A 72,089-nucleotide genomic window follows, 5' to 3' on the forward strand; every position below is an offset into this window, starting at 1 on the left:
CTCCCTAATTTCCCAAGAGGGGAAGATGGTGCAAGCCTTGAGCAATTGAGGCTCCAAATTTTAGAACAAGATGACTGACAAAGACCTTCACCTGAAAGTTAATGCAGACTACCTTTGCCCTGCGCGCAAAGAGGTCATCAATGACAACCTACCTCTTGGAGACATCCTGGAACGCTGGCCTGCCCTAAAAATAGAGTCACAGGTGACAATATTTTCCTTAGAATATTTGTAATTCTTTTGTATGGCTGTGATCAAATCAAAATGTATTTGTACAGCCATTTTTACACGCAAGCATAAATTGGACAGGTTTACTCAGATTTACATCAATCTTGGCATGTCTTTTTATATTTGTGCAGATTTGTGCAGAGTTTCACAGAATAACAAACATCAACCTGAAGAACCACTTCTATGCCGAGTTGGATCAACATGTCCCCCGTCTTCAGAGCTTGTTCAGGAAGAAAGCTGCACGCATAGGGAGAGTAGCCGAAGTTCGGGATCAGCTCTTCAGCACTTATGACCGCCAGGTGAGTTGGTTATGCTTCTTGGATGATTGATATTACAGTGGATTATCTTAGAACTCTCATCTGGACTGCTCATTCTTGTGATATATATTGTGTGGCTATACTGTTTTAGCATCCCAAATCAAGCAAGAATATGTTCTCACACTCAAGGAACAAGTTGATGTCCTTGTCAGACGTGCTGCTGTCCTCTGGGGTCTCCCTGCATATCTGCATGACGATGACTCCAGGTTTCTTAAGATGTGGGATGTAAATCAGCATATTATTGGAGCATGTAGAGCAGCTCAGCCGTGGTTATTCAGGGACCTCCTGTCCTGCATGTTTTGGATGTTTCCCATTTCTAAGACACATGATTCAAATGAATGGGTCATTATCAGCCATCTTCTGAGCTAGATAATGACCCATTCATTTGAATTGGGTTTATGGAAGCAAGGAAACATCTAAAACATGCAGGGCAGCAGGACCCTGAGGATCTGGGTTGAGAATCACTGATGGTGTAGAGTATGAACTGTCCTGTAGTCATCAAAGCTTGATTGTGTCATTGCGGAATAAGTCATTCAACATTGTATCACTTCTGTTCTTGAAATCTAAGGTTTTAGTTGCAGGTTTTGAATGTATAACAGTTTTCTGTTCTTGTCTTCAGGTGACGCAGTCTGATGAACCAAACTCAATGACATACCGGTTGGGCTCCTTCTGATCACAGGCAATTCAACAGATGCCACGTTCTTCTGCCCAGAGAGGATTGCTGTTGTGCTTAAGGGTAACATAGTTGTCGAATTCTCCACATTGGTTGAAGCCTTTGTCATGCTTTTTGCACTCATGTACGCTCTGCATCTGAGTTACCCAAAAGACTTGACAAATACCTTTGACTTTACCCAGAAAGTCTTTATCGGCTTGGAGGATGGGAAACTGAAGCCCAGGGTGTTGAGCCTTAAAAATGAACTTTTGGCAGTGGAGTAATCTCACTGAACAGAAGTTGCTCCTTGACTTTTCACATGAACAGGGACTACTGTCACTCCAGAAATGTTTAAAGCAAAACTATGGAAAGTTTTGAGTGTTATTGTTCAAGTTTTGAAAGCATTATTGTTCATCTTAAAATTTGAGAAAATGGTTTGTATGGATGTCTAAAACAGTAATGTTAAACTTTTTCTGTATCCTTTAAAACTTGGCCCAGGCCTTTTTCTTAGGCCCTTGCACAATTTTTTATAGAAAAATGTTAAGAAGTGCAATCTTTTTGTACGGTGTAAGAGAGTTATCAACCATATTTGGCCTTATTGCCTAAACTGATGTAGATGCTTGTTTACGACTTACGATCTTCGATGCCGTGCATGGATATGCCATTTTCCAACAGGCCTGGTTGTGATTGAGATATCAACATATTTAAAATGGACACCTTCATGTCCTGTCTAGTAAAACGGTTGTTTAGATGGAGAACACCGGACCTATGACTACTACACTGCATCTTGTTTCTAGAATGTACTTCTAGACAGGAGAAGTTTAAAGAAGGACCAAACAGAAAATATCTCTTTCTCTCCATTTGTTTCTCTTTCTCTGCATCTCTCTCTCTCAATTATTAGGCCATTATAAATCAGTGAGCAGATTCATGTATTTACACATTTATATACTTTTTATGCTATTTTGTATTATTTGAGCAACAATGCAATTCACTGAACTGTTAATTAAACATTTACCTGCATTGAAACTGGGATTTTGATTTAAAGCTACTTTCAACAAATCATTTAATTAAACCAACATCCAGTTTTGAGTTGAAATTAAGCAACATTGTTAATTATATTGGAGTTCATATAGCTTCATTGATCTTAAAAAACTTATGTGAAGATTAAGTAAACAATGATGTAAAGAGAAATTAAACATTTTATTTCATAGGTTGTGAAAATATTTAAGTGAACTATAATTGATTTTTTTTTTGTACCTGAAAACAAATTTCCTAGTATAAAGTACTTAATCAGTAATGTTTCTTTAACTTACAAAATCAAGTTTGTGTTACTTAAAATGACTAGTAAAAGGTACTTAATAATGAATACGTTTTTAACTTACAAATCTGAGAACGTTTTACTTAAAATGTTCGATGTAATCAGTTACAACAATTATTTCGAGTTGAATTAACTTATCGGGTTTTACAGTGTGGTCTTAACTTCGAATGCGCCAAACACCCTCCATGCCCTTCGCCATCCACCAGGATGCCCGGCATCCAAACATTCCGGGCATTCCCGTGATTGGCAGACAGCAGGTTGATTGGCATGTCGGATCCCGCGAACACTACTGGTAAACAACCAACTAACAGCCTAACATATAACACACATCTTTCTGTGTGGGTCGCTACACTATTTTTGTACTTTAACTGCTAAGATTACTTGATGAGATGCCTTATCAATCTATTAACGTCACAAAAGATTAACACTGCAGTCAGATAGCTACCCTGTTTGCTATTGTATAATGCTGTTTGAAATATGTATTTCAGAGTAAGGCTAGCCATGATCTAGTAACTTAAAGGCTGGTAGTTGATTGAAGATAATAATGGGGATATGTTTACGATTGAGATTGGACTCAAATGTTGGTAATTGAATGTGTAGGCCTACATGTTATTTTTGCTTAGGGTTCACTTCAAACATTAAAAGAAAGGTTAAGATAAGATAGCAGATTTCTTCAAAAAGCTGAGAAAACAGGATCAGGTGGAAATAGACCCCAGTCCTTGCACCACCCCAAGACCTCAGAGCAGCTCCCTCCCCGAGGCTACAGGCACAAGGTCAGAGCATACCAGGCAGTCAGTCACATGCCAAGTTTAGCTTGTGTTTGTAGGCCACACATGTAAGCCTACACAAGTTGTACAGATGTACAGACAGCGTATTCATAGTAAATGTAGAATTTCATTAAAGTAACCCTGGTGGACCATACTAAGCCACACTGAAGAACTTAGGCTTAAGTGAATTTGAATTTCATCAGCAATCATATGAATAATTTACACTGCTTTGATGCCAGGCTAAGGTTACACACATTTTCAGTCTTGGTCTGTGGACCCCCTGAAGTAGCCCTGACCACCCTGTGGCCACCCCATATATAAAAGTCTGGTTCCGCCACTGATTGGCTGGACCTGATGTTAGTTTCCTCCCGGATCACAATGTCTCTTATTGAGAGACTTGTTGCTTTTGTTGGTTTGTTGTAACCGTCCTAAAATTATTGTACTCGCCGTGAAATATATTACTGTTGATTGCTTTTTTCCACAGGTACACTCTTGCACTTTTGAGGTTCTTGCTGTTTAATTGTAACTTGTCTAACTGCATGCTCTTATTGTTCTTCCCTTTGGGACTTATTTGGTTTTCACAATGTATGCATCATGTTTGGCTACCCGCAATGTTTGGGGCTATCTCGTTGTTATGATCAGTGACCTATGCTCTTTTGTAAAAGTCTCTCTTGGAAGTCACTTTGGATAAAAGCGTCTGCTAAATGCATAAATGTAAATCTTCTGACTCCTCAGCCTCTTCCCTCTCCCTTTTTACTGACACTCTTTTCTCCTCCCTCCCAAACTAATTCTACTCACTCCTTTCTCCTCTCTCCCACCCTAATTTTAATCCTTTCTCCTATCTTGTAGGCCAGTGGTTCTCAACCCTAGTCCTTAGGGACGTCCCTGCCCTGCATGTTTCCCCTGCTCCAAAACACCTGATTCAAATGAATGGTCGTTATCAGGCTTCTGCTGAGCTAGATAACAACTCAATCATTTGAATCAGGTGTGAGAAACATCTAAAACGGGGGTCTCCAACCCTGCTCCTGGGGAGCTACCTGCCTGTAGGTTTTAGCCCCAACAATCTAGCACACCTGAATCTAATAATTAGCTGGTTGATCAGGTAACTAGTGTAGAATGAAGTTAAATGAGTGTTGTTGGAGCAAAAACCAGCAGGCAGGTAAAGAAACATAAATCAAATTATAACAGCCCAAAAAGTTGTTGCAGATGAAGTGTTTTCAAGAACATCAAAGTTGCAGTACTAGAATAAATTGTGGTTGACTTAAAGCCAGTGACGCATGATGTCCAATTTAGTGGACAGATGATCAATTGTAATTTCCTCCCAAAATAAAAGCAATACTTCGAAGATTTTACAATAGTATTGCTCCTTAGTAGTTACTTTATGTTACAACATTTTATTTACCTACGATGGTCTACTTCTACAGAAGGATTAGCAAGATATTTATCCGCTAGCTAGTTTTTGAAAATCCATCGGCCATCTTGGAATTTCGAAAATTTTGTTTCTCTTAGAACAACTGGCCAAAGCGTCCACTAGAGTGGCTGATGTGCAACTAAACCACCAAAACCCATGCATATACAAGAAACAGAGTTTTGAATAGCTGTCCACTGTAGTGACAACTATGCGTGAAAGGGTTCGCTCTTGACTGTTATTGGTTTAAAACAAAGGCATGCAAATGTCCCATAGCTCTTCCTTCATTGGCTCCCTTGCATAGACCTGGCGCGTGTGTGTGCGTGCGTGTTTGAGTGTGTGCGCTCTCTGACCCCTCTAAGTTTGACCATATGATTAACTCTTTTATGGCCTCTCCAGTAAGATAGTGGTCAAGCCCAGGTCCCCTTGTTTACTTAAGCCTAGTGTTACCCAGAGTTCAGATTTGGGGTTAGGCCTTTGCACACAATGAATACTGAACACAGAATCATTCTTATACAAGACAACAGTTACATCTTTAACTTTTCTAACAAGAGTACATTTAATTCATGCTTGGCAAACAACATCAGGCTAAATGGAGATTCGAACTCAAGAGCATGTGATTGCAAATCAGCCTTGTTGTGTCCAGTATATTCTTTCTTGTTACATGTTCATCTTATACCACTAGAGGGCGTTCAAGTGTCTGTAGGTGATTGAGTTAAATTGTAAGAGAAAGGAAGAGTAGACGAGAGAAGACAAGTAAAAGACATGTTTCCAAGTTCCTCTGCTTTGGTGTCAAATTACTTATAGTCTACGCACGACACAACAAGCCTCTCTATCCCCTCTGCTACACATCAACTGTTGAGTTATTTTGAATTGAAAGGGGTGAGTATTAGCTTTGGTCAGCTTTGGGACAAAGTTCAAGCAGCTGTAATTCAGTCATCTTTTGACATATCAAGGTGAAATTGTGCATTGTACTTCAGAATGATGTCATCCTGTTTAACTAAATAGATAATTTAGAACTATGACATGCCCAATGGCTGTGGCTGTATTTGAACCTATGACCTTGCACTTCTCAGCTCATTGAGCTATTCTCAGTGTTGGGAAACACTGCGGTCAGTTACTATATGAAAAAAAGTAATCAGTTTCTCCTGTGGCAAGCACTGTTAGATTTGGCCAAAGTTTAAACAGCTGTAATTCAATCATATTTTGACATACCAAGGTGAAATCATTTATGGTACTTCAAAGTGATGTCATCTTGACCCTTACTAGGTTTTAAAAACCATCAGTCAAAATTATATTTTATTTATTGACACAAAGATATTGAGGCAATGTGGACATTTACATAAATACACTTCTTTCAGCCATTTTGCATTGCATTCCTTTTGACCCTATAGGAAGACATGTATTCTACACATGTATACCAAGTCAGATGATTGGACTTACGGATCAAGAGGAGAACAGTTTTGTAGGTTTACCCAAAGGTTCACTGAACAGCTAAATCTATCATGGGGGACCTTATGGGTCCTTGAGGCTTTTTTGTTCCCCATAAGAAATAAGGCATGTATTCAAATTTACAGTAATTTTGGAGAAATGGGGTGCAGGGGAAATCACGTAGACTTTGGGCGTGGCTTATGGGCATATGTAGGCCATTAGCGTTTCCGCTGTTTTCACGTGTTTGTTGTGCATTACTGTCAATGTGATAACGTCATTGGCCGGGTTTCAGTGCAATTAGCCTACCACACCTGACAGTGTGGTAGGCTATTTATATTAATTTGGTGCATGTCAATAACCATTTATAGGCCAATTATGGGAGTTACTTGGGTGGGACAAGACGCTCGCACACGTGCACTTAATTTTCTAGTAAGTTGTGATTTATAAAGGAAAACCGGAGCAGAATGTGCATGCTCTGTTTTATAAATCTGAATATTTTGTGCGCACGCACTTTCTGTGTTTCATTCGAACGCAACGTTTTCACATGAATTCTACGCGCAGTTGTATAAATGAGCCCACAGGACTTTCCTGGACAGCTACAAATGTTTGCTTCAACCACCCAAGTTGTAACTAACCTGGTTCAAACGCTACAACCAGCAAATTAAGATAATGGGGAATGCTGGAGGAGGAGGGTTGGAGCAAAAACGTATAGGAAGATAGCTCTTGAGGAACCGGGCAGGTAAGCCAATTATAGGCTGTTTATCAATCAGCATTTCTTTTCCGTTCTTGTGTTCTGATGAACTTGTTTGATGTCATGTTTCAAGGTCAAGTATAGTTCCAATACCGAAGAACACAATTAAGTTCTTAGCGTTCTTCAGATTGATAAACGGCCATAGACAGTAAAAAAAGTTTGTTCTGTAACCGCAGAGTTAGCGTCAATGGTGTCCTCAAGCGAATGTCTCCTTTCTAAAGTATTTTGCACATACACAGCTTGATTTGCAGGAAAGCCTTCCTCGATTCCACATGGTCGACGGCAGCGTGTTTTCACGGCATGGGGAAGTGTCACTGGGGGGGGGAGGAGGCAGGTGTGTTTTCATTAGGGGTGCAACAATTCAACAAGCCCACGGTTCGGTTCGGTTTTATGGGTCACGGTTTCGGTTCGGTTTTGTTTAGCACATTAGGGGGAAGAAAAAAACATTACCATTTTAGTGCTCTCTCTGTATTTTCTGTATATCAGGCGTAGATGCCCCATCATGTTAGATGTATTACCGTTAGCACAAGGCTGCTAACTTTTCAAAAAACCTTGGAGTGAGATTTGGTGGGGCCAACCCAAATTTTGCTGCGTTCTAACCCCCGTCTAACCCCTTTCACGGGTGTTCGCGCGTCTATGTTGCTTCACACCGTGTGCCTGCGCCTCATCCATTATTACTGTTTACAACGTTAGCATGACTGCATGATTGGCGTTGCCTTCTCAGTTTGAGAAATACAAGGTGTGGCGTAAGAGTGTGTGAACTGGTTGAAATACGTGTGTCTCACAGCCAATGCGTGAGAGTTGGCAGCCCTGAGCCGAGTGCACCAGCTGGGCGTAAAAAAGTTGGTCTTAACTCCTACGTCGGTCTTAGTTACGTCCGACTTTGTGATTTGAATTTACACCGAGTGCACCAAGCTTGACAGGCCACGGGCAACACATTTAAGAGCCTATCCAAAGCGCACTTAGCTAGCCTATCTCCCTTCAAAACAAGCCATGGATTTACAATAACAATCAGCTTGGAAATCGATCACCAATAAAATTAACAGTGGATTTGTGCGATCACGGACAACTTTTTCTCGCCTTAATGTCCTTTCCATATGTTGCCTATAAACAAGACGCGCTGCATGTGCGATCAAACTGTTGTACATTATAATTACCATGGATATTAGTCCGATTTTCCAACTTACGCCTGCTCCCCACTAGGCGTAAAATGTACACCCAGGTGCAGCACATAAAGGGCTTAAGTCTAACTGGTGCACTAGTCGTAACTTTAAGTTAGTCGTAACTTTCAGTTCTACGTCGGACGTAGCGTTACACCCAGGCGTACGCCCAGCTGGTGCACTCGGCTCCTGGTTAGCATACTTTACAGGTGCCTGGCAGCTTCGCATGATTTGCCTCTCTCCAGCAGTGTTGCCATCTCCTCAGTAAGGAAAGTAGCAGTGCTGCGCGAGGCTATAGTGAGACTGTTAGGTTGTGTTTTCTCGTAGATCCGAAAAACCGCGGTTTACATGTAAAAACCGAACCGTGGTTTGTGTGTTGAACAATTCAATTTTTTCTGTTCGGTTTTGCACCCTTGGGGAATGGGGAAGTGTCGCTGGGTGGGGGGAGGAGGCAGGTGTGTTCTCACGGCATGGGGAAGTGTCGCTCGGTGGGGGGAGGAGGCGGAGCTCGGGTCTGAGACATAAACAAATAGGCATGCGACATACATCAGATTAAACGCTTACACAACTGTCTGACATCAGATAGATTCATAGCATTCCAGAATTTGAATTCGGTTTGTACAAACCGGTAGAATTCTCCGGACAGAAAGGTCTGGTGAGCTGTGGCTGCTGCCTCCTCCCCTCTCTGACAGGACCGGAGAGATGGAGAGATAGAGATGGAGGAAAATTTGAGGATGGACGTAATGGAATGTAATCTTAAGCTTCGGTCCAGATAGTCAAACCGTGGCATGTCTGTGTTAGGTTTCCGAGTAATTATTCTCACCTGGTCTACTGTCTGCCACTCTCTGGAGCTCCAAGGGCATGGCCTGAAGATGCTCCTCCACGTCTCTAGGGGGCGTGCTGTGGACGGACCAGGACCCTGACCTGGGTTTGGGGCTGAGGCTAGGGGAGGAGACTAGGAGCGAGGCTGGGGGGATAGCGATTGGGATGGGGGGAGAAAAGGGCGGAAGAGTGGGAGTGGGAAAGCTCTAGATGGGACGAAACAGAGAAAGAAAAACAGATTATAGAGTTTTATTTCTATTTGGAGGATAACCCCTTGAGATGCAGCATCTCGTTTTCGAGGGGGTCCTCAAGACACAAGACAAAGACAAATACATGCACATTCAAACTCGCTCAAGTTCCCCCACCCCCAGACCTCACCCACCCCACCGACTCCCTATTGAATACATATCGTATTATTGAGAGGCATATATATACATATATACATACATATATATGCACACATATACACAAACCTTCACCCATACACACGTACGGTATTTATTCATAAATAAAAAAAGAAAGAAAAAAGAAAGAAAAGTCCAGTCAAACATGAGCAAATTTACAGCAACAATTTGCTTGTAAGTGATTATAAAGGGATATTTTAAAGGAGTGCAAAGAGGTGATAGATCTTAGAGAGTAGTAGTAGTAGAATAGTAGGCTATTCCAGTCTGAAGGGGCTTTAAATTTAAAGGTACGCCTGCCACTCTCTTTTGAGATGTTTGGTACAGTAAAGAAGGGGTATTCGGTGTGTCTCAGTCTGTAGATAGGTCTATATGGAATTAAATATTCCTTCAGGTAAGGAGGATAGTCAGAGTAGATACATTTGAATATAATCTGGTACCAGTGAAACTGGCTTTTGGTGATAATAAATTCAGTGTGTTATACATAATACAATGGTGAAGGGGTATTCGGTGTGTCTCAGTCTGTAGATAGGTCTATATGGAATTAAATATTCCTTCAGGTAAGGAGGATAGTCAGAGTAGATACATTTGAATATAATCTGGTACCAGTGAAACTGGCTTTTGGTGATAATAAATTCAGTGTGTTATACATAATACAATGGTGAGTAGTGAACGGACATCTCAACACAAATCTGCACATACTATTGAAAACAACATTTAGTGCTTTTAGATTGGATTCTGATGTGTTTTGATAGACAACATCTACATAGTCTAATATAGGAAATATTAGCTGTGTCACAATTCTTAACCTAATCAGTTGAGTGAAACAGTTAATAGAACGATACAATATTCGTAAATTACAATTTATTTTATTGACTACTGAATGAATGTGACGCCTAAAGGAGAGTTGTGAGTCAAGTACAAGGCCCAAATATTTGAGTTCATCAACTTTAACTAGCGGAGTATCATCTAAGAATTTAAGTAAGAGATTGTTGTCTTGATTCAGTGTAGCTGATCTGGTGGGAAACAGCATACTATATGATTTTTTCTTATTGAGTAGTAGGTGGTTGGAATGGAACCAAAGTTGGATGGCATTAAAGTTAGATTGCAGTGTGGATTGAATCCTAGAAATCGACGCGTTAGATGCATAGATCACTGTGTCATCTGCATATAGATGAATAAGACAGTCTGAGCATATTTGAGGAAGATCATTGATAAATATAGAAAATAAAAGAGGCCCTAAGGAAGAGCCTTGAGGGACACCTTTTTCCATTATTAAGGATTCTGATAGATAACCCTGAAAAGAGACACGCTGACGTCTAGAATGGAGATAAGAGTTAAACCAAAGAAGAGATTGTTTAGAGAGGCCTATCGCATGTAGTTTGTCAAGAAGCATATAATGATCAACCATATCGAAGGCCTTAGTGAGATCTATAAATATTGCACCAGTTGACATGTTATTGCCTAAGGAGGATGAAACATCATTGGTAAATTTTAGAAGAGCAGTAGTTGTAGAAAACTTAGGTCTGAAACCAGATTGATTAGGTGACAGAATGGAGAAATCATTAATATATTTAAATAGTTGATTAAATATTTATTTTTCAAACACTTTTGCTATACTACTTATGATGGAAATGGGTCTGTAGTTGTTAAGGTCAAGTGCATCGCCACCCTTGTGTATTGGTGTTACTCTGGCAGACTTCCACATTGATGGAACCACACAGGTGGATAACGATAAGTTAAATAAATCCGATAAAGGAAATGCCAGTACATGAGAGGCGAGCTTGATAAACTTGATCTCCAGACCATCAGGATCAGTACCATTACCTGCCTTTAGATCAGAGATTGCCAGTTGGAAGTCAATAGGATTCATTGTAGCGAATGAGAAGGAGCTGCTTAACTCATCTATCGGATTAAAGTAAGAGAGGTTGAACGATTGTGAACTACAAATAATGGAGAAGTGTTGGTTAAAAGCATTGGCAACCGCAGAAGGATCACTAATAATGTCATTGTGAACTTTGACTTTTGTGGCAATGCTTTTAGTCGATTTGTTGAGTAAAGAATTGAGACTTTTCCAGAACTTCTTAGGACTTCTGAAGTTATTAGACAGATAATTTTTATAATAGTTCGATTTAGCGTTTCTTGTTTTAGTTTTACACATATTTCTTAATTGTTTATATACAGCCCAGTCTGTTGAGTCCTTTGACAGGCGGTACTTTTCCCATGCCTTATCTCTTTGTTTAAAAAGATGTATTAGATCAGCATCAATCCAAGGTAAGTGTCTGCCCTTAACCCTTACTGATATCCAAGGGGCATGTTTGTCAATAACTTTAGAGATAACAGAGAAAGAAAAACTGATTACCAAGAGATATTATGATTTTCAGTAGATGCATAACTTGGATATCAAAAAGTAGTCTTCCCTGCAAAGTATTTTAAATTCTCACTTCCTCCTTCTCTTCTTCTTCCTCCTCTTCCTCCCTGTCCCCAAGCATCTCCACTACCAGGGACGGGAACACCCCCACCCGTCCATCCAGCTCCCCCTCCCAAAAACCATCATCCACCTCCCCCTGGCCCCAGCCCTGGGCACGCCTCCTCAGCCTGATCACTGCCCCCTCTGGGAACGACAGCTCCTCCCCACTCTGGGCCTGGTAGTCATACAGGGCCCGCACTAGACCTGGAAACACACACCCACCCAATATGACACACACACATCTACAGTTTCTAATACCAAATATAAAGATGTTGTGGTAGTACTGACCTGCTGCCTGTGGGAGGTACTGTGGGCCTTTATGGGAGTGCTCAGAGGAGGAACCAGAACTGTCAAATGACCAATCCAATGAGTGCCCGACAGTGCCCTCACCTGGAGACCAATGGAATTGCAGGTACCTCTCAGGCACATAGCCCACTTGTCCAGACGCATTACACACCTACACAGGAACACACACACACACACACACACACACACACATAGGACAAGAAGGAGGAGAAACAAGCTGATTAGCAAATAGTGTTTATTATTGTGTCTCAATCAGTATGTGTGAGATGGAACACCATATTTAGCTGCGAAAAAACAGGAAACCGACAGTTTATGCTACACAGAGACAGGAAGTGGGGAGACCACAGCAGTTACTGCGAAGAAGACTGATGTAGTGGAGATGTGACATCTGAATGCATCAATACTAACCACTTGACCTGGTCTACAAACCCCATTCCAAAAGGGAGGGATCAGATGGCTGAGCGGTTAAGGAATCGGGCTGTTAATCAGAAGGTTGCCGGTTAGTGCCAAATGACGTTGTGTCCTTGGGAAAGGCACTTCAACCTACTTTCCTCGGGGGGAATGTCCCTGTACTTACTGTAGGTCGCTCTGGATAAGAGCGTCTGCTAAATGACTAAATGTAAAAAGTTGGGACGCTGTGTAAAATGAAAATATAAACAGAATGCAATGATTTGATTGATCTCATAAACTCATGTCATTCACAATAGATAATTGAAAACATATCAAATGTTTAAACTTAGGAACTGTACAATTTTAAGGAAAAAATAAGGTAATTTGGAATTTGATGGCTGCAACAAGTCTCTAAAAAGTTGGGATTTTAATATCTCATCATTTACAGTACAAAATATCTTTAAATAATTCTGAGAATCTTGAGAAATCTCTATGTCAGGGACAAGAGAGAAAATAAATACTGCATTCCTATGATCTTCAGGCACTGCATAAAAAACTGGCATGATTCTGAAATGGAAATCATTGCATGGGATCAGAAACACCTCCAGAACTCATTGTCTGTAAACACAGTTTGCCATGCCATCCACAAATACAGGTTAAAGCTCTATCATGCAAAGAAGAAGCCGGGGTCAGATGGCAGTTAAGAACTGGCTATTAATCAGAAGGTTGCCGGTTCCACTCTTGGCCGTGCCAAAATGACGTTGTGTCCTTGGGCAAGGCACTTCACCCTACTTGCCTTGGGGGAATGTCCCTGTACTTACTGTAAGTCGCTCTGGACAAGAGCATCTGCTAAATGACTAAATGTAAATGTAAGCCATGTTGTATTGTTATGTTCTGAAGTTTAAGCATTCCATGAACAGTTGAAATAACGGAACTAAAAGCTAAAAGCCACTTCACACCTGGGCAGATCTCAGGACGACGCCCAGGTGGGGAGTAACTGACCAATGAGAGAGGTCCCCCCTGTTCTTTGGAGTATAAAACCCCCGCTTGTTCGTAGGATTAAACTGAGGTGAACGCGTCACTCTCTAACCTATTCCTCTCAACCTGCAAATTCACTGAGCGCCCGGAACTTTGACGAGAGATTCCACTTTCTATTCGTTGGACATAACGAACCATTAACTCCTTTCTTCAAACCGACAAAAGTAACTGCGATTTGCAATATTTCTTACTTGTGACATATTGGCATGTTGTGATTTAATTGTTGATGTTTGATTGTATTTTACAACTGATTTAACCTAACCATCGTTAGGTCAGTTGCCATTGATCGTCCATTGTTACTATAAAGGCCTACCTCTCCCTGTCTCCCACTCTCTCTCTCCCTCCCCCCTTCACACGCGCTCTACACAGCCATTGTGTAGCTCGCTCTCATTAGAATCTAGCCACTGTAATACTCAAGCCAAACTAACCCATAACTTATCTGGTATTTGTTCATTATAATTACATTTTCCGAAATAAATCATTGTGTATAATATTCGCATATCTCTCATGTTATCTGATCTTCCCTACTTTCATAGAATACACTACTTAAGATTAGACTGATTATTACGAAGGCTATTATTCAATAAGGTTAAACAAGGTTTCCTCTGTCCCTTTAACAAATAAGAGGTGGTGCCCCCAAGAACTACATACTTTATTACAAATTAAGTATTGCTAATCTTAAACGCGCAAACCCCGCTACACTACACATGGCCTTGTCCTAACCTTTTTGAGACGTGTTGCTGCCATCAAATAAAAGATTACCGTATATTATCCTTAAAATTTTACATTTCATCAGTTTAAACATTTGATATGTTTTCTATGTTTTATAGTGAATAACATATGGGTTTATGAGATTTGCAAATCATTGTATTCTGTTTTTGTATTTAATTTTTCCCAACATCCCAACTTTTTTGGAATTTTTTGGAAGAGGAATGTTCCCTCTATTTTAGAAGTGGTTATAGAGTGGTGCTCTGTAGGTATGCTGTTGGTAGTGTATATCTTGTTGATTAGATAGCAGTTAGGTAGCAGTGGATACTAATACTTTTAGATTCCTCAGTAAGGAGCTATGGATCTCCTCATCTCTATCTGGAAAGCATGGTGATTTGTAAATTCACTATAATTTATATGTAGGGATTGTTTCATGACCAAGAATGAGGTCATTTGTAGATGAAAGGGGGGACAGCTAAATAAACAAAAGGGGCAGCTCCTTCCACCGCCTCTCATCATTCTCTATCTTTAGCCCTCCTCCCCTCCTCCTGGTTTGCGCTCCTTTTCCTCTCACCTTCAGCCAGTCCTCCACATCCCCATCCTCGATCACCTGAAGCTCCTCCCCTTCGGTGATCGACAGCTCATCGGATTGGCTGGCCTGCAGGATATAATGGGAGACCAGGCAATTACACTTCAATTCCTTCAACATTACATGCCTGCCTCTCTGCAGAGGTAGTCATGTGGCGGGTCAGACAGAATGGTAGGTGTATGTATGCAGGTGTGGTCTTCACCTGATAGCTGTAGAGGACAATGCAGAGGAGAGGGTATCCACATGGTCCTGAACCAGATGGTGAGTCTACAAAAGTGTCACTGTTGTCATCATAATCCTCAAAGTCTGTGAACTCAAACTCCTCCTCCTGAGGAAGTAGGAATAGAGACAACTCTGAGGCTCTGAGGCAATTTCACACAGGAGGGGCATATTGTCATAGGCTAAAATCTCCTCTTCTCCTTTCCTATGGTGAAGGACAGGAGAATAGCAGAAAGAGGCCTCTCTGCCAGAATTGAGATCCACCCTAGCAGCAAATTCGAAGACTTGCACACAGGTTACATACCAGGTTGGAAATGTCACCGTTGGACATGCGAGCTTCACTCAGCCTCCTCTCTCTCTCCAGCTGCTCCTCCGCCTGGCTCATGGCACTGGTCAGCCACGGCTCCACATCCACCCCCGCCCCCTCCAGCAATGCCAGACAGGACTCTGCCTTCACATGGCTCACCTAGGGACATTTTTTCTTTATATTTATTTGGAGATAAATACTGTCCATCATAAAAAAGCTACCTGAAATTGCCATACATTATTATTCAAATATACTGTATATATTATAAAAATCTGTAATGGATTATTAGTTGGGTGTGCTTTGCCTTCGGCAAGGGCACAACCTTTGTTCTCTCACATATCTTCTTCTTATTATTTTCCCACCCCTAAGGATCAGTCAATATTTGGACTACATAGAAAACGGCGGTGTCAAAATGTTCGTCTTGGTCTCGATTGCGGTGCTTCTACTGGGATTTACGTTCCGTTGCACGGTTTAGGCTGAACTTAAGTTTTTGTGGCGAAAAGTGAAGCTAACGGTGGCTAATTTGCTAGCCACAGTCACTGACGCTACTTACGTCACTACGTCACTAACGTCACGAAAACACGCGTGACTACCTGTAGCAGAACATTCGTTTCGCATCTGTTAACTTGGGGGATAGCTAGGCTAACTATAGCTTTACTGCAAGGCAGCTGCAGAAACGCCACAAGCAAAGAGGCCAGGGTGATAACTATTTACTCATTTTACTTTGTGATGTGAAACACAATTGTGAAAACACGCTTGACTACCTGTAGCAGAACATTCGTTTCGCATCTGTTAACTTGGGGGATAGCTAGGCTAACTATAGCTTTACTGCAAGGCAGCTGCAGAAACGCCAAGCAAAGAGGCCAGGGTGATAACTATTTACTCATTTTACTTTGTGATGTGAAACACAATTGTGAAATGTAATGTACAATATTAGCTGATATTATTAAGGAAGTAGGCCCACATCTACTTTCGTAAACGGTAGTCTACTATTTCACTGAAGCATTAGCATGACATTAGCCTCTGTTGCCCGGGCAACACATACTACAGTGGTCTATGATGCATCTGTTTTCAATCGTTAAAATAAACATTCCTCACAAATACATTTTCGTTGTAGGATTTATTATGACATTACATTACAAGTAAATGATTTGTTGGTGAAATTATCATTACCTGTGGTTTCAAACCAGTGTTGCTCACTGCAACGCTGTAGCCTACGCGAGACACACTACAAAAACATCTACACAGCTGTTTAGGAAGTCAAACGGCGACAGAACATGTTCGGCACTCCCCTTACTTAAATCAAAAGTCTTTCAATAGGTGAAACTATCTGACTACCAACCTGAACTTCATTGCCACAGCCTAAACTTTGTCAATCTGTTAATGAAAATAATTAATTTCAGCCTAAACCGTACAACGGAACGTTAAATCGAATTCAAGCAACGCAATCGGTACCAAGACGAACACAGCAGTAGTCTAGTACTGTACTGTAGTAGTACAATTTACTACGAGAAGTGAGAAGAAATGAGAAGACATCTATTTCATTCTACACTTCTCTCGTATTTTGAGTGGTATATGAGCAGCAAAAAAAATTTGCTTTTAAATCTATGTAATCTTTATAAATAATAAGTATGCATTTTTATATAAAATATACAGAAATATTAGTTGTAAAAATGTCATTAAAAAACGGACCCCCCTGTGCAACCGACGCAAGCAAGCACACCCTACAATTTCACCAGAAATTGTACCCTCTAGTTTTTTGTTGTTGTTGCAGAAAACTAATAAAGCTGCAAAGTTGTTGCAGAAAACTAATCACTGTTCTGAGCTGCAGAGGGTGAGCTATGACTCACCCTGCTAGCAACATTTGCATGAGTCTCTCTTTGCCTATCCCTTCCACCACGCTCTCTCTTTCTCTCAGGCGCAGGACTTCTCTTCACAGAAACCCCCACCCCACACACCCACACACTGACTCATGCATTCCATGAAGAAAGCCTGGTTTGTCATCAGGTCCTTGTGAAGAGGAGGAAGGTGTAGGAGGCTTCACTTTGGAATAAATGCATCTAATAAAGTGAGTAACAGGTTTGGTGAACCACAGGTTGCATATTTGATTCCAACTGACCTTGGCCTTTCGGACGGCTTCTTGGACTTCCAGAAGCTTCTGCTCCACACTGGCCCCTGTGTCTCCAGACAGCAGCTTAACACGCTGCTCGAGAGTCTGCACCGCCTGAAACACACACGCACACAACACCCTGAAAATCAAAACTATGCTTGCTGTGACCGTCCCATGACCTCTGTGCCTACCCTCTCTCCTTGGGTGATGACCTTGTAGTCTTTCGCAGCCTTGGAGGACCACTTCCTGGCCTCTTTCTCCAGACAACTCTCTCCCTCTGGGTTGGTGCTCTGCTGCAGGACACACACCTTGGACGTGGAGGGAGATATCATTAATACAGGCTGGATTTATATTTTTCGTTACAGTTTAGTTACTTATGCCAGGACAGTGTGTTATGTATATTTATATCTGTACAGCTATGAGGTGTATTTGTTTTGTCTCACCTTATCATGTGGGGAGAGCTGGAATATGAAGTCTGTGATCTTGGTAAAAGCAGGAGCCTCCTGTAGAAAGAGCTGCAGGCTCCTTTCTCTGCTTACCTGGTAGACCAAAGAAGCACTCACTGAAGTTCAAATGTGGTAAAAAACAACCAGTCTGTCTCTGACATCCATCACTTATCCAGGTTTTCACTAGCACTAAGGTGAGGAATATTTCAGGTCTGGGGATCACAGAAGGCCTGTAATGAAATATTCCAGAATGTATGGGGATCACAGAGGGCCTTTTATGGAATATTCTAGAATGTCTGGAGATCAGAGAGCAAAGATATATCCATAGATATATATATCTATGTCAGAGAGGGCCTGTTGTGGAATATTCCAGAATGTCTCAAGTTCAATAGGGGCTACTATGGAACATTCTAGAACGCCTGGAGCTCACACAAGAAAAACTGGAAAGACACAGAAAGTCAAACGTGTTTACACTGCACAATGATAAAAAACATTTGCATCTCACTAAACCATCCTTTTGGGTACAAGCTCTGCATACCGCAATAACTAATAATCACAAGGTGATTTCTGGAGTCTAATACCTGGGCGGCGTGCTCCCACACCCTGCTGAAGGCTGCCTGAGAGGAGAGACACGCCTCTACCTCCGTAGAACACAGCAGACTGAAGAGGCCTCTCAACTGCTCGTACAGCTCCCCATCCAGCCTCTGGGAGACACACAAACATCACAGATACACACGCCAATATATATACACAGAGAAATACACACAAGCATACGTGCACACCAGGCGTGTAGCCAGTAATGGGCCAGGGCGGCAATGGCCCGCCCACATTACTCACCGGCCCGCCCAGGCATGTTTGATGAAAATATATTTTTAGCTTATTTTTATTATTCAAATGTATTAAGAAAATATATTAATATAAACCTGATTTATTGTTGACTGGTGTGTGTGTTTAATTTGTTTTCAGAATAAAATTGATCTGTTGAAGCAAGTTGTAGGAAGCCTCCGGAACGTAATTGGTTGCTATGGTTGCTAGGGGTTCCGAAAGGAAGATTCTCTGGGCGGCCGAGAATAAAGAGTAAAAATAGGCCCTGGACTTTGATCCAGACCGGCCCACCAGAACCGGCCCCCGTATACGCCACCACAGCTAACTTGTTAATGCATGCACATTCTGTGTTTGATGTGATGCTAGTTCGGGAGTTCGATAGTGAATGCATGAATTTTTTGGCCTTTATTTACATTTACATGTAGTTATTTAGCACACACTCTTATCCAGAGCGACTTACAGTAAGTACAGGGACATTCTCCCCGAGGCAAGTAGGGTGAAGTGCCTTGCCCAGGGACACAACGTCATTTTACCCAGCCGGGAATTGAACCAGCAACCTTCGGATTACTAACCCAATTCCCTAACCGCTCAGCCACCTGACTCCCTATTTGAGCGCAAAATAGTTTTTGAGCTTTGTGTAAAATAAACACACACCGTTTTTCAATTGTTAAAACCTTGTCTAGTGAAGGTCTTTTTGTCTCTTAATTTTTCAGCCCCACCCTTATGTTTATTAGCCTGGTTTTCCATCGTTATTCTTCTCCCGGTGCTCCCGATGGCCAGTCCGCTACTGCGGGGCTGTGTCCGTGGTGGTGGATTTTCAAGTCATATTATTTTAAATTCTCGTGCTGTCAGGGGGTGTTGCAGCATTCTCAACACCCATAGTTCCCGTGGCCATGGGAATTCCCTCTCCACTGAAATCCAAAACTCAGCCAGTGTCTTGGCTGAGAACGCTGCCTTTAACGTTTGGTCGCTTGACAGTTCAACTAATGCGTCCTCCTGGCTTTTTTATTTGCATGCATCAATTTAACTACTATTTTTAACTTGTTATAATTTTGGCTAAAATATGCTATTTCTAATCGTTTTAAAATGTTCCTTGATTTCTGGAAATCATCTTGCGGCAACCCCCCCGAGATCATCTCGCGACACACTTTGGGAACCACTGCAATACACGACCAGCAACCCCCCCCCCCCCCCTTATAGTCTGTCAAATTAGTTCTAGGGGAGTCAGGTGGCTGAGCGGTTAGGGAATTGGGCTAGGAATCCGAAGGTTGCCAGTTCGATTCCCGGCCGTGCCAAATGAAGTTGTGTCCTTGGGCAAGGCGCTTCACTCTACTTGCCTCGGGGGGAATGTCCCTGTACTTACTGTAAGTCGTTCTGGATAAGAGCGTCTGGTAAATGTAGTTATTGGTGTTTGTTGGCATACAAAGTTAGTCTTCTCTTATTAGCCTAGTACATCTGATTAGAGCTAGCAACAATGAATTGCAGATTAAGGGGTCCCCTATCGTCCAGATAGCTCTCAACGCTCGGCAGGAATTGCAGGTCCACTCACTAAAAACAAACTTGACCCTCTCACTGGCAGTGGCGGCTGGGAAGCCGCCGCAGCCCCCACGAGGCGGGGGGGCCCCAAGGGCGCTCATTGAGAGCCCCAAGTTTCAACTACGTGGTAAAGGAATCCCGTAATGTAGGCAACGTAACAGATCTTCATCCACTTCCATGGGCTAAATGGTCTCAAAATCCCTAAATCTGGCAACAATGGCTTTTGCGTATCTTACGTGCACTACTACACCATTATGCCTCTTGAACCGAATATAAAAAAAATGCTAATCATTACGTTTTGCTAGATGACGGTAGAGACATAGCCTAAGTAAAAGAAAATATGCAAGCGGTTCTCAAAAGCACAGCAATAAACTGTTGTCTGAACAAGGTAGAGCAAAACACCCAAAGATTACACACTTAATTAGACCAGCCAGAGAGGAAGCTATCATCAGCATCTCCACAGACGAAACACACAGACGCCACCACTGAAAAGTGATTGGCCACCACTGGTGCCACCCCTACCATGCGATCGGCTATTTGCTGACAGTCTTGTCCATATGTACTGGACAATGAAAACACTCTCAAATATGAGGGGTGGGAGTTCAGGCTGAGCGGCATGTTCAACAACCACACTGGAGAAGACTGAGAGAAGACGCTGATGATACTAACGTTGCATCTATCGGTAGCATGGATGTTATGTGACTGAAATCACAAAACGTGATTGGTGTGGTGTCACAGAAACAAGCAGTTAATCAGGAAGCTCCGATGAGAAAATGAATGCAAAACAAATCCCAGATGACCCAAATTCACCCTACACTAAAGGTATTTTCCATATTATGTGTGCTGGGAGAAATTTGTAAGGATATAAACATTCAGAAACTAAACATGAGCTAGAAATTAGTAGTACGTTATTCAACACCATGCAGCCCCTTTACTTTCGGTGTATGGAATACAGTTCGTTTTCCAAAAATAGCCTGACGTAAACTAAGTCTCTACAGACTGTAGCTTGCTTTGCTACAGTAGCATGCTAGCTAGCAAGCATTTTATTTTTAAGATGTTAAATACCCATGCCATTTGTCTTTAAGTGTTTCACATGATAATTGGTTTGTATAGTAGTTAACATCAGTAACAAAATTTGTATTGTTCTTCTGCTAAGCTTAGGATAAGTGGAAATCATGATCCTGGCTGACTTCAGTCAAAGCTGAGATCTATACTGACTCCATATTGTTTAGACATTTAGGCTACGTCAATTAAATTGAATGCAAATCCATAAATACTTGTCAGTATACAATACAAAAGAAAAAATACTCTGAATTCTAGGGCTGACGTGAGGTGAACATAATATTATTATTGAGCAATGTGAACTTTCTTCTTCAGGGTCTGACTCTGAGGCTCAGTCAGGGTTATAGGGAGAGAACAGCCAGGCAAAATGAAACGTTCCAAAAATATAGTTTGTTCCTTCTGAAGAAACAAAGAAATTACATTTTAATTATACCTCCATTTACTGTTCTAAAGATATTATATCTAAATGCACACTCAGGTATAAGAGTTTACAATCAAATTTGTGTTAAGAAACATTTATTTGGTACAAATGTGCCATATGTATTTAAATAAAACAATAATACAAAATGTGGGGGTTTAAAGTTATGGGTCGACAGGGGAGTCAGGGAAGTCAGGTGGCTGAGCGGTTATAGAATCGGGCAAGTAATCAGAAGGTCACTGGTTCGATTCCCGGCCGTGCAAAATGACGTTGTGTCCTTGGGCAAGGCACTTCACCCTACTTGCCTCAGGGGGAATGTCCCTGTACTTACTGTAATTCGATCTGGATAAGAGTGTCTGCTAAATGTAAATGTCGAACTTCAACTTTAGAAAATCACACTTTCCAATGCCCTATTACAGAATATATATTGTTTATGTTTGTTATTACTCTAGGAATCTATAAATAATGGTAACATTACTGAATAAAGGGTTCTAAATGTATGAGTAAGCCTACAAATAATACATCTGTCATTTCAAGTTTGCAGTTAGAATGTTTCTGGTGTGTATGACTTGTAGACTTTACGGAATCCATTGAAAAAACTGTAGACTTATTTCTAGATTGTATTTCTAGATTGATATTATAAATACATTAGAATAAATCATCAAGTATCAATCATGGTAGGCTCAAAATCCTACCATGAAGAAAAAGAACAATGGTTCCCAGTTGCCCCTGCCCGGAAGCGTGTCACCGGGAGCCAGGCCCGGGGGTGGGGCTCGATGGCGAGCGCCTGGTGGCCGGGCCTTTTCCCATGGGGCCCGGCCGGGCACAGCCCGAAGAGACATTGTGGGACCCCCTTCCAGTGGGCTCACCATCTGCAGGAGGGGTCATGGTGGTCGGGTGCAGTGTGAGACGGGCGGCGGCCGAAGGCGGGGGCCTTGGCGGTCCGATCCTCGGCTGCAGAAGCTAGCTCTAGGGACGTGGAACGTCACCTCGCTGGCGGGAAAGGAGCCTGAGCTGGTGCGCGAGGTAGATATAGTCGACCTCGCCTCAACGCACAGCATCGGCTCCAGAACCAGTCTCCTTGAGAGGGGCTGGACTCTCTTCCACTCTGGAGTTGCCCTCGGTGAGAGGCGTCGAGCTGGGGTGGGAATACTTGTTTCCCCTCGGTTCGGCGCCTGTACATTGGGGTTCACCCCGGTGGACGAGAGGGTAGCCTCCCTCCGCCTTCGGGTGGGGGGACGGGTCCTCACTGTTGTTTGTGCTTACGCACCAAACGGCAGCGCAGAGTACCCACCCTTTTTGGAGTCTCTGGGGGGGGTTCCCCGATCTGAACCCGAGCTGTGTTTTGTTGTTGGACTTCTGTGCTAGACACGGCTTGTCCATAACGAACACCATGTACAAGCATAAGGGTGTCCATATGTGCACTTGGCACCAGGACACCCGAGGTCTCAGTTCGATGATAGACTTTGTAGTCGTGTCGTCGGATCTGAGGCCGAATGTCTTGGACACTCGGGTGAGGAGAGGGGCGGAGCTGTCAACTGATCACCACCTGGTGGTGAGTTGGCTACGATGGTGGGGGAAGACGCCGGTCAGGCCTGGCAGGCCCAAACGTAATGTGAGGGTCTGCTGGGAACGGCTGGCAGAATCCCCTGTCAGAAGGAGTTTCAACTCCCACCTCCGGGAGAGCTTCGATCATGTCTCGGGTGGGCCCGGGGACATTGAGTCCGAATGGGCCATGTTCCGGGCCTCCATTGTTGAGGCGGCTGACCGGAGCTGCGGACACAAGGCGGTCGGTGCATGTCACGGCGGCAACCCTCGCACCCGGTGGTGGACGCCGGAGGTGAGGGATGCTGTCAAGCTGAAGAAGGAGGCCTATCGGACTTTATTGGCTGGTAGGACTCCAGAGGCAGCTGATGTGTACCGGAAGGCCAAGCAGAAGGCAGCTTTGGCGGTCACGGAGGCAAAAACCCGGGCGTGGCGTGGAGTTCGGCGTGGCCATGGAGGATGACACCCGAACGGTTTCGAAAAGGTTCTGGACCACCATCCGGCGACTCAGGAGGGGGAAGCAGTGCTTCCCCCCAGGAGGGTGTGCTCCAACTTTAGGGGGATCACACTCCTCAGCCTCCCTGGGAAAGTCTATTCAGGGGTCCTGGAGAGGAGGGTCCGTCGGATTCTGTTCATAACTTATATGAACAGAATTTCTAGGTGGACCAAGAGCGTTGAGGGGGTCCGGTTTGGTGACCTCAGGATTGGGTCGCTGCTTTTGCAGATGATGTGGTCCGTTGGCTTCATCGGGCCGTGACCTTCAGCTCCCACTGGAGCGGTTCGCAAACGAATGCGAAGCGGCTGGGATGGGAATCAGCACCTCCAAATCTGAGGCCATGGTTATCGACCGGAAAAGGGTGGAGTGCAATCTCTGGGTCGGGGAGGATATCTTGTCCCAAGCGGAGGAGTTCAAGTATCTCTGGGTCTTGTTCACGAGTGAGGGAAGGATGGAGCGCGAGATCGACAGGCGGATCGGTACGGCGTCCGCAGGGATGCGGGCTCTGCATCGGTCCGTCGTGGTGAAGAAGGAGCTGAGTCGAAAGGCGAAGCTCTTTATTTACCAGTCGATCTACATTCCTACCCTCACCTATGGTCACGAACTGTGGGTAGTGACCGAAAGAACGAGATCGCGAATACAAGCGGCCAAAATGAGTTTTCTCCGCAGGGTGTCCGGGCTCTCCCTTAGAGATAGGGTGAGAAGCTCGGTCATCCGGGAGGGGCTCAGAGTAGAACCGCTGCTCCTCCGCGTCAAGAGGGGCCAGTTGAGGTGGCTCAGGCATCTGATAAGGATGCCTCCTGGACGCCTCCCTGGTGAGGTGTTCTGGGCACGTCCCACTGGGAAGAGGCCCCGGGGAAGACCCAGGACACGCTGGAGGGACTATGTCTCTCGGCTGGCCTGGGAACGCCTCGAGGTCCCCCAGGAAGAGCTGGTGGAAGTGGCCGGGGAGAGGGAAGTCTGGGCCTCCCTGCTTAGGTTGCTGCCCCCGCGACCCGACCCGACCCAACCCCCGGAAAAGCGGCAGATGATGGATGGATGGATAGAATAAATCATAATTTGCCATAGGGAAATCCCATATGCGGGATGCTCGATTTAGATTAAGGATGTGACCATTTACTAATAACTACACACAGGAGGAAAATGTTCATATAATTTATTGAGATATAACACGCAGTGTTTCATTACCTACAACAGACAGGGTAGATAAACATTTTTTAACTCGAGTCGCGATACATGATTGATGGCCACCCTGCTCTGGGGTTGTGCCCCTGCCTGGCCACCCTGTTCAAAATGTTCTAGACACGCCCCTGACAACCGCAGCAGCAGGTAGCTAGCAGCACCATGTCTTCACCAGCAACCAATATCTTACTTATTGTCAAGAATGAATGTTTTCCTTTTCCTCTATTGATTGTGTTATTTCAGTGGCGGTGCTGAACTATCAGAAGGCTATAGCGCTGTCTTTGGTTTTTAACAATGACGAATAAGCTGCTGTTGTGCTGACGCAATTGTGCTTTTGTTATTTTTAAACTTTATTTCTCTCTCACATTGCTGAAAATATGCTATAGTTAAAGGTCGACAGCAATCAGTCTATTGGCAGTGGTATAAGTAGATGTAGATATATTTTGAATGGATTTAGGGGAGGGGCCTCGAGCTCCGACTCTGCGGGGAGGCCTCTGCAAAGTCCCAGCCGCCACTGCTCACTGGACATATTGTATAATAAAAAAAAATATTGAATGCAATTGGTTGCCTTGTATATTCTGTTCTATTTACCAAACTCCTTGTCTTAAATTGAGCAGTTGCTGGTGTGATTGCTATCTAGATTAGATTCAACTTGCATCAAGTACTACAAATATAATGTTAACTTAGTCAATTGTAAGTAGGCTGATGAATAAAAACACGTGTTTAACAAGTCCCAATTCAGGGCTCGATATTAAGGCTTGTCCGCTTGTCCAGGACAGGATTTTTTTGTAGGGCAAGTGGAAGAGAAATGTACTTGTCCCGCTGGACAAGTTAAAGATCCTGTAAAGTGGAATTGAAAACGAGTTTTAAGTTCACCACACCACAGAATGTGTTATTAACTACCCATCCAAATTCGAATGGAAAAAAAACACAGACAAGTTTGTTAAATTAGGCTTTGAAATCGTGAGAAAATCATCAGTCTTCTCTGCTTGAGACTGGGGGGGGTGTCGCCTGAAGGAGCTGAAGCTCCGCCCCTCGCTGCCTACCTACGACCCAGATAATGGACGCTACGTCAAGCCGAACAAAACCTTTAGAATTTATTTGTTCAATGAGTGAAACATACAGATGCATATAAATGAAATGTTCCCCTGAGCTGTAACAGTAAAATTGACACCAGAGACAGCAGACAGTGAGCTCTCCAAGTAGGCTACTTCTAGCACATTAGCTACCATTTCACCAAAATACCATCATTCTACAACGAGTAGCCTAATATCAAGTTAGCGGTTAGCACTAACTCATAGCAGAGATACCTCTGGAAAAGTTATCTAGTATAATTATAACAAGCACACAGAACTGAGTGATGAACTGCTGGCGGCGGTGCGACCGGAGGAGGAACGTCCGGGAGAGCGATGCTCAGTACGGCTCCTGCAAGAGAAGCCGTGTGTCCACGAACCCCATCTGTCTCTGGTCCATGTTAAAAGTATCCGCCGTGAAATGGTCACTGTAGAGGCGGCTGTTTATCCGAAGCTTTCCATCAGCGTGGCTCTTCACAAAATCAATCCACCTATTTTTCCTTTCCTCATCAATAGGGAAATTAAATAGTGTTGCAGCTGAAGTTTTTGCATTCAGGGAAGATGCAGTTGCGGGTGGAGGGAGACTTCCTGAAGCTGGCTAGCTAGCTGATGTAGGCTACAATAACAGTACAGCAGGAGGAGTCATTCAGTGATCTGATGTAGATGGGTCGAAATGACGTAGATGGGTAACTTTTTTAGCCTGGCTCTGCCCTCCTACGTACTTCCGCTCAATTTGGATTTTGCTTCTGTACTAGGTCTGGGATTTCAATGCATCAGTCGGTTTTCAGAAACAATTTTTTTGTAGGTCCAATCAGCGAACAGAGGGAGTGGCTGAGAACGATGACGTTGATGTTGTGCATTATTTTGAGTTGTAGTTCAGTAATGGCGGCGGAGAAAGATGCGAGCGAAGCTATTCTGCGGTTGTGGCAACGCAGCCGAATATCCATAAGTTAAAGCCGGAGCAAGAACAATCCTTGCTGAGTTTTGTTGGTGATCATGATGTTGTTGACCTCCTCCCCACGGGGTTCGGGAAAAGTTTGATTTTCCAGCTATGGCAGCTAGCTCCGTGGTGAAGGAGTTGGCTAAGGCGAACGCTACGCGAACGTTATGGCAGATCAGAGTGGCTCTGGGCAGATCCAATAGTTTTAAACTTCAACAGAGTACCCGCCTTCAAGGAAGTTAACGCTTGTCAATGGAGCGATCCCAGACCCTCTGTACAAATGAAATGTACGAGGGTCTGATTAGGACCAGGCTATAACTTTTTGGCCCCACCCATTAAAACCTGATCTGAAAATGCTTTCAGGAACTCATTTCACACGTATATAATGTACTGACAAGCAAATCATGGAATTTACTTTACAGGATCTTTAAACCTCAAACAAAATAAAATGCCATGTTACTTAACGTTATGTGCCACTCATTAGGCTACGTCTATTTAACCGATTTTAAAGTAGCTAGCTAGCTTTTTTCCTCTGTTTCGGTGAAATTGATACTTTCATCTCGGTGAATTCTGCAGCAAAAAGGTCGAGGAGGACTACCGTTTAGAGAGAAAGCGATTCCCCATTAATCTGTCGCATCAAAAGTTTTATTTGGGTCACAAAAGTCTTGAAATTTGAGTGAGAATGTGTCGCCCGCATAGTCTTAGGCGGCAGCCATGTCTTGGCCCCCGTTACACTGTTTTGACGTTAGCCTCAGTCAGACTCGGGTCACTCACTGGCAGTGAGTGTGTTCACAATGTTGTATTTCACCCCATTCTACACCAAAAACGTCAGGGAGGACTGCTTTTTGTAGATACGAGCTTGCTGAAAACTATAGGCCCACTCACTTTTGCACTGGCCCGCCTAAAATACAATTTCTGCCTACGCCCCTGGTGCACACACAAGGTCTGGTCAAGGTAGGGTTCTGGTTGTGTGGTTTTTTTTTATGGGTGAGTTCAATGTACGTGTGTGTGTGTGTGTGTGTGTTACCTGCATGATGCTAGGCAGCTCTACGGTGTAGTAGTATTGGTGATGAGAGTTGGTGGCTGCCAGAGAGAGATGGTACTCATTCCGTACCTCCATCAGTTTCTGGTCACACTCCCCCAGTCTGACACTCAGCTGGGGGGACAGAGGGAGAGAAGGAAGGAAGGAAGGAAGGAGAGGTAGAAGAGGGAAATTGGAGGAGTGGGGTTATGGTGAAGTAGGGATACAGAGAAGGACGGAAGGGGGGATGTAAGGGAGGATGGAAGGCTGTGTTAGAAGTGCTGGCCTGTTCTCACTTGCAGCCTAGGTCAGTTTACCTTTGGCCTGTATGAAGCCAGCCTACCAGCCTTCTATAGTCTACCTTGGTGCTTAACTTCTGCAGGCCTGTTCTGAAGTGGAAGATCCCATGCTCATTCCTCCGAGACCTGGAGAATGTCACACACACAGACAATACGTAACATGAACAGCTGTCAGACATGTTTCATACATCAACATGTATCCTGGCGTACAGCTGCCCTTTCCAGCCATAGCTATAAGATACTTAACAGACTATAATAAGAGGTGGTTAACTGGTTAGCAGGCTAACAGGCAGGCAGTCTATCAGGCCAAGAGCAGCCTCCCCACCTGGCCTGGGCATCAGCAGCCTTCTCCCTGGCTGTGTTAGCGATGTGGCTCAACTGGAAATACCTCTTCTTCAGTTTGTGGAGCTCCCTTAGAGCTCCCACCACCTCCCTCTGGACCCTCTGGAGCTGTTCCAGACCCTGCACACATACAAACACACACTCAACACACATGCAAGTACACACACAACAAACACACTTGCAACACTCACACACAACACACACACAGCACATGTAAGCACACACACACACACACACACACGACATATGCAAGCACACAAAATACACACATAACATACAGTACCAGTCAAAAGTTTGGACACATTTTCCCATTCAATTGGAAAATGTGTCCAAACTTTTGACTGGTACTGTATGCAAGCACGTACAACATACACACAACACAGGCAGAACCACATAACCACCACACACAGTACATGCAGGCACACACAACACCCACATACAAGCAAACAAATAAAATCACATTAATTTGCAAAAATTACACTGGGTAGGTCCAGTGAATGGTCCATTCGTGTTTTAATTTTGACTGACAGTTTACAAGTAGTCATAGTGATACCACAGTGCAGTCTGTGCTAACCCAGCTCACAACACCCACACAGCAGCGCCTGACACAACATAATCCTTGTCTGTCTTTCTATCTTGAGAAAGTGATGGGTGGTAAACATGTGACACATAAATAAAGTGTTTCCTTGAGAATAATTTACAGCACAACTGAGAGAGAGAAAGAGAAAATAAAGAAAGTTAATCTCTGGTTAGCATCTTTGTGGTTTGATGAGGGGAATCTCTGTGGGTGTCAAAAAGATTTACCTACTAAGGTAATCGGTGAATCAATTCTGCAAATCGCTATTATTGACTGTTTCAGTTCATTTCAACAAATGTATTTTATCTCTACATTCCTACAGACTCCATTGTATATTTCCCCAATGCGTGTCAGAATAAAGTGAGAAAATAATGGTTGGTGTGTGTGCCAATGTGTGTATTTGTGTGTGTGCCAGTGTCTTTGGGAGAGAGAGTGTGTGAGTGTGTGTCTATGTGTGTGTCAGTATACACCCGTGCGTGCCAGTGTCTCTGTGTGTCTCACCCTCTTGGCGCGAGGCTCTTTGGCGTTGCGAATGCTCTTCAAGGCGTCGGTTGACAGGGAGCGATACCCCTCAGCCGCATTCAGCCGAGACACTGCGGTCTGAGCTGTAGCGTCCACCAGTGACCTCCACACTGAGAACACACTCCTGGGGCACACACACATATTGTCCTTCTGAGGTGGGAGAGCACAGTCTACATGTAATACGTAAATGATTCAGTGGACTCTGCTGCTAACCCACCCAGAACTGAGTGAGTCTCCCTTGCCTCTCTGCCAGTCTCTCTTCTGGTACTGAAGTGCCAGCCTCTGAAGAGCCTGGAAGAGACACACAACACACCTCAACATATCCCTCAATATATATAAACGCATGGCCAACTCCTTCCCAATGAACACACAGATACCCCAACAACACACTGTACATGTAACACAGCTTACACCAGCAACACACTCTTTACCAACAACAGCAACAGATCAACTTCAACATACACTTCAGTACACAGAACTTACCTGTAAAACACACAACATACCTTAACCAACATCTACTTTACACACTATTCACCACACACTCACTTTACCAACACACACTCATCTCTCGAGACCAGCAGAAGACTGGTAGCTGTTTTGAGTAAAAGCAGTAGAGACTTTCATCATCAGCATACTAGTCTGAACACCAGCACCTAAGTGTCAACACATACACACACAAGCGCAAACAAACATACGCCTACTGTTTACTTCCTATTCAAAGTACACAAGAGCTACCTGTGTAACTGACCCCAGCAGGGTCAGAAACACACACAAACGCGCACACACACACACAAAGCTCTCTAGTCCCTGAAGCTCCTGGTTCACAAGGTCTTTGCTCCCCATCACCTGCTTGCTACATTCCATAGTCTTTCCCTAGGTCTTCCCCTCTCTATTCCCCTCTCTCTTCCCCCCTCTCTCTCCTTTGTATGAATTATTCCTCTTTCAATCTCTCTTGCACTCTCTGTTTGTTTCTCTCCTTCAGTATCTCACAATCTCTCATCTCCACAGTCCATCTCTCTCTCTGTCTCTGGTCTATTTTTTCCTGGGCGAAAGTGTGTGTGTGTGTGTGTGGGGTGGGGGGGGGCATTCTCTTCAAGGACAGCCATCTCCATCGTCCCTCCACTTCCTCACCTCTGGACACCAACACACCACTCAGGAACTGAAATAGTCACCAGAGGGTCAATATTTGGGCAAGCAACATTACAGTAAAGTGAGGGCTTCCAGGAAAGGTTCTGGAGTCGGGGAAGAGAGCTGCTCCAAATAGCCCAGTAGGAGAAGACACAAACACACATTGTTCACTATGTAATTACTCGAGGGGGGGGGGGGGCAGACGTGATGTTATGGTTAACACACACACACACATTACAGATCTCCCACCTGAGCATACTCTTTCTCTATGGCAGCCCGTTGTTTACTGAAGGACCTTAAGGGGGAACAAAAAATTGATATTAGCACACATTCAGTACACAGGAGGATACTGATCTCCTCTTCCGCTTTCTTCTAAGTTTCTAGATGGTGATAGGGGAACAGGGGAGATATGGTGCAGAGCGGGGAGGGTTGGGGAGGAGCAAGCATGAGATAGGGTGGGTGAAGATGAGTGAGGTATAGGGGGTAAAATTGCGGGAGGATGGGTGTGGTAAGGGGTGAGGGACTGGTAGAACATGGGTCAGGGGAGTTTCTAGACCATTCCCACTGGGGGGGGGGCAAGCTGAGGCCAGTTGTACTGTTAGAGGGGCCAGTTACATTAAACATTATTGTTGTCATAGTTTTCTTCACTGCATTGCAGGCATGGGCAAAAGACCACGTTTACAATTATTTAGACTCTATGTTTAGGGGGGCCACAAGGGGGTCCGGGTCCAAGCCTATTGTCAAAGGGGTACTGACAGAGGGGAGACAGGGGGAGATAAGGGGTGAGGGCAGGCTAAGGAGTCAGACCTAATGTCCTCCAGGAGCTCTCCTTCCTGCTGCTGCTTGGTGTGCAGACGACCCAGCTGCTCTGCAAACACTAGCTTCGCCTGCTGGGTCTCCTTCACCTGTACACCCACACAACACAAAAATAGACAGACAAATACCGTACATATCATCAAAAATACACGTGGTAAAAAATATTTGCATTACTCTCTACATTTAAATGCACTGCAATTTAGCATAAATCTGACTTCTGTTCCGTTGCTACACACATTGAGGCATGATCGACTGCAGATGTTTGTATTTTATTCACATTATGATTCGTCTTACACAACGTAATCGTTTTTTTAATCGACATTATTACTTCTGATTATTGTTACAAAGTTCCGCATTAACATTGGACAGGAGTCAGACTTCGGAACCTCTCTGGCTACTCTTTGCTGTTCACCTCGCTTTAGATTAGATTATAGATTATGATGTCTTCTTACCTTTCTCGGAGGTGGTTGCATTCTACTTCACCAAGCTAGTATACCTTTGACAACAGTTCGCCCAAACTTATTATTGTCCTTCATGCCGCTATTAACGTTTGCAGCAGCAAGGAGACAGTACCACTTCCCGTGTGTTTCTGACAGCGGGCGGTGAGAGCATAGATATAGTCTTTATATATATCTATGGGTACGAGAGCATCACTGACTGCTTCTACATTCAACGCACTGGCGCCACCTAGCGGACATGCCATGCCACTGACAACCGCGTAATAGAGGTTATGCGCAACATTCTTCTTATAGGCTTCACTATTCCCGGTGTTCTGCCGGTTTTCATACCTTGTTAGATTTTCCTAATGCAGGGCAAAAGCGAACTTTAACTTGATGGGCTTTGTAGGACCATTCGATGGCTAGAATATAATGTTATGACACCGGGAAAGCACAAATAAATTATAGTAGACCATACACAGGGTGAAAATATGACCCCTTGGGTCCTGTTCAAAAAGTTTAAAGATCGGAATTATCTGGATTTTGAAATCCCTTGTTTTGCTATATAGGATCAAGTAATCAAACTTACGTTTGTGCTGTTTTTTCAAAGCAATATTGAATTGGATCACCCTGAGCCAGATACAAACTTTTCAAGATCACCAAATTTGGATTCCTAGTGTTATAAATAGGACTATAACAATGCAGGCAGAGCCATTATCTGACCCACAAACAAAAACAAACAAATATACATTCTTCACAAATAGCCTACAATGTGAATATTTTGAACTGTGTTTCAAAATCAGATAAAGGCTAAATATCCAATAGTTAACTAAAGATCTTTCAGATTTCGTCTTCGGTTGTGGAGAGACCAGCTTTTTGAAACTCTTCTTTTAGGAAACTGATCTCAAGTCTGACTTTGGTTTGCTGAAATTGGAAAAAAGAGATTTGTTCCTCTGCCAGACGAATCTGTACTTCTGCTCTTTCATATACATTTATGAATATGAACTACATGACCAATTTCAAGTTTTATTATATTCGGCTCCTTAAATCCACCCTGAATCCATGTCAGAAATATTAATCTTTATCAAGTGTTGCACAGTCAGTGCAACACTTGTCAGTCAGTCTGTGAAGAAGTAAAGAAAGCTTTATTGCTTGCGGCCGGCTGCAAGGAGACAAAAACATCATGGTGGTCACAAAGTTTGTCTGTTAGAATGTTGTGTTAGCTAACCATTTAAACGAAACCGCTCTCCACAGTCATTGGTTCATACACAGACATGCAACTGTCACATGGCTCTTCTTTCATTGGCTCCTTTGCATAGATCTTGCACGTGTGTGTGTGAGTGTGTGCGTGTCTGCGTGTGTGCGTCTTGACGTGGCCCTGCTTAAAAAACGGACACATGGGAACGCCCTCCTCTACGGGGAACGCCCTCTCTGAGCTCTCCGAGAGCCCTCGGAGAGCCCCGGAGAGCTCGACGTGCACCTCCTGAATTTTCTAACTATCTGTCGTAATTTTGGATAGTTACGGATACCCCCTTGGCTGTGATTGGTCAGTATTAAGAACCGCTTGCGTCAGGGGCGGGGTTGCCGTGATAAACAGGACGAACAGAATCATTTGACCGCCATTGCTGTAAGTTTTTACAATTCATATTTCAGCTAAACAGTACATGTAAATCAGCATCTGAATTCAAATGTGCCGAGAAATGGGCAGTGTAGTTGCTGAAAATGTGTGTATTTTATTGATGAAACGGCTAATTTGTCAATTTGCTCCGACTTCTCGATAACCTAGGTAAATAAACACTCGACGATGACTTACAAAAAAACGTTGCGCCACCTACTCTTCTGGCGGTGAATTGTTTTCAGCACCCACAGCCCTCGGAGTACTATAAATTCAACGAATCCGTCCGACTCCGTCCGTATGTCTGTCCGTAACGGAGTCGGAGTAGTATAATTCGGCCTTAAGAGTGAGAGGAGGAAGAGGAGGACAAGGAAGAGGACAAGGAAGAGGACAAGGAAGAGGAGGGAGAGGATGACAAGGAGGAGGATAAGGAGGAGGAAGACAAGAAGAAGGAGGATGAGGAGGAAGAGGAGAAGAAGAAGGAGGAGGAGGAGAAAAAAGAAGGAGAACGGTGATCTCTAATGAGATTTGGGGCACCGTGGTTGACCATGTGCTCAACCATGGTTTGAGCATGAGGGAGGCTGGCCAGAGGGTCCAACCAAATCTCAGCCGCTTCACAGTTGCTGCCATCATTAGAATCTTTAGAATGGAGAACAGGTATGAATTATATTTGCCTTGTGTACTGAAATACTGCATATCAATAGAATACAGTGTGCTCATTGTATTTGTATTTTGCAGGACTGAAAGAAAACCACACCGTGGAGGAAGAACATGCACTTTCACAGCCGAACAGGAGACTGACATTGTGAAAATGGTTCTTGAAAACAATACTATCACACTCCGACAGATACAAACCAGGATCCTGGCTGACCATGCCACATTCAGAAACATCCAGACCGTCAGCCTCTCTACACTGGACCGTGTTCTCCGAAGGAATGCCATGCGGATGAAACAAGTGTACAGGGTCCTATTCGACCGGAACACAGACCACATCAAGGAGTTACGCCAAGAGTTTGTGCTTTTAAGTCCCATACATTCAGCACTGACATGTATTGTACCTGTAATCCAATATTGTTCCTTTTCTACAGTGTCTCACTGTAGTTCACTGTGTTGACCCATCTGTGTCCATACTATAACTTGCATTATCATGCTGTCTGTTCCAGCGGATCCAGGAGCATGACACAGGTAATGAGCTATATGAATACATATTCATTGATGAGGTTGGATTCAACCTGGTGAAGAGGAGGCGCCGGGGCAGAAATGTCATTGGCCAGCGCGCCATTGTTGAGGTCCCCGGCCAGCGTGATGGGAACATCACTTTGTGTGCTGCAATGGGTTGAGCAGGCCCGTTGACAGTACTGTACTGTTCAGAAATAAAACTTTTTTTGCCTTAGGCCTACACTGAGACATTTTACAAAAGTTGAAATGACTCATTCTCCAGAGTCATTGTCATTCATATGGTGTGTTCCATTTCTAGAATTGTGTTTTCAATGTTGCACTACTGTGTGCTGTGAATGCTTGGTAGTTTGCAGCAAATGCTTATTGTGTGTTCTGTTATGAATGGTATGTGTGTGTCATTTGAAAATATGGCTGTGTGTACCAAATGAGAACACGAGTTGCACTTTGTGAACAGGTAAGAGATTTGATGGCAAAGAGTCATCTTGCAAAGGGAGTGTCAGGTTTAGCATTTTGTGTGTGAGGTTTTCAGTTTTGTGTGTGCAGTTTTTAGAAAGCCGTTATTGTTTTGAGAAATGTGTGTTAACAATTGTGAAAAACTGTAACAAGACGCTGTCCATTGTACTGAAATGTGATCCTTCAGACAAAACTTTAAGACTTTAAAATTAAAACGTTAACCAAAATAATTGACGAATTACGGTACACAAAAAATATTTTCTGTCGCTACAGAAAAGTTTTACATTTATTATAGGCTACTTATTTTAGTACTTTTCAATGTACATTGTTTGATGCTACATGAAGGCAAAGAAAACTAGAGAGGGTACAATTTCTGGGGAAATGTAGGGTAGGGTGTGTAGGGTGTGCTTGCTTGCGTCGGTTGCACAGGGGTCCGTTTTTTAATGACATTTTTACAACTGATATTTCTGTATATTTTATATAAAAATGCATACTTATTATTTATAAAGATTACATAGATTTAAAAGCATCTTTTTTTTGCTCCTCATTTACAACTCAAAATACGAGTGAAGTGTAGAATTAAATAGATGTCTTCTCATACTGTACTGTCCTGTCACTGTACATACTGTCCTGTCACTGTAGGCTACATACGTTTGCACTGGCACCAATTACTGTTATATGTTGTTTTATATGGCATCATGGTCCTGGGGAAATAAGTTTCGTCCTGTGGTCCTATAGGTTTAGTATACTCTATTGTTTATTTTGTATTTATTTAGGAGGTTTATTACATTATATGTTTGCTTGTCATAGGTGTAAACTTGTTCTGAGTACTTATATGTCATGTTATTTCCTTCTGAGTAGCCTACTTATATGTCATGTTATGCCAGGTTGCTTTGCGTTATCTTGTCCTAAGAATTTCAGTGCCCAGTCTGACCCTGTGTTGGTCTGTGCATCTTGAACTTGAAACTCTGTTTCATTTTTAGTATGTACAACCATATGTAATTGAAAATGACAATAAAATACACTTGACCTGAATAGTAGCCAGTATCCAACAACAGTTGTATATTGCCACCAACTGAGTTTGCGCATTGCCTCTTACATTAAGGGATGTTGGCAGTGAAACCAAATTGCGCACAATACTGAGGCAACGCAAACGCAGCGCAAGGGAAGTTCACAAAGCTCCAAGCCAGACAGCCAGCCAGCCTGATATTACTGCATTTATTTGTCTGCACCCCTTTTTATATCCTACAGTATTGCAATTGTGACCACCAACTTCATACTAATAGCTAACTAGCTAACCAACATTGTATTTGATAGTAGCTGGCACGAGCATCCTTAGACCTACTTTACGTATTAGTTGTTACAATTATTGTCATAATTTCCCATCGGAGATTCAAGCCAGCAGACTTTAATTTAGGAAAACCAGACGCTGATTGAGCCAAACCAGGCGTTAATTTTGTGTGGTTTGCTAGACACGTCTCAAAAAAGCACGCGTTTATTTAGACGCGTGCTTTGAACGTGTCACGTGACACGGTTCGATTTGAGGCGATAAAGACGCCGACTTTGTATGGAAGTCTATGGAAGGCCAAAAGGACAAGTATTATGACGTCTCCGTGTGTCAACCACGCGTAATTGACGCCGACTTTGCATGCAAAGACGGCGTCCATTACGCCGACTTCCATACAAAGTCGGCGTCTTTTTCGCCTCAAATTGAACCGTGTCACGTGACACGTTCAAAGCACGCGTTTATTTAGACGCGTGATTTTAACCCTAACCCAAACAAGTTAACCTAGACGCAAAACTGTACGTCCAATCCCAAAAATAAGGATATTTTCCGAGACCCAAGACTCTGCCGAAACCAGAGATGTCCTTTATATTTCTGTGCGGTCAGAAATACGACTCTACCGGCAGTTTCAAAATCTTGTTCTTTTTGCTTTCTCTGACGATTTTGTCACCAGATTTGCATTGGTCTCTATGGGGCGAGAGTTGGACTTTGTCTCGCTTTCGTGGGGCTCTGAACAAATGTGTACGTCTGTTGGATTCAACAGACAACTGTCTACGACCAGCACAAAATTAGCTATCTATTGATCCAAAAATGAAGCATGAAGAGCGAAAATTGTGGCAATGCTGGCAAACTAGAAATATTTTTTCAACGACATCCGAAGCTGCCCTCCACTCTAAGCGTTTCAGTCTGCACTCTAGGGTTTCACGTACACACCCATGTAAATCTCAGAAACGGCTTGAAAAAGTCATGAAACATAATCAGTGATATTGAAAAAGGTTGAATAGATATCAAAAAGATGAATTATTTAAAAATAGTTTAGGGTTTTGTCAACATTTTAAAGTTTAAATGGTGGCTCTAGCTGAAAGATTGAGGAAGAAGAAGGATTTGGAAGTTGAAGAAGTTTAAAGAAGTTTGAGAGGATTTGAAAGAAAACTCCATTGGAAACCCATGTTAAAAATATTATGAATATTGATTTATATTAATTCAAGCATAAGAGGTACAAAGCTTAAAAGTCATAGCAGGAAAGGCCTGAAACTGCTGAATGTTTTTGATAGCTGAACGGTTTTAATAGCTGAAGATTTGAAGGCGCTGAAACGTGCCACGGAAGAAATAGAATAAGAAGTTGAACTAGAAAAGCATTTCCTGCTGAAAATGCGTTGGAATGCTGAAAGATGAAATTATTTTTCTTAAATTGCAGAAAATACAGAAATGAGAAAATACCCGCAAGCTGAAATGAATGTCAAAAATGTGTGAGTCACACAAAAGAGGCAGTGTGGAAACTGAACTGCATCTTCTAACAACGCTAAGAGCTGAAATACGATGCGAGAGAAGCTGAAAGCTGAACTGTTAAACAGAAGAAGAAGTAGGCATAGGCTAGCTAGTCATAAAAAGAATATTATAGTCTTAACAGCTGAAATTATAGTTGGGATAGTAATAGCAGTAGCAGCTGTGTGCATTGAGTGCGTTTACTCGGCTTTCTTAGTAGGATTCAATGTGTTGATTGAATGAAACATACAGCAGTAGGGCCGATACAGGAAGACACGGCGACACTTTGTTGCAGAAGGATGATGGTGCAAGTTTTGGCCGTGGAGCATACAACGATTAATAAAAAAGAAGACGCGTTTATTGAGTAATCGCATAACTAATTACACATGTAAACGGAGTAATCGTATTATTGGCATAAACCGACAATTACTAGTAATCGTGTTTCTCATGGTCAAGTAAACGTACCAACATATAAAGGACATCTCTGGTTTCGGCAGAGTCTTGGGTCTCGGAAAATAACCTTATATTTTGGATTGGACGTATAGTTTTGCGTCTAGGTCAACTTGTTTGAGGTGTGGATGCTAGGTAAATGTTCGTTTTTCTCTCTGCCTAGCTCGTTAGCTATCACAGCTGCGCCATCACCGTGGCAACCAATCAAACAAGCACCAGGAAAGCAAAAGGAACACGTTTTTGAAACTGCAGGTAGAGTCGTGTTTCTGACTGCACAGACATATAAAGAATATCTCTGGTTTCGGCAGAGTCTTGGGTCTCGGAAAATATCCTTATATTTTGGATTGGACGTACAGTTTTGCGTCTAGGTTATCTTGTTTGAGGTGTGGATTCTAGCTACATTTCTCTTATTCTCTGCCCTCAGCGCGTTAGCAATCATAGCTGCACCATCACCGTAACGACAGACACGCACCACTCAGTCTCTCACACAGGTGATTGGTACGTTTACTTGACCATGAGAAACACGATTACTAGCAATTGTCGGTTTATGCCAATAATACGATTACTCCGTTTACATGTGTAATTAGTTATGCGATTACTCAATAAACGCGTCTACATGATTCTTTTTTATTAATCGTTGTATGCTCCACGGACAAAACTTGCACCATCATCCTTCTGCAACAAAGTGTCGCCGTGTCTTCCTCTATCGGCTCTACTGCTGTATGTTTCATTCCATCAACACATTGAATCCTACTAAGAAAGCCGAGTAAACGCACTCAATGGTAGGCTACATCTGCTACTGCTATTACTATCCCAACTATAATTTCAGCTGGTAAAACGATAATATTCTTGTTCCGACTAGCTAGCCTACTTCTTCTGTTTAACAGTTCAGCTTTCAGCTTCTCCCGCATTGTAGGCTATTTTAGCTCTTAGCTTTGTTAAGATGATGCAGATGATGCAGTTCAGCTTCCACACTGCCTCTTTTGTGTCACTCACACATTTTTGAAATTCATTTCAGCTTGCGGGTATTTTCTCATTTCTCACTTTTATACTTTTTAAAATATAAAGGTTTTTGTGCAAATTATTCTCCCTTTAAAAGTAATGGTAAATCCTTTCAAATCATTGTTGGAATGCTGCTCCAGCCCCTTTCAAAAATACCTTTCGGTTGCTTTGAAGCTTCAGCTTATAACTTTCTACTAAATGTTCACTATTTTCAGCTTTTTTAGCATGGTCAGCTATCCCCATTCAGGTTTTCAGCATTCTCACTGCTGTTTCGCAGGAACAGCCTTTTCTAGTTATTATTGTGAGAATGCTGTTAAGCATTCTCACTATTGTTTTTCTGTTTCTCTTTATTGTGAGAATGCTGTTAAGCATTCTCACTATTGTTTTCCTGTTTCTCTTTATTATTATTATTATTATATCAACTTCTTAGTTCTTCCGCCGTTTTTTGGCCTTTAACTCGTTCTGCATACTTTAACCGATTCCTACAACTTTTGTATCAAAACGTTCAGCTCCTTCAGGAGATGATGGCTATGACTTTTGGTATTTCTCACTTTTATACTTTTTAAGACATTAAGGTTTTTGTGCAAATTATTCTCCCATTAAAAGTAATGGTAAATCCTTTCAAATCATTAAAAAGCTTCCTCCTCTTTCAAACGTAACTACTTCAGCTTACTTTCAGCTAGAGACACCATTCAACCTTTAAAATGTTCCCAAGACATTCAGCTATTCCCAAATGATTCAGCTTTTTCAAATGTTCAGCCAATTTTGAATTATGACAGTTTGAAATACATTAAAATGTTTGCTCCTTCTTGATTTGTATGAATGAGCAGCAAGCAGAGTGTGCCACTCTGCTTGCTGCTCTTTTTCTGATATTCAACTAATTTGTCAAACAAATTCCTCTAACGTTCATATAGTTTAACTTACAGAAACAAGTTATACCTTAAAATGTAGGAAAGATTGTCCTCTTTCAGCCAATGTAACTACTAAAGAGCTCACATTTACAGATTTTCAGCTATGAGCCTTGAAGCGAGAGCAGCCTTTCAAATTCTCTCACTAACTTCAATGGAGAGGTGAGTAAAATCAGTCAGAGAAAGCAAGAAGGAACAAGATTTTGAAACTGCCGATAGAGTCGTATTTCTGACCGCACAGACATATAAAGGACATCTCTGGTTTCGGCAGAGTCTTGGGTCTCGGAAAATATCCTTATATTTTGGATTGGACGTATAGTTTTGCGTCTAGGTCAACTTGTTTGAGGTGTGGATGCTAGGTAAATGTTCGTTTTTCTCTCTGCCTAGCTCGTTAGCTATCACAGCTGCGCCATCACCGTGGCAACCAAACAAACAAGCACCAGGAAAGCAAAAGGAACACGTCTAGGTTATCTTGTTTGAGGTGTGGATTCTAGCTACATTTCTCTTATTCTCTGCCCTCAGCGCGTTAGCAATCATAGCTGCACCATCACCGTAACGACAGACACGCACCACTCAGTCTCTCACACAGGTGATTGGTACGTTTACTTGACCATGAGAAACACGATTACTAGCAATTGTCGGTTTATGCCAATAATACGATTACTCCGTTTACATGTGTAATTAGTTATGCGATTACTCAATAAACGCGTCTACATGATTCTTTTTTATTAATCGTTGTATGCTCCACGGACAAAACTTGCACCATCATCCTTCTGCAACAAAGTGTCGCCGTGTCTTCCTGTATCGGCTCTACTGCTGTATGTTTCATTCCATCAACACATTGAATCCAACTAAGAAAGCCGAGTAAACGCATAGGCTACATCTGCTACTGCTAATACTATCCCAACTATAATTTAATCTGTTAAAACGATAATATTCTTGTTACGACTAGCTAGCCTACTTCTTCTTCTGTTTAACAGTTCAGCTTTCAGCTTCTCCCACATTGTAGGCTATTTTAGCTCTTAGCTTTGTTAAGATGATGCAGTTCAGCTTCCACACTGCCTCTTTTGTGTGACTCACACATTTTTGAAATTCATTTCAGCTTGCGGGTATTTTCTCATTTCTCACTTTTATACTTTTTAAAATATTAAGGTTTTTGTGCAAATTATTCTCCCTTTAAAAGTAATGGTAAATCCTTTCAAATCATTGTTGGAATGCTGCTCCAGTCCCTTTCAAAAATACCTTTCGGTTGCTTTGAAGCTTCAGCTTATAACTTTCTACTAAATTTTCACTATTTTCAGCTTTTTTAGCATGGTCAGCTATCCCCATTCAGGTTTTCAGCATTCTCACTGCTGTTTCGCAGGAACAGCCGTTTCTAGTATCAACTTCTTAGTTCTTCCGCCGTTTTTTGGCCTTTAACTCGTTCTGCATACTTTAACCGATTCCTACAACTTTTGTATCAAAACGTTCAGCTCCTTCAGGAGATGATGGCTATGACTTTTGGTATTTCTCACTTTTATACTTTTTAAGACATTAAGGTTTTTGTGCAAATTATTCTCCCATTAAAAGTAATGGTAAATCCTTTCAAATCATTAAAAAGCTTCCTCCTCTTTCAAACGTAACTACTTCAGCTTACTTTCAGCTAGAGACACCATTCAACCTTTAAAATGTTCACAAGACATTCAGCTATTCCCAAATGATTCAGCTTTTTCAAATGTTCAGCCAATTTTGAATTATGACAGTTTGAAATACATTAAAATGTTTGCTCCTTCTTGATTTTTATGAATGAGCAGCAGAGTGGCACACTCTGCTTGCTGCTCTTTTTCTGATATTCAACTAATTTGTCAAACAAATTCCTCTAACGTTCATATAGTTTAACTTACAGAAACAAGTTATACCTTAAAATGTAGGAAAAATTGTCCTCTTTCAGCCAATGTAACTACTAAAGAGCTCACATTTACAGATTTTCAGCTATGAGCCTTGAAGCGAGAGCAGCCTTTCAAATTCTCTCACTAACTTCAATGGAGAGGTGAGTAAAATCAGTCAGAGAAAGCAAGAAGGAACAAGATTTTGAAACTGCCGATAGAGTCGTATTTCTGACCGCACAGACATATAAAGGACATCTCTGGTTTCGGCAGAGTCTTGGGTCTCGGAAAATATCCTTATATTTTGGATTGGACGTATAGTTTTGCGTCTAGGTCAACTTGTTTGAGGTGTGGATGCTAGGTAAATGTTCGTTTTTCTCTCTGCCTAGCTGTTAGCTATCACAGCTGCGCCATCACCGTGGCAACCAAACAAACAAGCACCAGGAAAGCAAAAGGAACACGTTTTTGAAACTGCAGGTAGAGTCGTATTTCTGACTGCACAGACATATAAAGAATATCTCTGGTTTCGGCAGAGTCTTGGGTCTCGGAAAATATCCTTATATTTTGGATTGGACGTACAGTTTTGCGTCTAGGTTATCTTGTTTGAGGTGTGGATTCTAGCTACATTTCTCTTATTCTCTGCCCTCAGCGCGTTAGCAATCATAGCTGCACCATCACCGTAACGACAGACACGCGCCACTCAGTCTCTCACACAGGTGATTGGTACGTTTACATGACCATGAGAAACACGATTACTAGCAATTGTCGGTTTATGCCAATAATACGATTACTCCGTTTACATGTGTAATTAGTTATGCGATTACTCAATAAACGCGTCTACATGATTCTTTTTTATTAATCGTTGTATGCTCCACGGACAAAACTTGCACCATCATCCTTCTGCAACAAAGTGTCGCCGTGTCTTCCTGTATCGGCTCTACTGCTGTATGTTTCATTCCATCAACACATTGAATCCTACTAAGAAAGCCGAGTAAACGCACTCAATGGTAGGTTACATCTGCTACTGCTATTACTATCCCAACTATAATTTCAGCTGTTAAAACGATAATATTCTTGTTCCGACTAGCTAGCCTACTTCTTCTGTTTAACAGTTCAGCTTTCAGCTTCTCCCGCATTGTAGGCTATTTTAGCTCTTAGCTTTGTTAAGATGATGCAGATGATGCAGTTCAGCTTCCACACTGCCTCTTTTGTGTCACTCACACATTTTTGAAATTCATTTCAGCTTGCGGGTATTTTCTCATTTTTCACTTTTATACTTTTTAAAATATAAAGGTTTTTGTGCAAATTATTCTCCCTTTAAAAGTAATGGTAAATCCTTTCAAATCATTGTTGGAATGCTGCTCCAGCCCCTTTCAAAAATACCTTTCGGTTGCTTTGAAGCTTCAGCTTATAACTTTCTACTAAATTTTCACTATTTTCAGCTTTTTTAGCATGGTCAGCTATCCCCATTCAGGTTTTCAGCATTCTCACTGCTGTTTCGCAGGAACAGCCTTTTCTAGTTATTATCATATCAACTTCTTAGTTCTTCCGCCGCTTTTTGGCCTTTAACTAGTTCTGCATACTTTCACCGATTCCTACAATTTATGTATCAAAACGTTCAGCTCCTTCAGGAGATGTTGGCTATGACTTCTGGTATTTCTCACTTTTATACTTTTTAAGACATTAAGGTTTTTGTGCAAATTATTCTCCCATTAAAAGTAATGGTAAATCCTTTCAAATCATTAAAAAGCTTCCTCCTCTTTCAAACGTAACTACTTCAGCATACTTTCAGCTAGAGACACCATTCAACCTTTAAAATGTTCACAAGACATTCAGCTATTCCCAAATGATTCAGCTTTTTCAAATATTCAACCAATTTTGAATTATGACAGTTTGAAATACATTAAAATGTTTGCTCCTTCTTGATTTTTATGAATGAGCAGCCAGCAGAGTGGCACACTCTCTGCTGGCTGCTCTTTTTCTGATATTCAACTAATTTGTCAAACAAATTCCTCTAACGTTCATATAGTTTAACTTACAGAAACAAGTTATACCTTAAAATGTAGGAAAGATTGTCCTCTTTCAGCCAATGTAACTACTAAAGAGCTCACATTTACAGATTTTCAGCTATGAGCCTTGAAGCGAGAGCAGCCTTTCAAATTCTCTCACTAACTTCAATGGAGAGGTGAGTAAAATCAGTCAGAGAAAGCAAGAAGGAACAAGATTTTGAAACTGCCGATAGAGTCGTATTTCTGACCGCACAGACATATAAAGGACATCTCTGGTTTCGGCAGAGTCTTGGGTCTCGGAAAATATCCTTATATTTTGGATTGGACGTATAGTTTTGCGTCTAGGTCAACTTGTTTGAGGTGTGGATGCTAGGTAAATGTTCGTTTTTCTCTCTGCCTAGCTCGTTAGCTATCACAGCTGCGCCATCACCGTGGCAACCAAACAAACAAGCGCCAGGAAAGCAAAAGGAACACGTTTTTGAAACTGCAGGTAGAGTCGTATTTCTGACTGCACAGACATATAAAGAATATCTCTGGTTTCGGCAGAGTCTTGGGTCTCGGAAAATATTCTTACATTTTGGATTGGACGTACAGTTTTGCGTCTAGGTTATCTTGTTTGAGGTGTGGATTCTAGCTACATTTCTCTTATTCTCTGCCCTCAGCGCGTTAGCAATCATAGCTGCACCATCACCGTAACGACAGACACGCACCACTCACCCAGCTAACACATGACGTTGCGGCAAAGTTGCCAGTAAGTGCTCAGTTGGTAACCCGCGACGTTACCTTCTGGCAACATCGTGGCAACGTCGTAGCTAAGTTATAAAGGGAATGTTGCCAGTTGGTCCCATGGACAACGTTGCCACGACGTTGTACCTTGGTCGGCTGGTTACGTTATTTTTAGACCCGTGGGCAACGTTGCCGCGACGTCGTACCTTGGTCGGCTGGTTACGTTATTTGTTGGTCCCCTGGACAACGTTGCCGCAACGTCGTACCTTGGTCGGCTGGTTACGTTATTTTTTGGTCCCCTGGACAACGTTGCCGCGACGTTGTACCTTGGTCGGCTGGTTACGTTATTTTTAGACCCGTGGGCAACGTTGCCGCGACGTCGTACCTTGGTCGGCTGGTTACGTTATTTGTTGGTCCCCTGGACAACGTTGCCGCGACCTCGTACCTTGGTCGGCTGGTTACGTTATTTTTTGGTCCCCTGGACAACGTTGCCGCGACGTCGTACCTTGGTCGGCTGGTTACGTTATTTTTAGACCCGTGGGCAGCGTTGCCGCGACGTCGTACCTTGGTCGGCTGGTTACGTTATTTGTTGGTCCCCTGGACAACGTTGCCGCGACGTCGTACCTTGGTCGGCTGGTTACGTTATTTTTTGGTCCCCTGGACAACGTTGCCGCGACGTTGTACCTTGGTCGGCTGGTTACGTTATTTTTTGGTCCCATGGACAACGTTGCCGCGATGTTGTACATTGGTCGGCTAATTACCTTATTTTTAGACCCGTGGACAACGTTGCCGCGACGTCGTACCTTGGTCGGCTGGTTACGTTATTTTTTGGTCCCGTGGACAACGTTGCCGAGACGTTGTACCTTGGTCGGCTGGATACATTAATTTTGGTACCATGGGTTAAGTTGCGGCTAAGTCGCTCTTTGGTCGCAGGACAAAGGATCTCGAGTGCATATAGTGGTTTATCCAGAGATGGAGAGATCACACTGGACTGCTCTCAGTTCTGACACTTTTGCAATGTACCCATAGTCTACATGAATTTCAATCACACACAATATTAAATGTTGCACCCAGCACGTATAAATGTAGACAATGCATGTAATTCATGTGCAGCTCAGCCCCAGCATGTCATTGGTCATCAATTTTCTCATATGCAGAAACATAGCTTTAATAAATAAGACTGAATCTGGAATATAATTTAGTCTTTCATTCTTTACTATAAACATGTACAAAAGCAATCAATGTGTGATGTGTAACATGATTAAGCAAACATTCTTTGTATAGCACACCAAAGCTGTATGACACACAATGCAAATTTGTGCTCCAATAATTTTTGTGATACAAAATTGTTCAATGTGACCAAAAGGTAAGCGACTCTTAAGAGTTTCATTTCCAAAGACAAGTCATCACAGAATATTACAATTCTTCCTTAGCAAACCTGCCCCTCAGTCTGCCCCTGAGCAACAACTTTGCGCATGCCCATTTCAACGCATCGCTCAAATTGGGGTTTCAGAAGAGATTTTGCAGGGGTTCAACACCGTCTTGTACGCATTGGATTTCAACTGGAAATTAGCTACTTCAAAGGTGAGTTTCTTTACAGAAATATATAAACATATTTTAAGAAATTTGATGGGGCATACTTATACGTATATGTTTGAAATGTAGGCCATTTAGCCTGTTTATGTGCTATCAGATTCACATTGTTTACGTTAGGATTTCGATAGCTACAGTACAGTAGAGGTTAAACCCTCCAGAAAGTTATGTTGAAATACTGAAAATGCATAGGCCTACATGTTTTCAAAGTTTAGCTTCTCACAAATCACCCACAAAAGAATCAGTGAAAATAAACGTTCAGAACTGTTAAAAAACCTTGTCCCAAAATAGTTTATTTAGCCCGGAATTTTCAAAGACTGTGGAGCTAGGCGTGGCTGATCACGTTTTAATCACAGCAATGGCGTCTATAAAAGTATCATGTCACTAATTTTTCCAATTTGTACATGACATCTTTTTTTGGATAAGTTTATTCGTTTTAACCTTTTAGATGCGTGAGTTTTAAATATTTCCGACGCTTCCACCAGTTATTTTTCCAAAACGGCAGCTAGGTTGCTTTAATTAGCTTCCGTTACCTAGCAACCTAGCATAATACTCGTAGCAATGCTACTACCTGCTAGTGTTACTTGTTAGCCTACTAATTGTAAATTTTGAAGCCATACTATAGCGTTTGTCATAGTTTTTGTCTATCGGAAAACAGTCGGTTGGAATGTTCAGAATCACACATGTGCGACGCTACGATGTGGGGCCCTGCTTTCGAACGATCACATATGTGCAATGCTACTCCTTTTATATCAATATGCTATAACTATGTACATAAACTACATTCCATTTTCATTTCTGTACAGATTATCCTACCACCGTCACACGGCCTAGCACTGTGTCCCTGGGAAATGATGGTAAAGTAATGAATGACCGTTTAAAACAGTGACAATAATTGTATGAGCCATGGCAACCTAAAGGCTATGTTTTGAAGCAAAAGCATGACTTAAAACTTTTGCATCACCAGATTCCATACCCCTAGATGTCAACTCTGGTTTGGTGGAGGTGAACCAATTGGGGGCCCAGGAAAACAGCTGGCAGCCAGGCAAGTGCAAATATAAGACACTCAAAAAAATATATGCTTTGTATACAACCATTCAAGGTAACATTTGTTATTTACATAAATGTTACAGCTAATCTAGAAAAACCACAGTGTATGCCAATCATGCTAACTCTTGTAAACTTGTTTTACTTGTCTTTAATGACAGACACATTACAGGTTATGCTCCGGGAGATGGAGACATTGGAAGAGAACCAGCGAGAGGCTCTCCTATTCAGGCGACTACAGGGCAGACACACTGCCAGTGCCAGTGATGGACCTACAGGTGGCCCAAACACAGGCTGAACTCCAAGACGCCTTAAGCGAGGAGCGCCTTAAGGTGCTGGAGTTGCGAAAGAGAGTGGTAAGTGTTTGGAGATGCCATGAACTATGGCTTACACGCAGCGTTCAACATTCACATTGGTGCTGACAATAAGTTCATGACTTCTAATTCCAGACGCTGTGATGAAGTGGGACTGGGAGAGAAAGCTGTGGAGCTCCTCATAGAGGAGACACTCAAACACAACCCGGCAGCCCATTCAAAACAAGCCAGGTGAATGAATCATGATTGCAGCTTCCATATCCAACCTTTCACATGGCTATGTGACACAAATCTAGAATCACATGTTTTTTTGATGATGTATATTATTTTAGATGTGATTTTTTTATGACTTGTATAGCGCCTTTTTACACGTGCAATTATGTTGATAGAACACTAACTTATTTTGTGCTTCATTGTCAGGGGCCAACAGACAGGACCTGTAGCGGGGACTGGCAGAAGATTTTAATTCACTGTTTGGCACTTTGTTTGAAATAAAATGACAATGTTACATGGAAATGCTGCCTTGTTTATGATTAGCTGGAGTTAGGCTACACATCACACAAACCTCCTAAAGTTGGCTACCATGTAGCCTATTATACAAGAACAAGTAGCATTTTGGGCAAATGAGGTCTGCATATGAACCGCCCCAATATAAGCAGTAGAATTGAGAAATATAGGTTACTTAGTTAACGTTGCAGTTACGGACTGGCAACGTCACAAAATTACGTTGCTAGGAGGTCGCGGTTACGGACTGGCAACGTCGGAAAATGACGTTGCTAGGAGGTCGCGGTTACAGACTGGCAACGTCGGAAAATTACGTTGCTAGGAGGTCGCGGTTACGGACTGGCAACGTCGGAAAATGACGTTGCTAGGAGGTCGCGGTTACGGACTGGCAACGTCGGAAAATTACGTTGCTAGGAGGTCGCGGTTACAGACTGGCAATGTCGGAAAATTACGTTGCTAGGAGGTCGCGGTTACGGACTGGCAACGTCGGAAAATGACTTTGCTAGGAGGTCGCGGTTACAGACTGGCAACGTCGGAAAAATAACGTTGCCACGACGTTGCGGTTACGGACTGGCAACGTCACAAGATTACGTTGCGGTTACGTTCTGGCGTCCCACAGATGCACGGTCCCGCAACGTCGCCAAAGACGTTGCGGCAACGTATGTTTGGTCATCGAGTGACGTTGCGGCAACGTAAGGGAAACGTAACAGTGTTAGCTGGGCAGTCTCTCACACAGGTGATTGGTACGTTTACTTGACCATGAGAAACACGATTACTAGCAATTGTCGGTTTATGCCAATAATACGATTACTCCATTTACATGTGTAATTAGTTATGCGATTACTCAATAAACACGTCTACATGATTCTTTTTTATTAATCGTTGTATGCTCCACGGACAAAACTTGCACCATCATCCTTCTGCAACAAAGTGTCGCCGTGTCTTCCTGTATCGGCCCTACTGCTGTATGTTTCATTCCATCAACACATTGAATCCAACTAAGAAAGCCGAGTAAACACATAGGCTACATCTGCTACTGCTAATACTATCCCAACTATAATTTAATCTGTTAAAACGATAATATTCTTGTTACGACTAGCTAGCCTACTTCTTCTTCTGTTTAACCTTTCAGCTTCTCCCACATTGTAGGCTATTTTAGCTCTTAGCTTTGTTAAGATGATGCAGTTCAGCTTCCACACTGCCTCTTTTGTGTGACTCACACATTTTTGAAAATCATTTCAGCTTGCGGGTATTTTCTCATTTCTCACTTTTATACTATTAAGGCTTTTGTGCAAATTATTCTCCCTTTTAAAGTAATGGTAAATCCTTTCAAATCATTGTTGGAATGCTACTCCAGCCCCTTTCAAAAATACCTTTCGGTTGCTTTGAAGCTTCAGCTTATAACTTTCTACTAAATTTTCACTATTTTCAGCTTTTTTTTTAGCATGGTCAGCTATCCCCATTCAGGTTTTCAGCATTCTCACTATTGTTTTTTAACTTCTTAGTTCTTCCGCCGTTTTTTGGCCTTTAACTCGTTCTGCATACTTTAACCGATTCCTACAACTTTTGTATCAAAACGTTCAGCTCCTTCAGGAGATGATGGCTATGACTTTTGGTATTTCTCACTTTTATACTTTTTAAGACATTAAGGTTTTTGTGCAAATTATTCTCCCATTAAAAGTAATGGTAAAGTCTTTCAAATCATTAAAAAGCTTCCTCCTCTTTCAAACGTAACTACTTCAGCATACTTTCAGCTAGACACCATTCAACCTTTAAAATGTTCACAAGACATTCAGCTATTCCCAAATGATTCAGCTTTTTCAAATGTTCAGCCAATTTTGAATTATGACAGTTTGAAATACATTAAAATGTTTGCTCCTTCTTGATTTTTATGAATGAGCAGCAGAGTGGCACACTCTGCTTGCTGCTCTTTTTCTGATATTCAACTAATTTGTCAAACAAATTCCTCTAACGTTCATATAGTTTAACTTACAGAAACAAGTTATACCTTAAAATGTAGGAAAAATTGTCCTCTTTCAGCCAATGTAACTACTAAAGAGCTCACATTTACAGATTTTCAGCTATGAGCCTTGAAGCGAGAGCAGCCTTTCAAATTCTCTCACTAACTTCAATGGAGAGGTGAGTAAAATCAGTCAGAGAAAGCAAGAAGGAACACGATTTTGAAACTGCCGATAGAGTCGTATTTCTGACCGCACAGACATATAAAGGACATCTCTGGTTTCGGCAGAGTCTTGGGTCTCGGAAAATATCCTTATATTTTGGATTGGACGTATAGTTTTGCGTCTAGGTCATCTTGTTTGAGGTGTGGATGCTAGGTAAATGTTCGTTTTTCTCTCTGCCTAGCTCGTTAGCTATCACAGCTGCGCCATCACCGTGGCAACCAAACAAACAAGCACCAGGAAAGCAAAAGGAACACGTTTTTGAAACTGCAGGTAGAGTCTATTTCTGACTGCACAGACATATAAAGAATATCTCTGGTTTCGGCAGAGTCTTGGGTCTCGGAAAATATCCTTATATTTTGGATTGGACGTACAGTTTTGCGTCTAGGTTATCTTGTTTGAGGTGTGGATTCTAGCTACATTTCTCTTATTCTCTGCCCTCAGCGCGTTAGCAATCATAGCTGCACCATCACCGTAACGACAGACACGCACCACTCAGTCTCTCACACAGGTGATTATGTCTGTGCGGTCAGAAATACGACTCTATAGGCAGTTTCAAAATCTTGTTCCTTCTTGCTTTCTCTGACTGATTTTACTCACCTCTGCTTAACAGCATTCTCACAATAATAATAATAATAAAGAGAAACAGGAAAACAATAGTGAGAATGCTTAACAGCATTCTCACAACTAGAGAGGGTACAATTTCTGGGGAAATTGTAGGGTGTGCTTGCTTGCGTCGGTTGCACAGGGGTCCGTTTTTGAATGACATTTTTACAACTGATATTTCTTTATATTTTATATAAAAATGCATACTTATTATTTATAAAGATGACATAGATTGAAAAGCATTTTTTTTTTGCTGCTCATTTACAACTGAAAATACGAGTGAAGTGTAGAATGAAATAGATGTCTTCTCATTTCCCCTGCAAGAGGCAGCCTCATCGTTGAAACAAAACGAATAAATTGGGCAGACCGGTGTAAAAATTGACCTAATCTCTATGACTTAAACGTCCTTAAAAGTTTTTCCCTTCTCATGATATTTTCAGGCATTTAGTCTACTCATTGCATTCATTCGTTAATAAAGAACCCCCTTTGAAGATTATTCTACGACGTTACCGGCAGTAGAAGATGGAATCGCGATTCAAACAGTACCATCTGCTAACGGAAAATATGCCCCCCAAAACGTAAATAAGCTTGACATTTATTTAGAGGAAAATCACTCATTCATAAAAAGCTCACTGGTAGCGATCATTGTCAGTAACAACGCAAAATGCGATATAGCCCTGTGTGGAGAAGCTGCCCCGGTAAATTATACTACTACGGCACAGTACTAGACTACTGCTGTGTTCGTCTTGGTAGCGATTGCGTTGGTTGAATTGGATTTAACGTTCCGTTGTACGGTTTAAGATGAAATTAATTATTTTCATGAACAGATTGACAATGTTTAGGCTGTGGCAATGAAGTTCAGGTTAGTAGTTAGATAGACTTTTGATTTAAGTAAGGGGAGTGCCGAACATGTTCTGTCGCCGTTTGACTTCCTAAACAGCTGTGTAGTGTAGATGTTTTTGTAGTGTGTCTCACGTAAGCTACAGCGTTGCAGTGAGCTACACTGGTTTGAAACCACAGGTAATGGTAATTTCACCAACAAATCGTTTACTAATGTCAGAATAAATCCTACAACGAAAATGTATATGTGAGGAATGTTTATTTTAACGATTGAAAACAGATAACGCTACATCATAGACCACTGTAGTATGTGTTGCCCGGGCAACACAGGCTAATGTCATGATGCTAATACTTCAGTGAAATAGTAGACTACTGTTTCCGAAAGTAGATGTACTTCCTTAATAATATCAGCTTATACTGTACATTACACATGACAATTGTGTGTCATATCACAAAGTAAAATGAGTAAATAGTTATCACCCTGGCCTCTTTGCTTGTGGCGTTTCTGCAGCTGCCTTGAAGTAAAGCTATAGTTAGCCTAGCTATCCCCCAAGTTAACAGATGCGAAAACGAATGTTCTGCCAAAGGTAGTCACGCGTGTTTTCGTGACGTTAGTGACGTTAGTAACGTCAGTGACTGTGGCTAGCAAATTAGCCACCGTTAGCTTCACTTTTTGCCACAAAAACTTAACTTCAGCCTAAACCATGCAACGGAACGTAAATTCCAATAGAAGCAACTCAATCGCTACCAAGACGAAACTTTTGACACCTACTTTGTCTATGTAGGCCAAATATTGACTGAGTTTTAGGGGGGCAAAAAGAATAATAATAATAATATATATGTGAGAGAACAAAGGTTGTGCCCTTGCCAAAGGCAAAGCACACCCAATAACATTACAACAAAACAGGTTAGGAATACACAGGGTTTAAGACAGCTGGACAGTACACAGAGTAGCCTTATTCAAGAAATAAAACATGTAATACCCATAGAGTAATATCCAACACAGGGAATGTACAAAACCTTTAATGTAAATTGTAATTGAGATTAAATGGAAATGTACAGGGTCTGTTTTTTTCCCATGGATAGGGATGGGAACCTATCAGTAGTGGTAGTGGTTCCCAACCCTGGTCCTCAGGGCACCCCTGTCCTGCGTGTTTGAGATGTTACCCTGCTCCGACACACCTGATTCAAATGAATTGTTATTAGCAGGCTTTTGCAGAGCTGGTTAACGACTCATTCATTTGAATCAGGGCCCCGTTTGTCGTAAGGGTTGAAGCTAAGTTAATCAATTGTCCCTTTAGCCCGTTAACATTAGCGAGATGAGTGAGAACAGCAAATATCGGTTCGTCTACGGCTGATCCGCATCCAAATCATGTGGTTAATTTCAATCAGGCTAAACTTATCAGGGAAATTGCACGTGCACGTCCTACTTCAAAAGGCAGGAAAGGTCGATCACCAAAACCGTGATTTTCTAACGGTATGATGGCGGAAAAGACGAAAGAGAGAGCGGTGATAGGCTATTCTCGCCATCCGAGCAAACTATTATAATGAGTCTGTCTCTGCGAAGACAATAGCATATTATCATGGCTAAGTCAAACACCGCCGCTGCCAGAGCAAGACAAGCAGCTTGGCAAAAAAATTGCCGATAAGCTATAAATGCGAAAGTTTTGGGGAAATGTATAGGCTCATCTTAAGTGCCTCATTACCCCAATCAGATCACATTTCTTTAAATGTGCCTGCTGGCAGTAGGCTTAATGGAAATTAATAATCGAATGAGATCTTGCAAGCGAAAATAATGATCTCAACTCTTTCAGAATAAGTAGGCTAGATAAAAACAAGGCCAAAGAGTATCTAATTGATACGAATTCATAGACACTTATGAGGATATATGTAGGCTACTGAGCTTATATAATGTACTATATATGTGTATATGCATGTAGGCCTATGTGTAAATCCCTCTTTGATTTCATTGACTGGGACATGGCCAGGGAATATGATGAATTGATTCATCAGCTGGTTAAGCTGATGAATCAATGCTGCGGCTTTGCCAATGTTTTCTGCATCGCCTATACTGTATAAAAATGTAGCCTATACGCAAAAAAACTCAAGGCTGTGCAGAGTCTGAAGCACAGTTGAAGTTTATTGTCAATTTCTTCACATGTCAAGACATAAAAAGGAATCGATATGACGTTTCCCACTCTCCCACAGTGAAACATATAAAAAGCACAGGCACAACAGATAAGACAAGACATTTCCTAAAACATAGCGTTACATATTCACATACAGCAGCATAAGCTCATAATAAAGCATAAAGCTTGCTGCGGCGTGTGATATTTGCAATGTACAGCCCGGGAAGGTCTTGCAAATAAATGAGTCCTTGTCCGCTGAATCGATATCGCTCAAACAAGAACTCATCCGTGTGAAATAAAGGATCTTGGCAATCGCGAAGAACTCTATTGGTATGGAAAGCTAATCGAACTAAAATATAGCTCCTTGGTCAACTGGGTCTCTCAAAAAGGGAGCTGCCATGTTATTTTCCGGGGGTGTGGCAAGCTTATCCAGCTACACTTACGTTAGCCTGCTCTGGAGCAGGTTAGTGCTAATTGATATGTTACTATGGTGATTTATCGAAAGTTGCTTCCACGAACCAAAAAGAGGGGCGTTTTTTTTTTAATCTTAGCCTGAAAATTAGCTCGCTAAACCGCTTAGCAAGCTACGACGAATACCCCCCAGGAGGACAGGACTAGCCAAACAGCTATACAAAACAAGTGACTTGGCTTAATATGAATCAAAATCAGAATAGGTTTTATTCGCCATGAAAGTTTGCACAGACAAGGAATTTGTTTTGGTAGGAAGGTGCATACATTAAACATATAGGAATCTTAAATTTAAACATGAGGACTAACTATACTAAGGGTACATAACTAGAAATACTAAGTGGAATTAGAATTAAAGTCAAATATACAATAAAATATAAGTTGCCGTAATTTACAATATAAAACGTTGCTAATTGATAACTTTCCTGGTTAGAACAGTCTGTATAGAATCCTGGTCATCTGAAGACAAAAGTCGGGTACATTCTGCAAAAGTCTGTGCAGAAAGTTTGTGGTCTCATTTTCTGCTATTTGCATCCACCAGAATTCCAAATCACACACAACGTGTTCGTCTTCTTCTTTGGTTCTTTTAATGGCGGTTAGCAAACAAGGTATAGGTGCATCATCGCTACCTACTGGACTGGAGTGTGATACAGGATAAACCGCACAAGTTGTTCTTCCCCACACAAATGGACTGTCCCAAATACTAAATGATAGCTACGTAAGAGCCCACATGATCACAGTAGAACTACGTACAGCCTAGCGCAGACACTAGGTCAAAATGGGGGGTGGCTATGTTGGTCCCAACCAATAGCATGGAAGCATATATGGTCCAAACGTGTACAGACGTTAAAAACGGCCGTGTACAGACTAGTGATGGGCATTCCGGCTCTTTTTCGTGAGCTGGCTCGTATGGCTCAGCTCACCAAAAAGAGCCGGCTCTTTTGGCTCCCGAACGGCTCTTTAAAAAATACATGTTTCAACTATGAATTTGACTATGATGGGTGTGAAAACAATTTGAATTAAATTATGAAATGAAATATACTCGACCGTAACCACATATCTTTAAAAATGCATTGATTTGTCATCTCCTCCGAGTTTTGACTACTCTCTGACTGTGTGAGTTGGCTCGGCCCTCCCTCATGCAGGATTGACAGGAACAGAATGTGAGGATGATCGTGTGCGCCTTTAAGCCTACAAGTATTTTTTTGTTGTTCTTTGAATTAGTCAATTATTTTAAATACAATTAAAATTCATTCTTTCATAATCATTTAGTTTTTATAGCCTGTATTAATCTATTAAAAATAGAGTCGGCTCTTCAGATATGCGAGCCACCTCCCGATGTTCACCTTCAAGAGCCGGCTCTTAGAGCCGGATCGTTCGCGAACGACCCATCACTAGTACAGACGTCAAAACGTGTACAGACGTTAAAAACGGCCGTGTACAGACGGCAATTTTGACGTCTGTACATGGCCGTTTATAACGTTAAAATGTAACGTCTATACACAAACGACAATTCAGACATTTGGGCACAGTTGGCGTTCCATACTTCGGCGCCGTCTCAAGTCGGACAAAAAGTCTAACCAGAATTCACTGTTTCAAGTCAGCCGCCTGCAGCCGGTTGCAGCGCTGCATGAAGTCAGTCCATGTCGAACACACTTAAAGACACGCTCCCCCAAATGGGAAACGACATTCTACTACTATAGTAGTTAGTAAAAGAGATATTAGCAGCATCTGCAGAATTAGTAGGTGCTCTTAGTCTTTTAATGAGACGAGTTGACTGAATAGCTTATCTTGTGTCTCCACTAATAAGCCAATACCAGAGAATGTCTAATATAGAGAGAACTGCCACTCTCTGGAAACTTCCGGGTTCTGAACTGGTTGCAGTTCCACTCTAGTTCCATATGAGGGCGCTAACGGTCGAGTGCAGAATGAATGGAGGTCTATGGAGCTATACCCCTCAAAATCCATATAATTTTTTTTCTAGTAATTTGAATTTTGAATTCGAAAAGGGAGGCAAAACAAATACGAACTGCTGGGTGTTAGATTTTTTTGAAGTCGCCTTTCTGTTCTAAAAAGCCTTTTAAAATGTCATTGACGTCATACAAATCGTACGACCAGAGATATTGTTTTACGGCAAGCTCTGATCACTTCCTTTTTTCTCTCAAGCTATCGACAACACAGCTGACAGGTTAGGCTCTCCTTGTCAATACACATGCTAGAAAGAGTTTTGGGTTGCTAATGTTGTTGCTAATGTTGCTAATGCTCTGACATTCTGATTCTGCTTCGGATGCCATCAAGCGGGATCTCTGGTCGTAGTCAGTCCTTCACTAACCAATCAGCATTCATTAGCAGAATGCTAGCGTGTTATGGGCAACAACGACTCACCCTGTAAGAAATAGAAAGGACATAAGTGCTCGTTCATTCAATTTTCGACCTATAATCCATGTTAAACAATCAGGTGAAAGAGACAAATTTAGCCGTTTAGCTCCATAGACTCCCATTCATTCTGCACTCAACCGCGATCACTCCCAGTGGAACTCTGGTGGAACTGCAACAAAATTCGGTACAATAGAGCTTAATAGGGAGTGGCCAGGCTCTCCTTAAACAGGCTCTGCTAATTGACCTTATTCTGCCCCACCCACTGTTTTCATCCTGTTGCACTTTCGTCGTATTGGCACTTCCTGTTTACCGGGGATATCATTCAATTCAATGGAGAACTGCCGAGAAGTCCCGCTGCTAAAATATTAAATAATTAGGTAGATTTGTGCCAGATGTGCTATGTTCGTGTGCTACAACAAGTCAGCAATACACCCTTTCACTGGATGGCTTGAAAATGACTTTTAAGTGTTTATATAATTTAGACATCCCAACCTGCAGAAACTCATTTCCGGGAGGTTTATCAATTCTTTATTTCTTTATTTAACACCAACTATTTCCACACAGTACTTAGCCACGCTAATGCAAATAGCTACTTATTTTGTACACTTTCATTGTACTGTGCAGCAGCTTGTTTGGCAGCTTTCAGCATTTTTTGGGAAGTCTCAACCTCATAGCAATCTGTGTCAATAAATTTGTTGATTTTGCAAGACATCAGATTCACAAGAGTTGTGTGAGACAGCTGATTTCTGTATTCCGTCTTAATGTGACGCACAATGCTGAATGCCCTTTCCACATCACAATTGGAATTTGGCAGCACCAAAAGCAGCTTCATCAACTGGCAGAGCTCTTTGAATCTCAACTGCCCTGTGCTCACAGATTTGACTTTGGACAGCTTCCCCCAGAATTCATCAACTGGCAAACTTTTGTACTTTGGCACCAGTCCCTCAAGGTTAGTTGAGACATAATCCAGGACTTCCAAGTGGAGCTATTCTCTGGCATCTTCCTTGATCACATTTGCAAATCTCTCTGCCAAAAACAAAATCAGCTCTGGAGTCACCTCATCTTGGTTCTCCATATTGACCACTGACAGATTCTTCAAGATTTGGTCTGTCATTGGGAACTTCTCCAAGATTTTTTTAAAGCTCCTGACATAGAATGCTCTGGCATCTTTAAAGAACTGCTTTGTCTTGTAAGGGGGTATCTCTTGTCCTTCCTCACTTAGCAACTGCCTCCTTGCCAGGTACCCGATAAAAAGCTCTTCATCTGGGAGGTGAATTTCAGTGTTGCTTACATCTATCTCCTTAATGGTGTGTTCTCTCAATACCTTCGACTTAATAAATCTGCTTGCCATGTCATGCAGGAGCTCTTGTACGCTCTGATCCAACTTGAAGAGGACAGGTGCCTTGTTTTGAAAAATCAAATTGAATTTGTCAAAGCATTGTGTGACATGGAGAAAGCTAGCATATAGTTTCATTTGGGGGTCTTTCAGCCCTTTCTGAATATGAGATGACTTCTGATTCTCACTCTTTGACTCAAAATATGAAAGAAAAGCTGGCCATTGGTGGAGCAGATGGTCCAAAGCTTTTCCTAAAGAAAGCCAGCGTGTAGGACAATGCTTTTGTACTCTCTGCTGGGCAACATTGCAGAACTCTTGAAACTGTTTTAGGTCTTCTCTTCGTTTGGAACTTTTCTCAAAGTAGTAGTAGATGTCAATGATCAGTTCTTCAGGTGACATTGAGAGCTCCTTAGCAGCAGTTTTGGCACAAATGTTGACCAGGACAGCCAACTTGGACTTGGACAGCCAACACTGTAAATATGAGGGGCCTGTGCTTTCACTCTTGACAATACAGAGTTGTTTTTGCCAATCATCACATTGCAGTTGTCACTGCTAAATCCTACACAATTAGACCATTCAAGGCCTTTGTCATGCATGGATGATGAAATGCAGTTGAATATGTTTTCAGCTTTGGCATCATTGCACACTGGCATGTCTACAAATCCAACTGTTACCTTATCCTGTGTTTCATGATAGTACCTGGCTAAAATGGCACATTCCTTCTCACACATGATGTCGTTGCTTTCGTCAACCAAAATACTGTATGGCCTTTTTTCTGTCCGGATGAACTTGTACAGATCCTCTGAACATTCAGGTTCCAGTGCCATGTTCACAATAGCTACTGTCTTGGTTGAGGAGCAGGCATACTTTTTTGCTATATCTGAATCTGGAAACATTTGCCTGAAAAGCTTGCCTGCGTGCTTACACACCTGGAATGGCAGATTATGCTCAACAATGAAAGATGTAAAGTACACCTCTGCTCTTGTGACCTTCTCTGTCAGACTTTGGTTTTCTACTGAAAAGAACTGTGAAATACTTGAGCAGCCTTCCCTGCGCTGAGCCTCCCTAGTATGTAGTGGTCCCTAAAATAAATAAAAGCATGAGGTGTATCCTTATTATATTGTCTTATGTAATAGGTTACATACATACTTTGTTTTTGTGATTTCACCTAATCTAAGTCTGGTATATGCAGAGACTGTTACATTAAAATATATACTTACACTTTCGTATTATATTATACTATTATATTACTGTATTATTCAACTCATGGAGTATTTTTTTATTCAGTAACTACTTTACACATGTCTACAGGGAGTTTGGCCTCATCACCTAGACATCAATACAGTAGCTCCTTATAGCAGCTAGTTAAAATAACGTTAGCTATGCTAATATCCCAATGACACCTATTAAACTCACCTCAACATGTCTTTTGCAGTCATTTAACCCACCATGGGCAATCGAAAAATCACTGCTGCAAACAGTGCAGCGAGCTACACTATCGTTGTGTTTTACTCCTATTAAACATGGGTACATTTTAGTGTAGTCTGGGGTGAAGTGTGTTTCGTATTTCTTTTTTTTACTTGAACCCTCTGCCATGGCTCTGCCGAACCGAACCGAATTGATGGATGAACTGGAGAGGTCGACTGTAAAGCCCGCCTACCGAGAACTGATTGGTCTCTCTATGCTAACTAACCTATCAGGACGCATGCTGTGTCACTCTCACCACGTCTGTCACTCGCTCTCGGTTTCTCCAAAGGCCATCTACCAGAAATCATTACCATTGAACTGTCGCTCGCTCTCCAAAAAAATAAAAATAATAATAAATTCAATTTCCGGGAGATTGTATAGCATTTGCGGGCGTCAGGGAGCCGCTATTGAAATGCAGGAGACTCCCGGAACTTCTGGGAGACTTGGGATGTCTGTATAATTTGTTTGCTGGTCAGATCGCTGCCCTGCGCTCTGCTGTGCTGCGATAAGTTACATTAGCCACAAACATAAGATGTTCTAACGATTTCACTGCAGGGCATATGCATTTGCTATACTTTGTTTGAAAGCTTTAGGTCCTCTAGAATTCAGTCGTTTGATTAATTTTACAGTCAGTACATGTATTTGAGATTCCCCCGCAAAACCGACCAGCTAACATTGTTAGCAGTAGAACGTTAGCTTCTTGATTATCTACTTGAGGCTCTAGTTTTTACATCAGGTCTCTGCTATTAGCCATGAACTGCAAATGTATGATTGACAAATTACACAAATTATGCTGTAATAATAAATAGTAACAACTTTTTCATCGAGGGTCTTTGGTACAAGCTTTATGCAACGTGTTAAAACTTACATGATATAGGGTGTGCACTAGTAATCTTCCCTCCTATCTAATGGCAATTAGAAAGACTATTAAATAATTTTAATGCTGCGTTGTTTCAAAAGCTTTACATTACATTTAGATGCACTGCAGCAGTTGTTTTGCTCACAGCCATGCCCATACATTTGGTTATAATCTTGTATCTACTAATATCATACATCGAGAATACCAAAACATACTAAAATATAACCTAGCTAGTTTATCTCTTATTACACACTTGATGTTGCAAGTGATATGAGCAGACAAAAGGAAACTTTGGTGGGTCTTTTAAATTCAGCGCCTTCAGCCAGGGACGCAGATCCTTAACTTTGGTTGGAGGTCGATGCAAAGTATGTTGGCCCACAACACTCGCACCTCTTCTTTTCATGGTCAAAACAATGATAATACAGGGTCTGATTCCGTTTTCTCCAGCTGTTATGGCAGCCACGAACTGCAGTTGATGCTGGGCATCTCTATTAGCCTTAAATTAGTACCAGAGCCTGTTTAAGACATTCTCTTTTAGTACCGTTATAAAGCGGAAAGTATCTCAACCGGAAATGAGAATAAGACATGTTTAAGACATTCTCATGAGAATGACTTCCAGAATAAGGTGAATACCAATCACCTGTGTAGGAGACTGAGTGGCGCGTGTCTGTTTGGTTGCCACGGTGATGGTGCAGCTATGATTGCTAACGCGCTGAGGGTAGAGCGAATAACAGAAATTTAGCTAGAATCCACACCTCAAACAAGTTAACGTAGACGCCAAACTATACATCCAATCCAAAAAATAAGGATATTTTCCAAGACCCAAGACTTTGCCGAAACCAGAGATATCCTTTATATGTCTGTGCGGTCAGAAATACGACTCTACCGGCATTTTCAAAAACGTGTAACTTCTGCTTTCTCTGAGAAATGTGTCACCAGATTTGCGTTGGGCTCTATGGGGCGAGAGTTGGACTTTGTCTCGCTTTCGTGGGGCTCTGAACAAATGTGTACGTCTGTTGGATTCCACAGACAACTGTCTATGACCAACACAAAATTAGCTATCTATTGATCAAAAAATGACGCATGAAGAGTGAAAATTGTGGCAATGCTGGCAAACTAGAAATACTTTTTGAAACTGATTTCGAAGCTTCCCTCCACTCTAAAGGCCGATATATATGGAAGCAAATCGTGACCAAAATTAAAATGCATTTGCAGAAATGGTTTTTCATTTTAAGAATGTGTATGCATTATTTGACTCATAAATGAAATTAGTAATCAATCATCCTATTTGCATATTAATTTCCTTCTTCAAGAGTGCTCAATCTTTCACTTAATTAAAATGAAAAAGAAATAGACATTTGAGATTTAATTTTCAAAATATGCCCTAGCAAATAGTCACCAAAATTCAATTTGAAATGTAAAATTTGAAAATTAAAATGCATTTGCAGAAATACTAAATGAACGAAAAAGCATTCTGAGCGGCGCAGCAGAGTGATGTCAGTAGCCGCTCTTCTTCAGCTCCCTGCTGACCGAGCTACCCATCTTGTTCGGTAGGGGGCGGTGTGCACATCTGCATTGCATTACATTGCAAATGTGCCGGGAAATTGATTGAATTGCCGGGTCTTTAGAGGACGCATCACAGACTGAGCAACTTGATGTCAAACAATGACTAAAACAGATGCTGAAGCAGCATTCCAACAATAATAATACCTATATATGTGAGAGAACAAAGGTTGTGCTCTTGCCGAAGGCAAGCACACTCAATTATATACAACATAATTCAGACAAAAAAGACATACGTGCACATGAAGAGACATCACATACAATATGTTAGCCCTTGGTGCAACTCACAGCTCTCGGGAACCTGCGTGAGCACATGGAAACTTAAACTCTGTCCCCACAAATTACAATAGGTACCTTAGTTAGCAAGCTCAGTGATACTTGTTAACGTACATTTTCATATTGTCCACATGGTAGCAAAACTTATGTTTGCTTAACAGCACATTGTGTAACATTACCACTGTTTTCTATTGAACCATTTTCGAAGCCAAGGACAACATATCTTGCTAACCGAAGGTCAGGCCGAAGAGAACAATAGGGAGATGTGAAAATACAGGTCAAACCAATATATACAAATCTTTGACAATTACGTGTATGTAGGGGAGACTGGGGACAGTTGCAATAGGGGACAGTTGCAACAAGTCTTATTCCTCCAATCAGAAACATGCGAGAGGGATGACAATCATACTGCACATGCACGGTTAGAAAGAATACATATTCAGAATCTGAATTCGGTTTATTCGCCATGTATGTTATACAAACACAGAATTTACTGTGGCAGGGAGGTGCAAAACACTAAACATATACGAATCTTAAATTAAGTAAAAGTACAAAAGTTTAACTATTTCTAAGAACTAAACAATCTAAGAATACAACAATTTAAATATAAAATAAAATATATATAAAAATAAGAATAAGAATGAGCAGCGTGAGTGGTCAACATAGTGCAATCGGATACTGCGATAAGGTGGCTTATGCATACTGTAATTGCCATTACATGGACTTATAATAGTTAAATAATTGAATGAATGTCAATGGGAGTCCTTGGCCTTGTTGAAGAGGCCAGTAGCAGATGGAAAGAAACTGTTCTTATGGCATGAGGTTTTGGTCCTGATGGACCGCAGCCTTCTGCCAGAGGGGAGTAGCTGGAACAGGGAGTGACCAGGGTGGGAGGGGTCGGCCACAATCTTCCTCACACGCCTCAGGGTCCTCGAGGTGTGCAGGTCCTCGAGGGTAGGCAGATTGCAGCCGATCACCTTCTCAGCAGTGCGGATGATACGCTGCAGTCTGCTCTTGTCCTTGGCAGTGGCAGCAGTGTACCAGATGGTGATGGAGGAGGTGAGGATGGACTCAATGATGGCTGTGTAGAAGTGCACCATAATTGTCTTTGGCAGGTTGAATTTCGTCAGCTGCCGTAGGAAGTACATCCTCTATTGTTCTTTTTTGGTGAGGGAGCTGATGTTCAGTTCCCACTTGAGGTCCTGGGAGAGGATGGTGCCCAGGAAGCGGAAGGACTCCACAGTGTTGACTGGGGAGTCGCACAGGGTGATGGGGGTGAGTGGGGCTGTATTCTTCCTGAAGTCCACAACCATCTCCACTGTCTTAAGAGCATTGAGCTCTAAGTTGTTCTGGCTACACCAGGTCACCGGGTTGTCAGCTTCCCACCTATAGTCAGACTCATCCCCGTCAGAGATGAGCCCAATGAGGGTGGTGTCGTCCGCAAACTTCAGAAGTTTGACAGACGGATGACTGGAGGTGCAGCTGTTGGTGTACAGGGAGAAGAGCAGAGGGGAAAGGACGCAGCCCTGAGGAGATCCGGTGCTGATGGACCGGGAGTCAGAGACTTGTGTTCCCAGCTTAACGCACTGCTTCCTGTCAGACAAGTCTGTGATCCACCTGCAGGTGGAGTCGGACACGTTCAGCTGGGAGAGCTTGTCCTGAAGCAGGGCGGGGATGATGGTGTTGAAGGCAGAGCTGATCCTATCAAAGCATGCTTTATTGTCCTTTATCGCCCACCAGGACCGCTAGCCGACTTTGTGGAGGAGCTGGACATGCTCCTCAGCGTCCTCCCGGATGATGGAACCCCCCTGATAGTCCTTGGGGACTTCAACATCCACCTCCAAGGAACGCAAGCCGTCGACTTCTTGTCTCTCCTGACCTCCTTCGACCTGACGCTGCTGAGCACACCGGCGACCCACAAGGCAGGCAAACAGCTAGACCTCATCCTGACACGTAACTGTATCACTGACTTAACCTCTGTAACCCCACTGCATATTTCTGATCACTACTTTATCCAATTCTCTGTCTCTCTCCCTCCAACTCCTCCTACCTCCCCTCCTCTTGTAACTTTCCGGCGCAACCTCCGCTCCCTATCCCCCTCCCATTTCTCCTCTATTGTAACATCCTCCCTCCCTCCCATTGACGAGATCTCGTCCCACCCCACTAACACTGCCACCGACACCTTGTTAACCACTTTAAATCACTTGACTCTCTCTGTCCCCTGTCAACCAGGCCTGCACAATCTTCTCCCTCCTGCCCGTGGCTTACGGATGTTATTCGTGAAGAACGGTCCACCCTTCGGGCAGCTGAGAGGAGATGGCGCAAGTCCAAAGGTGGTCTGGACCTTGATAAGTATCACTCCCTCCTCAAATCCTTCTCTTCTCACATAACTGGTGCTAAAACCCTCTACTTTCTGAACAAAATTAATTCCGCTTCAAACCCCCACAAACTTTTTTCTACCTTCTCCACCCTTCTTAACCCACCTCCCCCACCCCCTCCCTCCACCCTGACAGCAGACGACTTCTCCTCCTTCTTTGAGAAAAAAGTCGCCGACATTAGCAGTCGGTTCCCTAAACCCACCTTTCCTACCCTCTCACCCTCCATGACTGACCCAACTAAATGTCTAAACTCTTTTTCTCCCAGAGATCTCTGACCTCATTCTCTCTCATCGCCCCACCTCCTGTCCCCTTGATCCTATCCCCTCCCCTCTTTTTCAAACCATCTCCCCCTCCATCATAACTTTTCTTCTCCATGTCCTAAACTCCTCTCTTACCTCCGGCACCTTCTTCTGCCTTCAAACAGGCTAGAGTTACCCCTCTACTCAAAAACCCCTCCCTTAACCATGCCGTCCTCCAGAACTACAGATCAGTATCACTGTTACCCTTCTTTTCAAAAACAATTGAACGTGCTGTATCTAACCAACTGTCAAACTTTCTCTCTCAGAACAACCTGCTTGACCCCAACCAATCGGGCTTCAAGACTGGCCACTCCACAGAGACTGCCCTCCTTTCAGTCACCACTGCCCTCCAGTCTGCCAGAGCGTCTTCCAGGTCATCCGTCATCATTATGCTGGACCTTTCTGCAGCGTTTGATACGGTTAACCACCAGATCCTGCTCTCCAGACTTTCTGAGATGGGGATCACTGGCACTGCATGCCAGTGGATCTCATCCTACCTGTCGGGAAGATCCTACCAGGTCTCCTGGGGAGGCAAACTGTCAGGCCCTAGCCAGCTCTCCACTGGTGTCCCACAGGGCTCCGTCCTTGGACCCCTCCTCTTCTCTCTGTACACCACCTCACTTGGACCAATCATCACCTCCCATGGCTTCTCCTACCACTGCTACGCTGATGACACGCAGCTGTACCTGTCGTTCCCCCCGACCGATCCGGGGATCTCAGCTAGGATTGAGGCCTGCCTCACAGACATCTCCGCCTGGATGACCGAGCACCACCTCCAGCTGAACCTCGCCAAAACAGAACTTCTCATCATCCCGGCTAAACCCTCCATCTCCCACGATCTCTCAATCACCCTGGGATCTGCGACGGTGACCCCTTCATCCTCTGCCAGGAACCTTGGTGTTACCATGGACGACGAGCTCTCCCTCACGGCCCACATTGCTGCAGTCTCCCGGTCGTGTAGATTCACCCTCTACAACATCCGGAAGATCAGGAGATACCTGTCTGAGCACTCCACCCAGCTGCTAGTCCAAGCACTTGTCCTCTCCAAGTTGGACTACTGGAACTCGCTGCTCGCTGGTCTCCCAGCATGTGCAACCCGCCCTCTTCAGAGGATTCAGAACGCAGCGGCCCGCCTGGTCTACAATCTACCCAGACGCTCCCATGTTACCCCGCTCCTCATCTCTCCACTGGCTACCTATCATGGTCCTTATCAGATTCAAGACCCTGGTACTGACCTTCCGAACAGTGAACGGGACTGCACCCGTCTACATCAAGTCTCTCCTGCAGCCTTACACCCCCACCCGTCACCTACGGTCTTCTTCAGACAACCGCCTGGTGGTCCCACCGCTCAAGACCGCCCGGTCCCAACAAAAGCTCTTCTCCTGTCTGATCCCCCAGTGGTGGAATCAACTCCCCACCTCCATCAGAGACACTGACTGTCTCCACCTTCAAGAAAAGGCTCAAGACGCACTTGTTCCGGGAGTACAACGGTACTTAGGAATGGTTCGCTTGACCCGATGTTAGTTTCCTCAAGGATCACAAAGACTCTTGCTTAGAGACTTGTTGCTCTTGTGGTAACTGATTTCAATTTTTGTACTCGCTGTGATATATTGAATTTATTATTGTTGCTTGTTTTTTCTACAGGTACACTTGCACTTATAGCGGTTCATGTTGTTTAATTGTAACTTGTTTAACTACATGCTCTTATGGTTCTTCCCTTTGGCACTTACTTTGGTTGTTCACAATGTGTGCTTCATGTTTTGGCTACTTGCAATGTTTTTGTTGCTATCTTGTTGTTATTATCAGTGACCTATGCACTTTGTAAAGCTCTCTCTTGGAAGTCGCTTTGGATAAAAGCGTCTGCTAAATAAATAAATGTAAATGTAATGTAAGTCCACAAACAGGATCCTGGCATAGGATGCTGGGGAATCCAGGTGCTGTAGGGTGAAGTGGAGGGCCATGTTAACGGCATCATCCACAGATCTGTTGGCTCTGTAGGAAAACTGCAGTGGGTCCAGGAAAGGGTCTGTGATGGATTTGAGGTGTGCCAGCACAAGGCGCTCAAAATACTTCATTACCACAGAGGTCAGGGCGACGGGTCTGTAGTTATTGAGTCCTGATGGCCTTGGCTTTTTGGGCACAGGGATGATGGTGGAGGACTTGAGACAGGCTGGCACATGGCATGTGTCCAGGGAGGTGTTAAAGATGTAGGTGAACACCAGACATCTTCAACATCTGCTGCTGCATTTATTGAACAAAACTTGTTTTGGAGGTATGAAAACATTTGTTTTCAGGAGCTGTATTTTTGTCATACTGTCCTGTCCTTTTTGTATGAATCAAAACGTACTTAGTTTGAATTATTGTTTTACTTCTAAGTGACATGGTAAGCATGTCTCAAGTTCAGTGTGTTTAGCTAGCACATGATGTTCTGTCATGGCTGATAGGGTTGGGGATGGTTGCAACAAGTTGTTGCAACTGTCCCCAAGCTAAGTAGCCATATCAAAACAGACCACACAACAGTATTTTTCAACATAAACAAGTCATTGTGGGGTCATAAAAGTCATAAAAGGATAGTAAGAATATGACAGCCAGCCCAATGCTGCGCTGTTGTAGTGTTGCCCCAGGCTCTGGTACGACGCGCTAGGCGGCTATTGGTTTACCTGGTGCTCGTCTTTAATAAGTCCAAAGGCCGGCTAAGGAGATAATACCTTTTATTCCAGGATGGCTGGTGCAAACAAGACATATACATGAGACAATACTCCGCCGAAAACCATTTGCACTTCCGGGGTCAACACCTGGCTCTACCTGTCTCCCCCTGGCTCATATAGCCGAGCCAAACAGCGCCACCCAGTGTACAGCCATAACCATTACAATACAAATATTTGGCTCTTACAAAGAAGGATAGTTTTATTCTGTTTGTTTTCAGTATGCCAAGAGTGGGGAATAGGGTTACTAACAGAGGGGTTCCCCTCAATATTTTGGAACGAGCTTCAGATGTAATCAGGGATGAGGGCAGGACAGTCAGGGCAGTGGCCATCTGTCACACCACCTTATTCCGATTCAATAAAAAAAGAGAGAAACTTACGGACGAGGGATCGGATAAGTTACCGAGAGCAGGGCACTGGACCAGCAGAAAATTCTCTCAGAGGACCAAGAGAGGAGCCTCGGAGAGTATTTAAAAAGGGCAGCTGACTTATACTATGGGTTAAATCCCAAAGAGGTAAGAGAAAAACACATTTTAACAAGAGAATTATGTAGCCTATACAGAAGCGGAGCTAGCGTGGGTGCAGCCACCCCAGGGCCCCTCAAACGCCGCTTGCATCGGTTGCAGGTGGGTCCGTCCCCTTAAGTTTTTCCCTGCTAGTGATATTTTCAAGCATTTAGCCTATTCATATTTGCATATTGCATAATTCATTAAGAACCCCTTTTGAAACAAGCTGAACCCCCTTTGAAACAAACTATTGTAACAACGTTGTCACTGCCGGTATTTCAGATGGAATCGCAATACATGTAAGTGTACGCAGTTTAAACATGTAAAATGTTTAAACTGATGAAATGTACAATTTTAAGGAAAAAATATGGTAATTTTTTATTTGATGGCAGCAACACGTCTCAAAAAAGTTGGGACAAGGTTCAGCACCCGGACTCTTCTATAACGAAGCCATGCAGTTGTAACAGAAGCAGGATGTGGTTTAACATTGTCTTCCTAAAATATGCAAGGCCTTCCCTGAAACAGATATCGCCTGGATGCAAGCAAATGTTGCTCTAAAACCTGTATATACCTTTCAGCATTGATGTTGCCTTTCCAGATGTGCAAGCTGACCATTCTATAGGCACTAATGCACCCCCATACCATCAGAAATGCAGGCTTTTGAACTGAGCGCTGATAACAAGCCGGTTGATCCCTCCTCTTTAGTCCGGAGGACGCAGCGTCCAAGGTTTCCAAAAATAATTTCTAATTTAAATTTGTCTGACCACAGAACAGTTTTCCCACTTTGCCTCAGTCCATTTTAAATTAGCTTTAGCCCAGAGAAGATGGCAGTGATTCTGGATCATGTTCATGTGTGGGTTCTTCTTTGCATGATAGAGCTTTAACCTGCATTTGTGGATGGCACAGCAAACTGTGTTTACAGACAATGAGTTCTGGAAGTGTTTCTGAGCCCATGCAATGATTTCCATTACAGAATCATGCCTGTTTTTTATGCAGTGCCGCCTGAGTGCCTGCAGATCACAGGCATGCAGAATTTATTTTCCCCCATGTCCCTTACACATAGAGATTTCTCCAGATTCTGAGAATAATTATATTATATTATGTACTGTAGATGAAAATATATTCAAAGTCTGCAATTTTACGTTGAGGAACATTATTCTGAAATGGTTCCACAATATGTAGATGCAGGTTTTTGCAAATTGGTGAACCTCTGCTCATCTTTACTTCTGAGAGACTCTGCCTCTCTAAGATACTCTTTTTATACCCAGTCATGTTACTGACCTGTTTGAAATTAACCTAGTTAGTTGCAAAATGTTCCTCCAGCTGTTTTTTTTTAGTAACACTTACTTTTTCCAGCCTTTTGTTGCCCCCCATCTCAACTTTTTTGAGACGTGTTGCTGCCATCAAATTCAAAATTACATTTTTCCTTAGAATTGAACATTTCATCAGTTTAAACATTTGACATGTTTTATATGTTCTATTGTGAATAACATAATGGGTTTAGGAGATTTGTAAATCATTGTATTCTATTTTTTATTTTATTTTACACACCGTCCCAACTTTTTTGGAATTGGGGTTGTACATGCAAGTCTTGATTTGCTTAAATGTAAATGTTTGATGCTGCTACACCACGGCACGATACGATAATGTCCTAAAATAAACAAAACAAATTATAATAAATATATATGTGAGAGAACAATAGTTGTGCTCGCCGAAGGCGTGATCACACCCAATAAAAAGAAAAGGTAGAAACACTTAAGTGTGTGGAAGAAATTGCGATTTCCGGTGTGCTTACATTATTCACTAATCAATATAACTAGTCATTGGATACTAGTTAGTATGTTCTCATGTAAGCTTGCTATTAATAAGAGTAGATGGTGTCTATGTGTCAGGGTTAATAGATGTTCGTGATCAGGAGAAAGTACTGGGTAAACGTCCTTGGTCATGACTACAAGGAGAGCGCCAACTATGATCTCTCTAGTCTGAGTGGTCATGTGTTGGGAGCTGTGAATCTCTTCCTCTGAGACTGTTGTAACGTCATTACTGCCTGACTGTCACTATCTATGTTTACATTCCTGTGCCCTATAAAAGATGGTCCTCCGGCTTTCAGAGCTGAGAGAGACATGATTGAGACCTAAGCCTGGTGTTGTGTGGTCATTTATTGTCAGAGGTCTGGTTTTCTCTCCCAATCTGCAGATTGATAATACTTATTAAAATCCAGAACTCAACTGAACTTAGTCACTCCGTTTATGAAGAGACGGACAAAACACTTTCTTCATCAATTGGCGTTGTCGAGCGGCAGGATTGCAGAACCAGATCCAGGAGAGACCCACGGCAGCACCAGTATAAAGCAGAACCCGTGGTGCACAAAACTAAATGGTAAGGGGATCCTTTTCCAAAACCCCATTCACGGACTGCTTTATGCTTGGTGCGCCTGCTGTCCCTCTGCGATGCTGGTAACGTAAACAATTTAAGAACCTTTTATTGTGACGTTCAGTTGGGAGCCTGGTCTTAGCAGACCAGAGTCTGCTAGGCCTCAACAGGAGGAAGATAATATTAGAGTTTTGGTTTAGTAAATTTGGGTCATTAATTGACTTTCTATTTTTACTTTGTCTTGGTCAGAGTTGGCAAACTCTGATAGCGTACAAGAACTCTGGTCGTGTGAAGTATTGAAAAAGTATGTAAAACAATCTGTGTTCTTGATCTGAGGCAAAGGATCTGTTAAGAGAATACGTCCCATACTCTTGATCTGGGGAAAAGGATCTGATAACAGAGAGTATGGTTTTACAGATGCAGACCAGGGGTGAACCAAACAAGGAAAGGTATGTGTTTCTTTTAAAATGCACGTTTACAGCTGAAAACTTTAGTTGAACAGACATCTTATGTTGGTTTGAATTGTATTAAGTTGAATTGTAACTGTATTAAGTTTTGTGTTGGGCTTTTCTCTTTTGAACAGAGATCTTAGTGGGACTTTTATTTTGGTTTGAATTGTAACTGTATTAAGTTTTGTTTTGGGCTTTTCTTAAGACCAAGCACAGTAGGTGGGCGGTCATAATGTATCAGGGTCACAGGCTTTATGCGAGAGACCAACTTTTAAGGGTAAAGTGGTTTTAAACAAGTTAGGGATACTTTGACAATGTAAAGGGGCAGTTAGGCTTTTAACTGACAAGCTTGGCATTTAATTATCAGCGAGGGACACAATCAAATACTAAGGGAAAGATATAGACTGGCAGTTTATGAATTAACTCGTCCCTTTTAAGCACGAATTGTGGTTATTTTGTTACTTATGGAGTTGAGGAAATTATTGTATGCGCGTTCCCAAAGGGTTGGGTCTTTGTAGGCGCGTCCCATGATCGAGCGCCGGAGGGCGAGGATAGTTTGGCTTGAAAAAGGCCATATTTGTAGTTCACTACCACATGATATTGTAGTTCTTTTATTCTTCAATATTGTGACCGTTTTACAGTGCTATGAGATTGTGCGACTGTTTTATAGTGCCATGTGATTTTGTGACTATATTCTAAAGTGCTGTGTGATTCTTGCTGCAGTAAATCATAAGAGCCTACCGTTATGAGATTTGTTACAGATACTTTGTAATTCAGTATGGGTAAT

At 42.5% G+C, this 72,089-nt stretch overlaps 1 protein-coding gene across 3 annotated transcripts; it reads right to left on the bottom strand.

The window, feature by feature from the left end:
• Nucleotides 1-5,263: 5,263 nt before the first annotated feature.
• Nucleotides 5,264-32,209, bottom strand: LOC134032688 (F-BAR and double SH3 domains protein 1-like). Of its 3 annotated transcripts, XM_062476710.1 has the most exons (20): nucleotides 32,070-32,209; nucleotides 31,609-31,706; nucleotides 31,051-31,096; nucleotides 29,891-29,964; nucleotides 29,653-29,797; nucleotides 28,558-28,694; nucleotides 28,295-28,358; nucleotides 27,940-28,068; nucleotides 18,417-18,539; nucleotides 17,833-17,928; nucleotides 17,581-17,697; nucleotides 17,399-17,503; nucleotides 15,277-15,438; nucleotides 14,956-15,081; nucleotides 14,739-14,822; nucleotides 12,011-12,179; nucleotides 11,697-11,926; nucleotides 8,853-9,057; nucleotides 8,656-8,714; nucleotides 5,264-8,543 (listed from the first exon to the last, which is right to left on the bottom strand). In XM_062476710.1, the coding sequence occupies exons 1-20, from the start codon at nucleotides 32,088-32,090 to the stop codon at nucleotides 8,493-8,495; spliced, it is 2,241 nt and encodes a 746-aa protein (XP_062332694.1). In that variant the 5' UTR covers nucleotides 32,091-32,209; the 3' UTR covers nucleotides 5,264-8,492. The 3 variants fall into 3 exon arrangements, 2 of the variants coding, with proteins under 2 accessions (XP_062332694.1, XP_062332695.1); XM_062476711.1 differs by lacking the exon at nucleotides 32,070-32,209 and having other exon boundaries at nucleotides 29,891-30,832; nucleotides 31,609-31,687; XR_009932045.1 differs by lacking the exons at nucleotides 5,264-8,543; nucleotides 11,697-11,926.
• Between the last annotated feature and the right edge of the window lie 39,880 nt (nucleotides 32,210-72,089).

Source organism: Osmerus eperlanus, chromosome 13, assembly GCF_963692335.1.
Source record: "Osmerus eperlanus chromosome 13, fOsmEpe2.1, whole genome shotgun sequence".
Classification (NCBI taxonomy): domain Eukaryota; kingdom Metazoa; phylum Chordata; class Actinopteri; order Osmeriformes; family Osmeridae; genus Osmerus; species Osmerus eperlanus.

Bases quoted from the DNA above. Each gene is read 5' to 3' on its own strand.
- LOC134032688 (XM_062476710.1), bottom strand. From the start codon at position 32,090: ATGCAACCACCTCCGAGAAAG. The intron at 28,695-29,652 runs GTGAGACACACA...GTATGTGTGCAG, and splicing joins AAGAGCCTCGCGCCAAGAGG to GGTCTGGAACAGCTCCAGAG. The intron at 15,439-17,398 runs GTCAGTTGGAAT...AAATGTCCCTAG, and splicing joins AAGCCGTCCGAAAGGCCAAG to GTGAGCCATGTGAAGGCAGA.